Here is a 72,089-nt window from a genome sequence, read left to right on the forward strand (position 1 = left end):
GAGATAAGATGCAACAGTGCGGCGAAGAGACAGAGGTTGAAGGGAGTCAGTAAGAGGAGGAGAGTTAATGAGACGAAAAGCCTTTGACTCCACCCTATTGAGAAGAGCTGTATGTGGGGAGCCTCCCCACACATGAGAGTTGTACTCCACACAGGGGCGGATAAAACCCCTGTATAGAGTCAACAATTGTGCAGGGGTAAAGAAAGAGCGGAGTCGGGTAGTTTCCGCCCTTAAATTAAATTAGGTTAGGCGGAAAGCAGTAAAAATTCGAATTTCTAAGGTATGAATGAGTTAGGTTGGATAAACATAGTTATAATTAATCATCTGTGGACGAGTTATTGTAATCTCTTAGGCGTGGGGATTCGCTGGGTGCACAAGGTGGTCTGAGCTCCTAAACTTTCCTAAGTAAATTGATAATTAAGAAGTCTGAGCATGGCGGAACGAAACGAAGAAAGCAATAAAGAGAAGGAGGTCTGCAGGAGATGCAATATTAAAGTGAAGAAAAACGACAGAGGGCTGCAATGCGATATGTGTGAGGTTTGGTACCATACTGGATGTGAGAAGGTCAGTGCAAAGAAATATGAGTTCCTGATGGACGAGGACATGTTCTGGTTTTGTAGGGATTGCAAACCCCCAGGTAAAAAGAAGATTGGTGAAGGTGGAAGCACTGGAAAAGAAGCTAGAAGTGGTAATAAATGAAAATGAAGAATTGAGAAAAAGTTTTAAACAAAACCAGGTAAATGTGGATATGAGGTTAGACAATCTGAGAAAGGATGTGATTGAGGAGGTTAAAGGAAAAATTATATTGGACATGAAGGAGGCAGAGGAAAAAGAGAGAAGGAAGAAAAACCTAGTAATATATAACCTACCAGAACCTGAGAAGGAAAACCCGAGGGAGGCAGTGGAGGAGGATATCAAAACCACCAGTGACATCATTAAGAAAGAGGTGGGGGTAGAGAACATTGAAATAGAGGATGCTGTCAGGTTAGGCAATCCAGTGGGAAGGGAGGGAAGGAGTAGACCCTTGCTTCTAAAATTAAAAGAGGCAAAGATGAAATGGGAAGTACTAAAAAATGCTAGGAATTTGAAAAACACCAGAAGCCCCATTGCAAGAAAAATATCAATCACTTTAGACATGACCAGGGCTGAAAGAGAGAAGAACAAAGAGCTATGGGAGAGGCTGAAAGAAAAACGTAATCAAGGAGAAAGAGGGTGGTATATAAAAAATGGGGAACTGGTAAAAAATAGAAATGTCGGAAATCAATGAGAATTCAAGAACCAATCCTACTTCAAAATCAAATTACTAAGTATACAGGGCCTAACAAAGGTAAAGAGTACAGAAGTATACGAAACTGTAAAAGGTAAGCAGTTACTGTGTCTGACGGAAACTCAACTGAAATATGATAAAATAAGGATAAGTAACTACATGGTAAATATACAGGGTATGGGAGAAAAGGAGGATAAGAAAGGAGGTGATCTAATGATATTGTATGAAGATAATCAAGAAATAAACGTGCAACAGGTAAAGACGCTAAACAAGGACATATTGTATTGTAATTGCCAAGTCAACAACCTGAGATTTAAACTGTTACTTGTGTACCTGCCAGTAGGGGATAGTGTGGCTGACAAACAACGAGGCAAAGCAATAAAAGAAGAAATTGAAAATAAAATTAAAGAAATACAGGAACCCTTCATACTCCTAGGGGATTTCAATGGTCACCTAGGATTCCTAGGAAAGCAGAAGGTAGATAGCACTGGGAAGGAAGTGATAAGATGGATGGAGGAGTATAACCTAATGTTAAATGGGGATCAGCGTTGTGAAGGAGAAACAACATGGGAGAGAGGACAGCAGAAAAGTGCTATCGATCTGGTTCTAGTTAACACTCTTATGTATGACAAATTTAATTATATGGTAATTGATGAAGGGAAAAAACAGTTTGACCTATCAGATCACAACATGGTAGAAGTAGATTTCAGCTGCGAGCATGAAAAATCTGTCAAAAAGAACATGTGGCCAAACACAAAATACTGTAGAACAGATGAGAAAGTTATGAGCAGGTATGTGGAGGAGCTGGAGAGAAGCTGCAGAGAAGGTGAGATAGAAAATATGGAGAAAATGGAGAAAATAATGAAAGAAAAGGCTGAGAGTATCCTAACAAGAACATACAGGAGAAAGATAAATGAGAAAAGGGAAAAGGAACCACCCTGGATAAATAAGACAATAAGAGAAGAAATCAAGAAAAGGAAGGCAATAAATAGGGAAAAGAGGAATACTAAAGAAATAGAGGATAAAGGTTACATGCTAGGTATACTGAGCAAAAGAACAGGGTCCAGGAATTAATCAAAGAGGCAATTAGTGACCATGAAAGGAAAGTAACAAGAGAAATCAGGGAAAGTAAAAATAACAGCGAAAAATTATGGGACCACATAAACAAGTTAAAAGGCAAAGAGTTAAGGAGGGAAAAAGAAACAGAGTTGTACAGTGCAGAGGGAGACAAACTAAATAGTAAGCAGGCAGGCCAAGAGCTGGAAAGGTTTTGGAAAAATATATACCAAAAGCATGATAACAATATAGCTAAAGTATGGAATGAGGAGGAGAGGGAGAATTTTAAGAAGAACAAAAAAAATGTTGATAACACAGAGCTAGGAGGGTTGCTTTCCTTTCCAGACACAGTAAGAGAACATATGGATATGGCAATAGAGGTAGTAACAGGGGTAAAGCCAATGGACAAGCCAATTATTAGACTAGAGGAGGTAAAGAGATGTTTGCAGAAATTAAAGAATAAGAAAGCAGCAGGCCCAGATGAAATTAAACCGGAATGCTATAAAGCACTAATAAGAAGTCAGGATTGTATGACAAAAATAGCAATGTTTAAATAAAATAATTGAAGAGGGGGAGTTACCAGATAACTGGAAAAAATCTAAAACAATTATGATACCAAAGGTGCCTAAACCATCTGCAAAAGATCTGAGACCGATAGCCCTCACAAACATATCATATAAAATTTTCATGAATTTAATAAAGGAAAAAGTGGAGCAGCAGCTCAAAATCAATAGGCTAGATAGTGAAATGCAGGCAGGCTTCACTACAGGCAGAAGGGTAGAGGACAATCTACTAGTCTTAAAATATTGTATAGACACCAGCTGGGTAAATAAAACACCTTTAATCATTGCAGCAGTGGATTTCTCAAAAGCATACGACTCCATTAAAAGAGAGAAAATTATAGAGGCATTAAAGGAAGTAAAAGACCATGAAAATATAATAGACAGCGTCAGCAAAATATACCAAGGAGACAAAACAATGATAAATTTAAGCAAAGACATAAAAAATGAGATAGAAATCACTAGTGGAATCAGGCAAGGATGCACAGGATCAACAACACTATTCAAATTAATAACCTTTATGATATTAAACCACCTTGAAAGTGTAGGCCTTGGTTATAGAGATAACAGAGTTGAAATCAACACCTTGTTTTTTGCTGGTGATGGCCTACAATTTTCACAGACAATAATTGAGGCCAAAGCTAACATTAGAAGGTTAATAAATATTAGTAAAACCTGTGGACTAGAAATAAATAAAGCAAAAAGTAAATTCATTATGTTCAATATGAAGGAGAAACCAACAGAAATAGAGGGTATAGAAGTGGTAAATTCAATTAAGTATTTGGGGGTAACAGTAGTGGACTTTAAAGACTGCTTTAAAGGACATAAAGAAAACATCATTATGAAAGCACAAAGACTAGCAGACTTAACCTACTCCGTTATGGCTAGGAGCTGCAATAAAATTTTAATCGGTAAAACTTACTGGAAGAGCCTAGCACTCCCTGGAGTTCTGTTGCAGGAGTAATTGATTTTAATGAAGAAGAAATAGACAAACTACAGAAAATAGAAAATGGGGTGTATAGAACAATCTATCTATCTATCTATCTATAGCCCGACACCTTAATCCCGCAAAGGGTGGCCGCAGACAAAACGCCTCCAAGTCGCTCTGTCACCCACCATTTGACTACCCTCCCCCCAACTCACCCCCCCCTCCCTCATATACCTGTCAACTCCATCCCTCCACCTCATCCTCGGTCTACCTCTCCCTCTCCCTCCCTCCACCTCACCTACATACACCCTCTTAGTCAGTCTTTCATTCTCCATTCTCTTCACATGTCCAAACCACCTCAGTGTATTTCTCCTAATCTTCTCAACCACATCCACATCCACCCCACAGCGTTCCTTCACTTCTTCATTCGTCAACCTGTCCCTCCACGTCACTCCACATGCTCCTCTCAAGTAACTCATTTCCACTGCTCTCACTCTTGACTTGTACTAGGGTAGTGTGATGAGTAGGGATGGAACTTTGGGGGATGAAGTGCGTGAAAGGGTACAGCAGGGAAGGAATGTTGTTGGTACACTGAAAGCAGTGATGAGAAATAGGGGGGTGAGTATGGAAGTTAAGAAGTCACTGCATGATAGTATTGTGATCCCTACCCTGACGTATGGAAGCGAGGCATGGTATAGAACAATGCTGGGAGGTAATACGAGCACTGCAGTAGGCTGCCTGAGGGGCGAAGTAGGAGCCTCACTAATGGAAACAAAAATAAAGAGGGCAAAGCTTCAATATCTCCAAGGTATTTTAAAGAGAAGAAATAATGCACTATTAATTGAAGTTGTAGAAGAGCTGAGGGAACGCAAGAGTAAGTGGATGAGGGAATGTGAGAAGGCACTAAAAGATCTTGACCTAAATACAGATGGGTTAAAAAATATAACAAAGATGAACTAACCCAGAAAATATATGATGAGGACACAAAAAGGTGGAGAAAAGACATGGAAAATAAATCAAGCTTAGAAGTATATAAAAAATGAAAGAAAGAAATAAGTGGAGTAGATGAAATATATGATAATACACCAGCCTCCATAATTCTGTTGAAATGCAGATCTAATACACTAAATTTAGCAAATAGAAATAGATTCAAGGGAACCGAGACAAATTGTCCAATGTGTAATGCAGAGACAGAAGACTTGATATGTTTTTTATTAGACTGCACAGGATATATGGAAGAAAGAACACAACTGGTAGAATTACAACTGCCATATATAGAGGAAAGAAATAGTATACTTGGGAACCTCTACAAGTGGTATTGAAAAAAAGAAATTAATAATATTTAAATGCTGGAAAAAAAGAGAAAGGAAAATGACCCACCATTCATATATCAATACATGCTAGGGCTGTCTGATACAGGACTGATGTACTGATATTGGCAGAGGTATTTTTATCCCAGCAGGTCTTCTGGTAAATCTGCTTTAATAAAATTCAACTCTAAAACTTTTCCCTGCCCCAGCTAGGATTCAAACCTGCGTCCATTAGGACTGTGAGACACCTCTCTACTGATGCGCCACTAGGCCGTGGGCTGGGGGCCGCTGGGTGCAGGGCTGGGGTCGGAGGTAGGGAGAGGCAGGGTAGTATAAAGTTGAGACAGGGTATTAGAGTGCAGGAAGAAGCAGGGTATTAGAGGGTAGGGAGAGCAGTAGGGTAGGGTGGGAAGAGAGAGAGAGAGAAACAGGGTCTACAAGAATGGGAATATGAAGTGTGGGGTAGGAAATGGGAGCAAGGAAAGGTGGGACAGGGAAAGACAGCAGGGTATGGAATTGAAGGATAGTGTACAGAGGAAAGTTAGACAAGAAGGGTAAGGTAAGAAGAGGAAGGACAAGGTTAGTTTTAGTTGGGGAGGAAGAAAGAAAAATGGCAGGGTAGAAGAGAAGGACAGGCAGAGCAGGGTAGGTAGGTAAAAGCAGGATAGGGTTGGGAGAGTAAGGTAACACGGTAGGGTATGGTACGGTAAGGTAAGATGCAGGTTAAAGTCGGGTGGGGTGGGGTAAGGTATGGTACACTAGAGTAGGATGGGATAAGGTATGGTACAGTAGGGTAGGTTTGGGTAGGGTATATGAAGAATAAAGTAGGGTAGATGAAAGGTAGGGTAGGGTAAGGTGGAGGAAGGATGGGAGGGAAGGGTAGAGGAAAGGTAGTGAAGGGAGAAAAAGAGTAGGGCAGGCTGAGCTAATACTCCTGCACAAGGACATAGAAATAAACGGAGTTGAACCATTTCAAGTACTGTAGAGATCAGAAGTATCTTTTTTGGCCTAAATCTCAATATTGAAATTTATGGTAGTCTGAAAGGCATCTTATAAGTGCAAATCAAAGATTTTAACCATTAAACTGTAGTCTATTTGTAATATATTTAAGGTTATGACCACTCAAGCTCCTTCAGCTCATTGTTAATAAAATCCAAAAAATAAAAAACAATTGTACTAAGCTTCTATTGTAAATATTAAATTATAAAATATAAACAACTGGTAAAATTAGGGTAATTTCTACATTTAAAGCAACGTTGGGTCTGGTTAGTACTTGGATGGGTGACCGCCTGGTAACACCAGATGCTGTTGGCATCCCTACGTGTCAAGTGGGGTTGGTGGAGGATTAGTGCCCCTCCCTGTAAAACAATTAACTCTAAGCCGTTGGCCACCCCATTTGGGATACATGGCGTCTGGCAATGAGTGAATGAATGAATGAAAAAAATGAAGGAGCTCAGAAATTCAGGCGACTGATTATAGCTTACACGTAGTAAGAGAAGAGGAGGTGTGACCACAGAAAGACACAGAAGAAAGAGAAATGAGAAAGAAGGAAATCGTTTAGAGGTGCCGTTGTAAAGGCAATACCTCAACAGCATCACATCACATCACAGCTTTTTGCTCTTACCCAATTGTATCTTTACAGGAATGAGTCAGGCTCGTACTGTGACTACTGTCCCATGTATTAAACCATTTTTATCATACATAACCTTGAAATTATGAATAGTTTTGGGACACACTACTTCATTCGGTAGTGCATTCCACTGATCAGTTGTCTTATTAGGGAAACTGAGTTTCCTTACATCTTTATCACCTCTCTTTTTTTTGCAGTTTTTTGCAATGTCCTCTTGCTGATGCTTCACCATATGATATATATTCATTTAAGTCTATTTTCTGTTCCCCTAAGATGCATTTATATAGCATAATCATGTCTCCTCTTCTCGTCCTCTCCTGCAGTGTTGGTAAATTCAATCTTTCCAGTCTTTCTCATTGACTTAAATCCCTTAAGCTTGGTACCCATCTTGTAGGGGCCCTTTGTACTTTTTCAATATTATCTGTGTTTTTTTAGATGATTCCAGACTACTGTGATGCATACTCCAGAGTTGGTCTGATGAATGATATTATCTTCCTCAGGATATCTTCATTTATATATGCGAATGCTATTCTCATATTTGCAAGCAATGTATGCTATACATGTTTCATACCTTCTCATTGATGTGAGATAGTATGTTACTGATAATTACTCCTAGGTCCTTATCCTTTTCTGATGTGTAGAGTTGATCTTTCTAACATAATACCAATCTGGTCTTTTCTCACTTTTACCAAATTTTATTACATTACACTTATCCACATTAAATTCCATTTGCCATTTATTGCTCCATTCATGAAGCTTGTTCAATTCCTCTTGCAGCTTTTTGCAAGAATCTATGTTAGTAATTTTCCTTTGAATTTTTGCATCATCTGCAAACATAATTAGATAGCTTCCATTTCCAATATTACGGTACTGTCTATGTCATTTATGTATACTAGAAACATAATTAGTGCCAGCACAGCCCTGTCGAACTCCCCTGGTCACTTCCCTCCATGATGACTAATTTCCCCTTAATGTTGTTCTCATTTCCCTTTTTCTGAGAATATCCTGCATCCAACAGTGGAGATTGCCTTGGATATCTCCTTGATGGTACAGTTTCCATAAAAGTTTTTGGTGCAGTACTTAGTCAAGTGCTTTCTTAAAATCTAAATAGATACTGTCCACCTATCCTTCTCTTTTCTGTAATGTTTCTGTAACTCTGTCATAATAGCTTAGAAGATTAGTAACATGATTTTCCCTTCCGAAAACCGAACTGCCTCTCTGTTATCATACCATGTTCTAGATGTTTTACCCAAACTTCCCTTATCAGCTTTTCTAGTATCTTACAACACTGGTCAGTGATACTGGTCTGTAGTTGAGTAGTTCTCATCGTGTTAAATTTGACTGTATTATTATACAAGTGTACAGGGATTTGGAATCTCAATTTTACTCTTACAGATATCTAAATCTCACCATTGCGAACATTTTGAACCCTAGAAACAACTTCCGCAAATGAATATTAATGCAAAAAAAGATTTTTGAAAATTTTCCAAAAAATTACTCTCTACATAGTCTGGCGAGACGTGAGACCCATCGGGGCGCATGCCTAATGCGTTGTGGTCCTGTCTCGCGTATGTCTACCATCACGTCACGGTTCACGTGACTTATGGGTGGGGCTAAAGCATGTGTCATGCGCTATCTGCTCATGCGTGAAGTTCAAACTGATACAACTGGCACGCAAATTTGAATTCAGATACGCTAGGGTCCTGCAGGATTTGAAAGTCAGTTCGTCTCCAGCCACGACCTGTGAAGCCTGCAAAATTACCGTAAGTACTTCAGGAGCTGTAAACTGGTGAGTAAAGGCATTATTTCGTATTTACACCCGGTTGGGTTAGGTTAGATGAGGTTTGGTTAATGTCAGGGGGGGTCTGGGGGGCTTCGCCCCCCAGTTAGAAAACACGGCCAGGGCTGGGGGGTCTGGGGGGCAAAGCCCCCCAGTTAGCAAACACGGACTCCCTAAGAAGCTTAAAATTTCATTTTTCCGAAGGATTTTAGTGTTTTCGGTTTGAATTTGATAACAGTTTCAGTTGGAAATCACTCGTTTTTGCGTGTTTTCCCCACCCAAAACCCCGCTTTTCCACAGGTCCCCCATTGTTCTTGGTACGGAAAAATATAATTTTACGGCTTAGCTTAGTTTAGCTTAGGAGATAATGGTTTGCTGGTGACAGCAGGCAGGCGATTGTTGGTGCGAGGTGGTGGGGAGTAGGCCAGACGGCCCGGTGCGCAGTGGCCTGGCTGGTGAAACCAAGGTATTTCTGATGGTTTTTGATGTGCTGTGAATTATTCTGACCTTCATTTCTATCGTAGATCAATATATTATGTGATTTCCCCCACTCAAAAACCCTGGGTTAGCCCATCTCCCCCATTCTTGTGGGGGGAAGGGGGGGTGGGGGATATCTTGAAATATACTGATTTGCGGCAGAAATGAAGGTCAGATTCATTCAAAACACATCAAAAACTATCAGAAATACCTTGGTTTCACCAAAAAAGATGTCCCTGTGCACTTGTAAAAAATTACCAATTTGACTACCGAGTAGTGTACAGGTATTTGTAGACCTCACAGGTGGTTAACCCCTTAACCGCAGGGCGTCACTTTCGTGGCGCTTGGGAGCAAGGGATCATACCACGGGGCGTCGCTTTTGTGATTCTGTGTTATTTTGAATTCACCCGGGCTTCCAAGTGGGGGCTTGTATCATCTATCAGTACTGCCAATGTCCAACACTAGTCAGCATTCCTAATCTCATCTGTACTCCCATCCATTATTGACAATTTAGCCATTTCTCCCCGTTCTTGACTCCCCTCCCTACCGCCCCTCCATTACCCTATCTTCTCTCCTGCCTGGCCGTGCTACGCTAAGTAAATCTTCCCTGGAATTTTTCACTGATTTCATCCATTGAAATAAGCCCTATGCCGTATTCTTATACCAAATAATATATTCAAGAAAGAAATAAGGTAAGTGAGAGTGCCATACACCTGGAATTGGCTAATTATCACCTGACAACACCTCATGTGCACTCGTTCGCTAATTTTCGCTGTTTATTTCCCCTTGGAATATGCCGTATAATCTATTTTTGTAATAAATATACAGTACACCCTCATTATCGACGGGGGTTAGGTACCTAAAATACCCGTTGATGCCTAAAACTGTCGATACCGATTTTCGTCTGGTCAGGTACCCCTTGTTTATATATTTTAGTATCCCTTCAATCATTCGTATGTAATATGCAGTTTAGTTTTAGTGTTTCTTAGAAATAAATTAGTTAGGCAATTGAAAAACTGAATATCATAATAAAACTACTTATATTAAGTAAAGAATTATGGAAAATATAGCATAATCTCTGATGTTGATGCATAGTGGTAGTACACTGGACCTCGACTTGTAATGGCTGCTGTATCGTCACTTCTCTCTCCACTTACACCTCACTCCATCTAAAAATAAAAGGCGAAACCAGCAGTTGTAGCCATCCATACGTTTACATAACCAAGTGTGTAAAAAAAAAAAAAAAAAAAAAAAAAAAAAAAAACACGAAAGCAGCAGTGGTGGTCATTCATACGTTCTAATAACTGAGAGTGTGAGGCAAGTGTTACGTTAGATCAGCTGTTGGCACCGATCTTCACAACACACTTCGACACTCGTGGTGCTGCTAGCTCATACCAGAGAGACCACGCTCTCCTATTTACTTTCATTCTCAAGAGCTTCCTTTCATTCTTGTATTCCATTTCTCCCAGACCTAAATTTTCATGACTGTATGGCAGTTTATGCTATCAAAGATGAATCTTAGCCTAGCTTTCACTAGGATCTTCTTTTAGGAAAATTCAACTCTCCTTATGCTCGTATATTTCATATTTAATCTCTGCTTAACTTTTGCAAGAAATATCTTTTATTGACAAAAAATCCAGCTCGTCTGTAACATTATAACAAATTCTATATCTTAAACAGTAAATTATACAGAAATGTAATTCTGCTCACCATTCAGTTTATTGTAGTGCTGTCAGTTTTTGGAGACTGGTCTGAAGAAGTGCTCAGTTTTGGTCTGAGATATTTCCCTCCTCATAGATCGCTGAATCTCCACGTAGGGCATCATGGCACTTTCCAGCAACCTCTTCGTTTTAAGAGACCTCTCAAGCGATGGATCTATTTCAAACAGACGATCAGTGAGGGCCCGTGTCATTCTTAACACTTCTCCTAGGTTTTCCAGAGTAAGTGTGGGGAGCTGTTCCTCTTCTAGTTCATCCTCAACCTGCTCTCGAACCTCGATGAGTTGTTCTAGATCCTCATCTGTCAGGGCTTCACCAGCATGTCCCAGAAGTTCATCTTCTATCTCCTCAGGTCGTAAATTTGAAAAACCGTCACCACCAACTTCATGAGCCAGCTTCACGATGTTGAGTAACTGGGGAACAACAGAGGGGAATCCTTGGAAATCATTTACGACGTCAGGCCATAATTTTCTCCAACACGAGTTCACACATTTTGTTGTCAACTCGTCATGACTTTCTTTAATGAAAGCTGTGCACTGGGCGATATTATACTGCCTCCATATTTCCCTGCTTGTGGCCTCACTTTTCTCATCAAGAGACTCCCTGATCATGGCAAATGTTTTCTCTGCATATTTTGCTTTGAAAACAGCGATGACTCCCTGATCCATTGGTTGCAAAATTGAGGTTGTATTCTTGGGGAGGAAGACAACCTCAACGTTGGGGTGGGCAAATTTTAAACTTTCTGGATGCCCAGGGCAGTTGTCCAAAACAAGTAAAACTTTAAATTCCATTCCCAGGTTTGCCAGATATTTTTCCACCTCTCGGACAAAACAGTTGTGGAACCAATCAAGAAACAATTCAGCCGTCATCCGTGCTTTCATGTTTGATCGGTATAACACAGGCAAGAGGTTCATGTCTCTATTTTTTAAAGCACGTGGACGTTTGGAATGATACAGGAGCATGGGTTTTATCATATGTCCTGCTGCATTACCACACAACAACACAGACACACGATCTTTTGTTGCTTTAAAGCCTGGCGCACTTTTCTCTTCCTTTGAAATGTACGTTCTTTTAGGCATTTTCTTCCACCACAGGCCTGTTTCGTCCGCATTAAACACTTGTTCAGGCCTGTACCCTTTCTCCCTTATAAGTTCAGCAAAGTCACGTGGGTACGATTCTCCTGCTATCTGATCTGCTGAAGCTGCTTCACCAGTCATCCTAATGTTATGTAGGCCATACCTTTTCTTAAAATTCTCGAACCAGCCCTTGCTGGCTGCAAATTTCTTTTGCCTAAAAGCACCAACATTACTAGGCCTATCACCATCGTCATTACTTTCATCACCATCATCACTATTTTCACCTGCTCCACTTTCATCACCATTATCTTCACCAACACCACTGCTTTCACCAGCAAACCGAGCATAGAGTTGTTTTGCTTTGTTTCTGATGAACTAGGAGTCTAGCGGCACGTGTCGACGGTTTAAGTCCTCAATCCAAATATTCAGTGCCTTTTCCATTTTCACCAAGGCATCATCTCTCACATGCATCGTTACTTTAGCCGATCCTGGTGTGCACGAAGCCAGAGCATCTTTAATGTCTTTTTCTCTCCGTTTTATGCCACGAACAGTGGACTCATTCATGCCATACTCGCGACCAACCGCTGCATAGCTCATTCCACTTCTAAGTTTTTGTAATATTTCGTTCTTTACTTCCAAGGTAAGTACTTTCCTTGCTCTCTTAGCTGCCTTATTTCCAGTTGGAGTGTTACAAGGGTGCTTCGGAGCCATGATGATCGCGAAAGCACAATAGATGTGGCCGGACACGATGTGAGACAGTGAGAACAACAGACAAACGTTTACTGATGCTGTTGTTTGTTGGGTCGGCGGGAACATGCCGCGAGCAGCCAGAGACACCTGGCGGGATGGCGCGCAACCTTGCTAGGAGGTGCCAATACAATTCTTTATTTTTTTATTTTTTTAATAATAATTTAACTCCCAGCAGAAAAAAAAAAACGTCGATAATCAAATCCGTCAATAAAAAAAACGTCGATAATGAGGGAGTACTGTACATATAAGGAGGGAAGGGAGAAGCCTAAGTGATATTTACATTCACCTGGAACTACCTAATTTATAATGTATTGTCTAGATTTCCTGCCAGTCATTTCACTGCTATAAATTAGCTGTGTCAAGAGGCTAAACATTGGCAGTACTGATTTCCCTAGGTAGGCCACCACCCCGGCCCACCCTTATCAGTTCACTCTCATCTTCCAGTGTGGGGGTACGTCTGTTCGCTCTTGCTAGCTTCAGGGACTTTTCACCCCCATGCAAAGGGCCCTGTGACCTTTACCTCCTACTAAACCTCGTGTGGAAAGAGTTAAAGGGCTGACAATTGATAAAAGAGTGACTACGATCTTTCTATTGAGTAAAACAGTGCAAGTGGAGTTGTAAATAATGTGTAAACAGCAAGTGAAAGTAATGAATGTAAATATAGGTGAACTGTGGAAAATAGTTTTATAAGTTACTTCAAGTGACAGTGCATAACACAGTGTAAATAAAATAGAAATGTAAATAACGTAAATAAAATAGAGAACGTAAATAGAAATGTAAATGAGTAGTATTATAAGAATACGAGTATATACCCTAGGAGTAATGAAAGTGAAAGTTTCACTCTAGCATGTCTGAATACTATGAGTTATGAGAATGAAATTGAAAGTGACATTCACTCTCAATGCTAGTATATAGGACGAGAAAGTGAATGCTACGTACAGTATTTTACTGAAAGAAATTGAATCCCTACAGCAACAATAAACTAATACTACTGAAGGAAACTTATGGATAAAGACTGTAGATATATATAAGTGTTATATACAGTAGTAATAGAAATATAAAGTGTGAGGGGTTTTATGAATAATAAATGACAGAGTACCAAGAGCGAACTAGCGCAAGTGCGACGGTCAGACGCGCTCGTAATTTTCATTGCTTTCACAGTGTTTTTTTTTTGGAGTATGGATCCCAAACTACTTGAAAATCAGAGAGTAGTGTTTATAGTGTTAATATCTGGCTGTGGTAATCATATTACGGGTTGTCGGGAAGTGTAAAGTGGAGACTTCGTTACCCAACTTCAGAGGTCTCCACAAGTCCTACGGTAATCGACGAAGGCTCAACAAACATTCCAGGAGAAAGCTGAAGGTATGTGCCATAAGCATATATAATTTTAATATTCTAGGACTAATAACTGATTTTTGGCAGATATTTTTTGAGAGTCTGTCGGAGCCCGAATAACCCTGCAGCACATGCAAAACATTGGTAAACATGCCCGCGGTGTAGGGGTTAAGAGAGATGAGTAAAGGACTCATGAATGGAATGGAATGAAATGGAATGGAATATTTAAAAAAAAAAAAGGAAAGCGAGCACCAAGCCACTCAATGACTAAGTTTGCCCCCGGGGAGTGGGGGGATAGAATACCTCCTCAGTATCTCTGCTTGTCGTAAAAACCGACCAAAAGGGGCTTTTTAATCTTCATCCTTCCTCTTTTCCCCCACTGCTTCTTGTACTTTATGTGTCTCACCTCTCTGCCTTATATTTTCACTTTAATACCCACCCAACTCCTATTGTAGTGCCATATAGTCACTGATTGGCTTGGTGCTCACTTTCTTTTTTTTTCTTTTTTCTTTTTTTTCAATATTCCATTCCATTCCCCCTCCCCAGGGGGAAAAACTAAAGGGAGACACATTTAACTACTCATTTTGAAGATGGTCATCTACGGTACTTGTATGTTGTTGGCAGTAAGATTAAATTACCAATACTGAACTAGTTATTTTGCTCAGTGAAGGACATTCCCCCTGGGGAAAGGAGATAGAATACTTCCCCAGTATCTCTGCTTGTCATAAATGCCGACTAAAAGGGGCACTTTAATCTTCATCTTCCCCTCTTCTCTCTCTGCTTCTTGTGCTCTGTCTGTCCCACCTCTCTGCCTTATGTTTTCGCTTTGGTACCCACCCAACTCCCATCGTAGTGCCATGTAGTCATTGAGTGGCTTGTTGCTTGCTTTCCTTTTCTTTCTTTCTTTTTTTTTTTATTCAGTTCAATAAAGACACAGCCCAAACAAGAATTAACTACTGTAATTTTTCATTTCAACCTAACCTCAGTATTCACAGCAAGCTTACCTATCATAAATTATCAGTCAACCGACTGTACAGTAATACTGTACTGTATATGTATATACTGTATATACATATATATATATATATATATATATATATATATATATATATACATATATATATATATATATATATATATATATATATATATACATATATATATATATATATATATATATATATATATATATATACATATATATATATATATATATACAGTACCCTCGCATCCAGCACGGTAATTTTGTCATGCATGGGTCACGTGTTGGACCAAAAACGTGTTGGACTAACAGTAGAGCTTATGGGGAAAAATGAATTATGTCAGCAACCCTCGGAAAAGTCACCCTAAATACCTACCATATACCTATACATATATTGGTACTATTGTAATTATAATAAATGGTACTGTGCTATGAATGATAACGTACCTTTTAGGATAGTGTTGGTGGGCTTGCTGGGAATGGAAGGTGGTATCCAAGGCTGTAGTTAGTCCTACTGGGTCCCCGGAGGATGGCTGCTGGCGTCACTAGCGGGTAATGGCTGTTGCTTCTCCTCAACCTCCCTCATAAATCCTTCGAAATCAAACCTCCCTCATAAATCCTTCGAAATCAGACTCAGAATCACTATCTTCGTCCACAGCCATGGAAGGTCCTGCTTCTGCCTGTCCTAGCACTGTGTGATCCTCGGCAAAGTGCATGCTTCTCACACTGTTGCCAGAGCCCCGTCTCATGACTGTAGAAAGTGATTGCTGTCGCTGACTCAGTAGAGAATAAGGAGAAGCAACTTTGTTTATAAACTGGTACGCATGCCGATGAGAAGGGTTTCAAAACGATTGATATTTATTCTAAAATAGTAATATGTATTCAGTGTCAGGCTAAATGTTCAATGCTGTAGTATGATACATTCTCTGTCGAGTCGCCTGGGTTTTGGTCACACTGTTTTCCCCGTCGTATGCTCGGCAGGAATCCATCCAGATGAATTCCAAATGCCTGTGGTATCGTCGGCAATTTTACCACGTTCGTCGGCAATTTTACCACATTATCGTTCCGATTTACCATCGTATCCTCGGCAAACCTGGCATGAAGTGCCGTGTGATAGCCTTCGGCTGCCAGGATCTTGTTTTAAGTTTTTTATTATGATCACGTTTTGGCTTCATTCATGTCGTAGGCCTTGGCAATGTCAACTTTCCTTTCTCCTTTCTTCTAACCTCTCGATGCTTTCTAGCTTGGTGGCCTGAGGGAGGTGCCGACGCTTCTTGAGGTTCTCAGAAGGCTTCCTAGGCATCGTGAGCAGGGTAAAATGCAGTAACAAGGGCAGAAAATGCAGCAAGAAAAAAGCACCTTCCAATGCAATTATGCGACTGAGTGGCGCTGTGGCAGAAGAAATGTAAACAAAACATCACGTGACACCAGAAGCGTTTTTAATTGGGCAGCATCACGATCACGTCATGATAGCGGGCGGGGAAGGCTACTTGATCAGAAGTTTTTCATTGGCAATCATCATCATGGGAATATCCAGTATGACTGTGTTGGACCGGGGGTGATCGTGCTAGAGTGAACTCTGCGGATCTCGCCCACTTCTCGGAGCTCTGTGCATGTTATGCTAACACACTCATGTTGCAGTAATTAAATCGTATTAAATAATACTAATTAATTGCTCTCTGTGCTGGACCCAAATCGTGCTGGTCTAACGTGTGTTGGACGCGAGGGTACTATATATATATATATACAGTAGAACCTTTCTCATTCGGACTATATGGGGGGAAGGTTTGTCCGAATTAGCAGATTGTCCGGACCATCAGGGTAATCTCCAGTTCATACCAAAAACTATCTACATATGGTATGTTTGTTAATTATTAACATATGTGGCATATGTCAACCCTACTTAACTGCAAAAGATGAAAGGATACTAAAATAACCAAACTAATCATGTACGATTGTTTTGTATTGCATAATTTACAGGTAAGGCCATGACAAGAAACTAGCTTACATTTTAAATTGTAGTAAGTGACTTAGGCCCGTGTAGGCAAAAAAGTAAACTGTAATATTTGGAATAAAAATAAAACTTATGTAGGCAAAAAATACATTGTCATCTTTGGCATATTGATAATGCCCATATGGGCAAGAAGCTAATGTTTGATGTACAAGTAAAGCACATTTAAGTACGAAAAATAACCTATAGTAATCACTAAACACTGCAGAATATTCTGACCCATTTTTGTGTAAGCAAACTCCTCCTTTTAACACCTTTATTCATTGCAGAAGCTACTCTTGCATTAAAGGGCATGGTAAGGAGGATTAATTTTTGAAATACAGCATATAAATATAAATGGTTGGTGAACTTGTTGATGGAACGAATGCCAGCGTATGTTTAAACATGTTTAAACAGGCGCCCATGTTGCGACCTAGAGTGATCCGAGACTAAACGAATGACAATCGCTTTCCGTGCCAATACTGAAAATGACTTTAGAATTACTTTTAACATATTTTTGGAGCTTATTATTTTTAAATTTTGTCCAAATTAATAGAAATCCGGATTAAAGGGGTCCGGACCAAAGAGGTTCTACTGTATATGTGTGTGTGTGTGTAAGTGTATTCATTTCAGTTAGACTGTTACCAAGTTTAGTATATTGAGGTTAGGCTTAATTGAAGTCTGTCTATCTATCTGCTGCCAGATGCCTCAATCCCGTTTGGGGTGGCCACAAACAAATCGCCTCCAAGTCGCCCCGTCCCCCGCCATTTCACTGCCCTGCTCCCAACTCACACCCCCCTCTCTCATATACCTCTCCATCCCATCCTTTCATCTCATCCTCAGCCTCCCCCTCCCTCTTCCCCCCTCCACCTCACTCACATACACTTTCTTCGTCAATCTTTCACCCTCCATCCTCTCCACATGGCCAAACCACCTCAGTGTGTTCCTCATAACGCTTCCTATCACATCCACATCCACACCACAACGCTTCTTTATATCCTCATTCGTCAGCCTGTCTCTCCATGTGACTCCACAGGCTCCTCTTAAATAACTCATTTCCACTGCTCTCACTCTTGACTTGTGTCCTTCCAACAACGTCCAAGCTTCACTTCCATACATTAGAGTTGGTATCACAATACTGTCATGTAGTAACTTTTTCACTTCCATGCTCACTTCCCTGTTTCTTATCACTACTTTCAAAGAACCAGCAACCTTTCTTCCCTGCTGTACCCTTTCAAGCACTTCACTCTCTAAACCTCCATCCTTACTCATCACACTACCCAGGTACTTAAACGCACTCACATTTTCCAATTCCTCACCATCCAACCTCGCTGTACATTCACTGACTTCACCTCTCTCAAAGACCATCACTTTACTCTTCCATACATTCACCTTTAGATTCCGTTTCTTACACACTCTCCCAAACTCATCCACCAAGCCTTGCAGCTCCCCTTCATCTTCACTCAACAACAAGGTATCATCTGCAAACAACAGTACAGGGAGTTTCCAAACACTATCCTTTCTCACCAGGGCCACTCCAACATCTACTACCCTACCTTGTACCTCTTTTATTACCCCATCCATGTACAGATTGAAAAACCATGGAGACATGACACATCCCTGTTTCAACCCAACTTTCAAAGAGAAAAGTTCACTTAGTTCACCATCCACACGCACTGCAGCCTTTGCACCATCGTACATACTCTTCACAGCATTCAACAACTTCCCATCTACTCCATATATTCTTAACACTTTCCTCAATCCTTGTCTATCCACCCTGTCATATGCTTTCTCCAAATCCATGAAAGCCGCATACAACTTCTTTCCCTTCTCTAGAAACTTTTCCACTAATGATCTAAGAATGAATATATGATCTACACAACCTCTTCCCTTCCTGAAGCCTCCCTGTTCTTCTCCAACTAATTTCTCTGTTCTTTCTCTAACTCTGTCAGTAAGTATCCTACCATACACTTTTCCTATTATACTAAGAAGACAAATGCCCCTATGATTACCACACACTTCTTTTTCCCCTTTTCCTTTGTACAAGGGAATAATTATACCTGACTTCCAATCCTCCGGGACTCTACCTTCCTCCCAGGCCAATCTGCACATCTTCCACATCCATTCTACTACTATCTCTCCCCCATGCTTCAGCATTTCACCACACACTCCATCAATTCCTGGGGCTTTCCCCGATTTAACTTTCTTCATTGCTTCCACAACTTCTATCCTACTGATTTCTTCCTGTCTTCTCACCTCCCTCCTTCTCCCAGCCATTCCCCGCCACTTATACTCGCATTACTTCCATCCTCTATGTTCAACAATTCCTTAAAGTTTTCTCTCCATCTGCTCACTTTTTCTCCCTTCTCCACTAGTAATATACCATTTTTATCTTTCACTCCCCTGCTAACTTCACTTCCACCCTGTCTTACTCTTTTCACCTCTTTCCAGAACATTTTCTTACAGTCCCTCCACTTTACACTCAAATTCCTTCCGAATTCCTCATCCACTCTCTTCTTATTCTCTCTTACTAATCTTTTCACCTCTCTCTTTCTTTCTACATATAACTCTCTCTTCCGCCTCTCAACTTCTTCCACGCCCCTATTTCTCATCCATTCATTGTATGCTTTCTTCTTTTGTGCCACAGCCTGTCTCACCTCTGCAGTCCACCACGCTGTTCCTTGCACCCCCCTCCGTCTTCTCTTCCTTCCACACACCACATCACATGCTGCACATATTTCTTCTGTAAATATCCTACACACACCTTCCACGTCTCCCATCTGTTCAAATTCATATTTGCCCAATCGTTCCTCCACTTCTCTCTTATACTCTGCCTTTTTCTCATCCTGTTGTAACCTTTCCACTCTCCTTGCAACTACTCCTTCCTCTTGTCTTTCTCTTCTTCTATTCCTCCATCTTACTTGAATCCTAATTCTGGCCACCACCAAGTAGTGGTCAGAAAGTCCACTCCCCCAGCCTCTATAAGCTCTCGCATCCATTACACATCTTCGCATCCTTTCATCCACACACACATAATCAGTCATTGCCTTCCTTGTATTCAGTTCACCACCCACCCTTCTCATCACTCCCCATGTATACCTGTGGATCATTTTATGTCTGGAGAGGGTATTGGCTATCACTAACCCCCTCCCAGCACAAATGTCCACTAACGCACTGCCATTCTCATCTATCTCAGCAGGGACACCCCACTCACCAACTATTCCATCCACCTTCACATTCCCAACTTTACCATTCATATCACCAATCAAAAACACTCTCTCATTCCTTCCAGACTTTTCCATGCACACTTCTACATTTGTCCAGAACTCTTCTCTCACTCTTCTAGCACGATCTTGTGTTGGCGCATACACACACACAATCGCCCCCATTTGTATTCCAACTTTCAACTTTACCCACACAATCTTTGACCCAACTGATCCATACTGTCTGATGCTCTTCTTCCATCTGTTACTCACAACTATACATACTCCTTCCTTTGCCCTCTCATTCTCACCTGCTCCTGCACATATATCCCATCCATACTCCCATTCTCTCACACTTTCTCCTTCCCATTTTGTTTCAGTTATTCCACATACATCCACTTTCGCACCCTCAAGCACCTGGACAATCTCTCTCTCTTTCACCTCATCATTCGCTCCTCTTACATTCCATGTACCCATTACCAAATCCTTTTTCCGGTCCTGGGTCGTCATCGTTTGGTTAGTCCTTGTCCGAGGCTTCTTGTTTGTTTTTTTAGTTGTTTTCCGGGGAGGGGCACTAACCCTCCGCCAACCCTTTTAGTTGCCTTTTACGACAAGCAGGGATACTGGGGGAGTATTCATGAAAAAAAACCCTACCCCCAGGGGGTGAATAATTAAAGAAAAAAGAAAAGGAAAGCAAGCACCAAGCCACTCAATAACTGTATGGAATTGGGTGGGTATTAAAGTGAAAATGTAAGGCAGAGAGATGGGACAGATAAAGTACCTGTACAAGAAACAGAGATGGAAAAGGGGAAGGATGAAGGTTAAAGTGCCCCTTTTAGTCAGCTTTTACAACAAGTGAGGATACTGGGGAAGTATTCTATTCCCCCCCTCCCCAGGGGGAGTGGAATACAGGGAGATAATGAAGAAAATTTCATTGTCATTAAAATAATATTTTTTTACTGAAAGTATATCAATACTGGGGAGACAGTGAATAAAAAATTCAGTCATTAAAAACATTTATTTTTAGCTTGACTGAATTACACTGGATAATAAAACAAAAGCTAGCACCAAGCCACTTAAATGACTATATGGCACTAAGATGAAAGGGGGTTGGGTGGGTATTAAAGTGAAAATATAAGGCAGAGAGGTTGGACAGATAAAGTACAAGAAGCAAAGAGGAGGAAGAGAGGAAAAGATGGAGATTAAAGTGTCCCTTATAGTGACCTTTTACGACGAGCTGGGATACTGGAGAAGTATTCTCTCCCCCCTCCCCAGTGGGATATACAGCATTTAACTGAACAAAGTAGAGTATAGGAAAAAAAAAAGAAAAAAAAACAGCACCACTCCCTTCATGTCCTCGAACTAGCCCTATGCTGCAGCATCCAGAGGTATGCCGGTGACTTCCAAAGCTTCTTTAAGTTGTTGGATGATCTAACAGCTGCTTCATGGTACTGGGTTGTCGCCTTGACTGCAGCCCTTCTAACCTAGAAGAGTGAAAGGCTAACTATCTACGCTTACATTCTGTTATGTATGACTGCAAATAAATCACCACAACCACATTAGGGTAGAGGTGTTAGTATCCGATCACAAACAGCTACTTTTTTCTGTTTGACCTCCGGTGAAGACATTAGCAGTCATCTGGAATCCCCCCTTTTTTACTCATATGTGTACATCAGTCTTTACCATATATGATCACACCCTTTTGAGCTTCCTTTGGAAAATCAAATTTTTTACATATTGTGTTCCCCTGTGATTGGACATAATGGTCTGACCTCTAAGTCCAATCACATGACCACTAAATCCAATCACTGGGCATTAATATTATAGATCAATAGTTTAATGCTTGCCCTTCTAGTATGTCATTGCACAACACCTGAACAATCTACAGTATCTATCTGTCTATTGCCAGACGCCTCAATCCCGTTTGGGGTGGCCACAAACAAATCGCCTCCACGTCGCCCTGTCCCCCACCATTTCACTGCCCCGCTTTCAACTCACACCCCCCTCTCTCATATACCTCTCCACCCCATCCCTCCATCTCATCCTCAGCCTCCCCCTCCCTCCTCCCCCCCCTCCTCCTCACTCACATACACTCTCTTCATCAGTCTGAACAATGCTTGAACTAATTTATTTCTAGATCCCATGAAAATTCTTGACAGCATGACAAAATATATCCATCCTTTATTTTTTTCAGGTAAAGAACTTTGTAAAATATAATTTTCCTACACATTAAAGTATGCTCCAAAACAGTGAGGGGTATGTGACAAGGTTTAAATGCAGTGGATTAAAAAGAATAAAGGAAAACTAATCCTTTATTCTAATAACTGGTCAGTACAATTTTGTTTAAAATTAATATACAACACTATCTATCTATCTATTGCCAGACGCCTCAATCCCGTTTGGGGTGGCCACAAACAAATCGCCTCCAAGTCGCCCTGTCCCCCGCCATTTCACTACCCTGCTCCCAACTCACACCCCCCTCTCTCATATACCTCTCCACCCCATCCCTCCATCTCATCCTCGGCCTCCCCCTCCCTCTTCCCCCCTCCACCTCACTCACATACACTCTCTTCGTCAGTCTTTCACCCTCCATCCTCTCCACATGGCCAAACCACCTCAGTGTGTTCCTCATAACCCTCCCTATCACATCCACATCAACACCACAACGTTCCTTTATATCCTCATTCGTCAGCCTATCTCTCCACGTGACTCCACAGGCTCCTCTTAAATAACTCATTTCCACTGCTCTCACTCTTGACTTGTGTCCTTCCAACAACGTCCAAGCTTCACTTCCATACATTAGAGTTGGTATCACAATACTGTCATGTAGTAACTTTTTCACTTCCATGCTCACTTCCCTGTTTCTTATCACTGCTTTCAAAGAACCAGCAACCTTTCTTCCCTGCTGTACCCTTTCAAGCACTTCACCCTCAAAACCTCCATCTTTACTCATCACACTACCCAAGTACTTAAACGTACTCACATTTTCCAATTCCTCACCATCCAACCTCGCCGTACATTCACTGACTTCACCTCTCTCAAAGACCATCACTTTACTCTTCCCTACATTCACCTTCAGATTCCGTTTCTTACACACTCTCCCAAACTCATCCACCAAGCCTTGCAGCTCTCGTTCGTCTTCAGTCAACAACACAGTATCATCTGCATACAACAGTACAGGGAGTTTCCAAACATTATCCTCTCTCACCAGGGCCACTCCAACATCCACTACCCTACCTTGTACCTCTTTTATTACTCCATCCATGTACAGATTGAATAACCACGGAGACATGACACATCCCTGTTTCAACCCAACTTTCAAACAACACCAAAGAAGTAATTTTTTCCATTGTTACTCATGATCTGTGACTACTAATGAACAGATAGCCAATCGACAGTCTCATGTTAAGAGTCGAATTCGTAATTATGAATAATTTTTACACTATGTTGCCCACTCCCATGGTTCTGTTACAACTAATTATGTCGACCAGTAACAGGAATAGATTATTATACTTGAGGAGTGTGATGAGTAAGGATGGAAGTTTGGAGGATGAAGTGCTTGAAAAGGTACAACAAGGAAGAAAGGTTGCTGCTTCCTTGAAAGCAGTGATAAGAAACAGGGAAGTGAGCATGGAAGTGAAAAAGTTACAACATGACAGTACAGTAATCCCTGTACTTTCCAGACGCCCACTTTCCGGACATCCCCACTAACTGGACATAATCGTCCCAGGATCCAATATTCCCAAAATGGTCTGAAAACCGCAAAAAATTCGAAAAAAAAAAAGATTTTTTCCCGCCCGTAATTTGAACTTGGCACACGGGGCGCGGGACAGCTTTGTTGTGGCACGTCATTCCTCCGACGTCCGCTAGAGCTCCCCTGCATCCTCCCCTCTTTCCGCCTGTCTCTTGTCGCGAGTGAATGCTTGTCATCATGGCTGCCCACGTGCTCACTTTTGTGGTGGAGCCTTACCTGCTGGAGGCACTCTTGCTGCTCTCGTGCCTCTCCTTCGTGTGTGTGATGATGGCCCCGCCTCCTGAGAAGAGGAAGAGAGTGGTATTGACTCTGGAGAAGAAGCGGGAGATATTGGAGAAAGTAGATGCGGGATGGTCTTCTTCACGCATCCTCCGTGAGTTTAACCTGGCATGATCTACTTTGTTTGATATTAAGAGATCCCGAGACAAACTCATGCAGTAGACGGCTGACTTCTCGTCGAAAGGCAAATGCAACATGGAGAGGAAGATGATGTTTACTCCCAAGTTTGCTGAAGTCAACCGCTCAACATTGATTTGGTATTGACAGCAACGTGCTGCTGGTGTGATGGTACAGGGTATGAAGCTGAAGGCTGCTGCTGAGAAGTTCGCAAGGCTTCATGACGCCCTAGACTTCAAGGCATCCGAGGGTTGGCTCTTCGCGTTTAAGTTATGGCATGGCCTTACCAACCGTAAGTCTCATGGCGAAGCTTTGGATGCTAATGAGGATGGAGTAGAGGAGTTTTGGCACAAGGTGAAGGGCTTGATCGACAGGGAGGGCCTCACTCTCGGTGAAGTCTACAACACTGACGAAACTGGTTTATTCTATCGCTCTTTGCCAACGAACACTCTAGCTGAGGAGATGGAGAAGCGTGTACCTGGCCGCAAGCTCTCCAAGCAATGGCTATCTGCTTTGTGTTGTGCCAATGCTAACGGCATGCACCGGCTTAAGCCCGTTATTGTTGGCTGTGCAAAGCAGCCTCGGTGTCTTCGTGGGGAGATGGATGTCCTTCCTGTCGTCTGGTACCATTCTTTGAAGGCATGGTTCACAGCCCAGATCTTCAAAGACTGGTTCCACCACCATTTCGTCAAGGAGGTCATACATTATCAGATGGAGAAACTGGGAATCCCACACAACCAGGTAAAGGCCCTCCTTCTCCTCGACAATGCGCCTGCCCACCCATGCGACAAGGACTTGGTGGCTGAGAATGGCCACATTAGGTGCATGTTTCTGCCACCTACTACTAATGCTCTCATCCAACCAATGGACCAAGGAGTGATCGTGGGAATGAAGCGCCTATACCGATGGAAGCTCCTGGATGAGGTGATGGTTGTTCTCGAGGACGAGGACGAGCGCAGGGAGGGACGGGACACGCGAGGCCAACGGACTTTGGAAAACCTTTGCCGCTACAACATCAAGTCTGCCATTTACACCTGGGCCAGTGCATGGAAGGAAATCTCTGTCAAGACTCTAGAAAATGGTTGGTCTCATCTGCTTCTCGGAACGGATGCGGAGTACGATTTCCTAGGTTTCGACGTGGATGACTTCCATGCACGTCTACGTGCGCACGGCGATGATGTTGATGTGGACGAAGTGCATAAGTGGTTGGATGACAACGAGGGCAATCCTGGGTATCAGACGTTGTCTGATATCGAGATCGCATCTTCAGTTGCAGGTGTCAGTACCCAGCTTGAAGATTCCGACGAGGATGGCGACGATGATGCGGACTCCTCTCAGCATGACACAGCTCCAGCCATCCCCAAGCTGAGCGCACTCCGGGAACACCTAGAGTTCGTTCTGGACTACCTGGAACACCCGGACTGCGACAGGGAGATGGGGCCCTTGGGACTTGTGGAGGAAGTGCGTGCTTTCAGGCAGCGCATTATAAATCGTCAGAATCGTCGTTCCTTGCATCAATCAACGATTGACAGCTTTTTCAGGCCTGTGACCCCTGCTGTGCCCAGCCCTGGCTCCACTCCGTTGCCTCCCCAAGACAGGCCCTCATGCTCCGAGCCATAGCCCAGCACATCAGCCACGGTGGAGTCACTGCTCGACGTGAGTTTGCGTCTTTCTTCTGAGTCGTCTGCAGTGGTTACACCATCGCCACGACCCAGCGACGCACCCCTAGGTCACCTGCCAGCGATACTCTCAGACTCTGACAGTGATTAAACGGCAAGAACTTCTCCACTAGATCACACAGGAATTTAGTGTTATGCAGTGAAAGAAAAACAGCGCATACAGTAGTGTAAAGAAAGTAGAAATTTGAGTGAAAAGACAAAATTTTTGGACTAAATTTAACGTAAATACACTTGTGATTTGTTTTGAAATTGGTGTTACGAGTGGAAAGACTTAAAGTGCAGAGCGCAACACTTATTAAGTTACAATGGAGCATAAGTAAGACAAAGAGTGCGCAGTGTGAAGAGAATGGACTTCTGAGTGCGAAAGACTAAGTTCAGTGCAAGACTTCATGTATAGTGTACTGCAAGTACTTCAGGAAATCCTTTTTACTGTCAGGGTCTGAGAGGAGGCGGTTATTCATCGAGATGGCCATGGACTTGCTGTAAGTAGGCAGAATGTTTCTTACTGTACTCTACTGTATTTTCCATACTATACTTACCTCAAACACCTCATTTCACTCTTTTATGTCCCTTATTGGTGTGAATATGTTGTCTTAGGTGCTATGCATGTGCAGTAGGGAGGTGTTTTTCTGAGTTAGGCTAGGTTAGGGTCCATAACTACCAGTCCAGGAGCCAGGGACTTGTAAGTACCCAGAATGTTTAATATTGTATGAACCTACCTCAAAAACCTCATTTTATGCTTCTTTTGCATTTATTTCAGTCTTTTATGTCTCGTATTGGTGTGATTTGGGTCTTAAATAGGTGCTATGCATGTCCAGAGGGAGTTGTATAGGTGTTTTTCTGAGTTAGGGTCCATAAGTACAAGTTCAGGAAGCCGGTGCCCACTATCCGAACAGGACCACTTTCCGGACATGCCTATGGCTCTATTACGTCGGATAGTGGAGGAATTACTTACCAACTCTAACGTACGGAAGTGAAGCTTGGACGTTGTTGGAAGGACACAAGTCAAGAGTGAGAGCAGTGGAAATGACTTACTTAAGAGGAGCCTATGAAGTCACATGGAGAGACAGGCTGACAAATGAGGATATAAAGGAGCGTTGTGGTGTGGATGTGGATGTGATAGGGAGCGTTAAGAGGAACACACTGAGGTGGTTTGGCCATGTGGAGAGGATGGAGGGTGTGAGACTGATGAGGAGAGTGTATGTGAGTGAGGTGGAGGGGGGGAGAGGGAGAGGGAGGCCGAGGATGAGATGGAGGGGGGGAGAGGGAGGGGGAGGCTGAGGATGAGGTGGAGGGATGGGGTGGAGATTTACAGTATATGAGAGAGGGTGTGTGTGAGTTGAGAGCAGGGCAGTGAAATGGCGGGAGACAGGGCGACGTGGAGGTGATTTGTTTGTGGCCACCCCCTATGGGATTAAGGCATCTGGCAATAGATAAATAGATAGATTATGTCATCCAATAACAGGAATCGGCTACCTGTATTATCCAGCAGAAAGTATGTGCTAAGAATGTAATTTTTTCTGAAACAATGCTCATACAATGTTGAGGAATATATTTCCAGGTACAGGTTTACTGAAATATGTCTATACTTATGCAGTGAATATGGCAGCTTGCTTACCAAGGCAAGACACACCAGCTTCTAATTGGGTTGGGTTGCTATCACCCAGTGACACTGGCTGAACAGGTTGTTCATTTGTCCAATGCCTGAAAGGAAAATAAATCTTGTAAAATAATGTTAGGTATACCACAAAATGCTTCTACTTTATATTAGTCTGTTTACTATATACTGTAGGTTATAGAGTTTTTCACAATTATTCAGACAAACTGGAACCAAATCAGAGGTTGTAATGTGACACACATGAGTAACTATTGTTCCAAGAGGTTCTGGAAACAGACAAAAAAATAATAATTTGCAGACATTATACTTTGGCCCAAATTCACTGGTGGTGTCCCCACAACCATAATAAAAATGATGAGAGAAAGAATTGGATATATCGCTCTCTGGGAATAAAGACAATTACCTCCCAAATTTAAAATAAGGCAACCCATTACATACCTGGATTTCCTGTGTAACTGGCTCATGATGTATGGTTGCAGCTGGCCATAAGGGACACGGAACCACAGGTTTTTCCTAGGCTTTAGTGCTTGTAAGGTGACTCTCTGCTTGCCATCGATGTCCAGGACTCTGTTGAATGGAATTTGAGTAGGTTATGAGATGGTATGGAACAATCTATCTATAGTCTGGTGCCTTAATCCCATAAGGGGTGGCCACAAACAAATTGCCTCCATGTTACCCATCATTTGACTGCCCTCTCTCCAACCCACAACCCCTTTTCTCATATATTTCCCTACTTGATCCTTCCATCCCATTCTCGGTCCTGTCTCCCCCTTTCACCCTCCACTTTGCTAACATACTGTACACCCTCCTAGTCAGTCTTTCACTCTCCATCCTTTCCACATGACCAAACCACCTCACACACCCTCCTAGTTAGTCCTTCACTCTTCATCCTTTCCATTTGACCAAACCACCTCAGCGTATTTCTAACTTTCTCAGTCACATCCACATCAATACCACAATGTTCCTTCACTTCATTTGTCAATCTGTCTCTCCAAGTAATGTCACATGCTCCTCTCAAATAACTCATTTCAACTGCTCTAACTCTTGACTTTTGTTCTAACAAGGTCCAAGCTTCACTTCCATACATTTAGGGTGGGGAAGGCGATGGCTCAGTCAGTAGAGTGTCGGTCTACAAATCCACCCGACGCTGGCGTCACAAGTTCAAATCCTGGCCTATATGTGGAAAAGTTTAAAGGATTTGAAATCCATTAGAAGTAGATTTTATAGATCCACCAGAGTCCCGCCGACATGTCGTAAAATACCCCTGCTAGCACCAATACACCAATCCTGTATGAGACAGCCCAAGCATGTATTCAGTATGGATGCTGGGTGTTAGCGCCGAAGTGGTGACATGAAGTGTATGGAGGAGGACTACTGGACTTTGGAACAGGCTGCGAAGCCTTTGTCCAGAGTCAGACACATTAATAAAAAAATAAAAAAAATACTGTCATGCTATGACTTTAGCTTCCATGCTAATTTCCCTATTATCACTGTTTTGAGGGCTCCAGCAACCTTCTTCCCTGGCGTACCCTGTCAAGCACTTCATCCTCCAAACTTTCATCCTTACTCAGCACTTCCCAAATACTTAAATGCACTCACATTTGCCATTTTCTCACCATCCAGCCACACTGTACATTCTATAACTTCATTCCTCCACAAAACCTTGGCTTTGCTCTTAGGTGATATATCATCATCATCAGCCTTTGAAGGTCCACTGCAGGACAAGGCCTATCCTGAGTGAAGTCGGAATGATACAGCCAATGTATCTCTACCCAGTGGCTTAGGCTGTCTGGTAGACATTGTATGTAGGGTAAGAAGTGCCTGTAAGTGTGACTGTATGAAGGAGTGGCTTTGGATGTGTGTGTAGTCTGTGAATGTATGAAAGTGAAAATAGAAGGCAGAGAGGCAGGACAGCTAAAGCACAAGAAACAAAGAGGGAAGAGAGTAAGGATGGAGATTAAAGTGCCCCTTTCAGTTGGCTTTTGCGACAAGCAGGGATACTCGGGAAGTATTCTATCTCCCCCCTGAGGGAAAGAGCAATACAATATACATTCAAAATTCAAATGTTGTTGAACTACCCCAGTCTGTCTGCCTGAGCATACACAGGCCTATGCACTAAAGTCAGGCAATATTCCAGGCAGAGCCATCCTATGCAGTGAACCAAAGTTCCACTGCAGCGGACAGTACCTTCTTAATGCAACTGGCAAGGAAAATTGTGGAGGCTTAGTTTATGGGTGCATTATTCTTGTCACATAACAGGCAGGTCAAGGACACCCTTCAATGACATTAGGACAAAGGTAGAATAGTTAGACTGTCTGCATTGGCCAAATGAAAGAAGTACAATGCAGAAACAAAGCAAGGCATTTACTAAATAGCTACTAATGTATGTAGGGTACTATAATAACAATCCCTGTGTACGAGATGGACGGAAAGAAAAATCAGCGACATGCCATGTCAAAGAAATATCACTTTACATACCTATTATGTCTACTCCTACCAACTCCAATGGCTTGGTGACCTTGATGGGGTTCATTGTAGGGGCCTCAGTCTTTAGGGGATTAAATCTCTGGCAAGTATCACAGGCTGATATCTGATTTTCATGGTCAGTCTTAGTAAAGGTGAAAATATGAGGGCTGTTTAGCTGTCTTGTACTGTATGGGAAGAGTATTGGTTACCAGTACCATACATGGATCTATCTATCTATATACCTAGGCTGCTTCCCCCAAGGAAAGGGAGGTAGCCGAGACAGGACGACTCACTCTCCATTTACTCATCCATTCAAACACATTCATTTGCATGGATAACAACAAATATGAGGTAGCCTACCCTTATGTAAATTCCAAGAAATCATGTTTGCAAATAGAATAATAAAATAATAATAGCTTATATAATGATTTAGCAATAGTATTAAAATCAAACAGTCCAGTTGCTACACATTGAAAATACAGCAAATACAGGTATTCAGCGATACAGTACTTACATACTCATCAACAATCCTTGCCAGATTAACACATTAATAATACTTTGCCACTTTTTTCTTGGTGGCTTTCACCCCACTGTGCCCACCCATTGGACTGCTGTGGCACAGGTGGGGAATACGAGCTAGTTCCTCTGTACTTCGTATGACCTCTCTCTTGTGACCATCTTTGTGGGCTACATGGTATAAGACTTTCCCTGGAAGTAATATATAATTAACAATATTCTATTTATGGTCTGTTGATTATTTAAGCATTCACCCAATGAGGACTATTAATTTTAAACGTACAGATGGGAGGGATGTATGAGTGCAATAGATGATTGGACCTGATTTAAAAGTTATCACCTCTGACATCTTCAGGTCAACCCTCCTCTCCCTCCCTTGGTCATAGCAATGTTCAAATTCGGCATAAACAGCATATCTTTAAGGTCGCCAAAATCGAAACTCCTTATCACCCTATCACCAGCCACTTGGCTGCCTTTCTTCCACCTTACAGCCCCTTCTCTCGAACTCAACTCCAACCACCTACCTCATCTTTTCCCCTCCCCCACTTCATCAGAATACGAAGCCAGCTACATCAGCACACAATCTATTTGGCCTTTGAAAGCTCAATATTTTCAAAGAAAATGTTAGGGGTTGGTGGAAATGCTTGTGTGCATCTGGATATACCAATCTGAGTGTTACTTAAACCAAACAGGCATATTATGGTAAAGTGAAAAAATCACTTACTCTCAGAATCCCAACTGAATGCAGATTGCAGATTACTGCCTTCTTATAACTTGTTGCTGGTTCTTTGACAGTCCTCTTTCGTATTTGCCTGTTGCCAAGTATTTAATGATGTACTTGACAGCAATTTCTTGAGCAATGACAAAAGCCATTTTCTCCACTGGCATACTGTAACAAGCAGAAAATAAACAGTGAGTACTGTAGGAGTATATAGTTATTATTACAATTATCTACACCAGTACCTCTTCCCCCACCAGATGTTTGGGTGAGGCTGGCATTAGAGATTAAGGGAATAAAAATAAATACAGGCATTCTTCAACTTATGAATTACAATGTTAATAGTCATATATAGCTTATTTAATGTACCTGATCTTACCTTAACTACTGTATTTCCTTTTGTGCTTACCTACAGTATTTCAATTATATGAAAGGTCACATAGGCTAAACTTACACTTTCAGCATACATTCTTAAACTGACTCACCTAAATATGTTTGTCACTCTGTTATTCATTTCACTGACATAATTCTCCAGCATCATTACTTCTAAGTTTAACTATCTGTCTGTCTATAGCCTAATGTCTCAATCCAGTAAGGGGTGGCCACAAATAAATCACCTGCACATCACCCTGTCACTTGCCATTTGACTGCCCTCCACCCCCTACATATCTCTCCGTCCAATTCTCAGTCTCCCTTTCCCTCATTCACCCTCCACCTTGGTAACATACACTCTCTAGTAAGTTGAAGCCCTATCCTCTCCACGTGACCAAACCACCTCAATGTATTTCTCCAGACTCTCAGTCACATGCACATCAGTACCACAATGCTCCTTCAATCTGTCTCTCCAAGTTAACTCCACATGCTCCTTTAAAAGTACCAGTAATTCATAGCCACTGCAGTAACTCGTGATTTTGTCCTTCCAAGAAATACCAAGCTTCACTTCCATATGTTAGGAGTAGGGATCACAATACTGTCATGCAATGACTATAACATCCACACTTACTTCCCTGTTTGTTATTACAGGGTTCTGAGGGCTCCAGCAATGTTGTACCCTTTCAAGCACTTCATCCTCCAAACTTCCATCCTTACTCAGCACTTCAATGCATTAACATTTTACATTTCCTCACCGTCCAGCCTCACTGTACATTCTGTAACTTCATTCCTCAAAAAAACCAGTGTCGTCTGAAAACAACAACACTGGAAGCTTCCAAACCCTACCCTCACTGACCAGGGCCACTCCAACATATAACTTACAGTATATGGTGGCCTACATTGGGGGCAGCATATACTGTAATATCTTCCCTTCTCCTAGTAGCTACTTTTCCACCAAGCATCTCAGAACATATATCTGATCTAAACAACCTCTCCCTTTCCTAGCCTTCCTTGTTCTTGAACTAAATCCTGTTATTTCCCTAACCCTATCATTAAGTATCCTACAATATATTTTTCCTATTAAACTCAGAAGACAAATACCTCTGTGATTACCATACACTTCTTTCTCACCTTTCCCTTTCCTTGTAGGTAAGGGAACAATTATACCAAACCTCCAGTTCTCTGGGACTCTACCTTCCTCCCAAGCCAGTCTACACATCTTCCATATACATTCCACCACTATCTCTCTTCCACATTTCAGCATTTTGCCACACATTCCATCAATACCTGGGGCTTTCCCCATTTTGATTTCTTCATTGCTTCAACCATCTTTGCCATAGTAATCTCTTCTTCCATCCTCAAAACGTCTTCTCCCAGGCATTCCCCACCAATGTCTAACACTGCCAGAATTTTATCACAGAGTTTCTCCACATCTGCTGTAGGTCCATTACATCAGTAAAGGGTATTAATCACGTTTCATCCCATCATTATATGTGTGTGTTTTTTTTTTTTTTTTTTTTTTTTTTTCAAGTCACAGCCAGGAAAAACTTTCCATAGTGGCACTTCATTGGATATCAATATTAAGTGAGGTATAACATTTGGAAAATTATTATTACTTATCAGTAGGTCTGTATTGCACAAGGTTAGAAATTAATTGCAACTACAGAAAAAAAAAAAAATTGACTAGGTAAGAATGGGCTGAAAATATTTGTCCAGTAAAGATATTGGTCACAAACTACGATACATCTTGTTCCTTCTTCCTCTGTCCATGTAGGCTACTATATACTTTCTCCTCAACTGTGTCCATTACCTATTGAAAATGTTAAAATTCTAGACTGTCTTTTCTGAAACTCCAATTCACTGAGTCTGCCTCAACTTTTTGCCTTATTGGACCAAACTTATTTTACTATTTCACCAACTACAACTTTACAATAATTCAGAGTAATGATAGTACCACAAATCACATAACAGCCCATCAATTCCTTTCCCAGCAATAGTACATTAAAACTCACAGTGGCTACAAACATCTTTCTAGTGCCCATTTTTTTCCCACTGCTTATGCATAAAATTCTAAATGGCTACAAACATCTTTCTAGTGCCCTTTTTTTTTTGTTCCCACTGCTTATGACTACAAACATGTTTCTAGTGCCCATTTTTTTTTTTTTTTTTTTTCCATTGCTTATGCAAATCTTTCCTTCTGGGATGCATTTGGGAAACATCCTACCTTCACTCTTAACCTCCCAATAATGAAAGGGGTGAGCAAGCAATGTCAGTTGATAGTATTCAAAGGCATAAGGTACATCTTGACACATCTGCATCCAAAGAGCCTGTCTCTTTCCTCCAAAACAAGGAATAAGATGCTCAGCTTCATTAATAATCCCATTATGTTCCAGGTGTCCCACAATGCAGTCCCTAATTAGGGTATTATCGACAGCCGAAGTACTGGGCTGTTATTATCAAGTGTTTCTTGGTCGTTTTGGCTTTATTTTGTGTGTTTTAGAATTGAAGGCTTTTTGTTTTCCCGTGCAAAAGCCAAAAAAGTGAGTTTAAGGACATCTCAGAAAAAGCCACCCCCAAGGACCCAAAATAGGATGAAATCAACCAAAAAACACAATCCAAATGAATATGAAAACCTCAAAATCCACCACAAAATACAAACAACCTATCCTAACCTCACTAAAACAGGAGAAAAATCATAAGATGCCTTACATTTGCCCCCTGCCCAGCTTCTTGGCCACGCTGCCCACAATACCAAACAAAAACAACATGCATGGGTTATTTCAACACAAATACAGTCAGAATCAATCAGCAATAAAAAGAATACTGTACAGTAAACTCGGACCTAGCGCCATACTTAACAATGATATTCGGACCTAGCGCCATACTTAACAATGATATCCCTTCTTGTTAACCTATATCGGTATACACACACACACACACACATATATATATATATATATATATATATATATATATATATATATATATATACAGTAATCACTCTAATATCCGGACTCCCAATATCCGAACATCCCCACTACCCGGACATAATCGTCCCGGGATCCAATATTCCCAAAATGGTCCGAAACCCCCCCCCCAAAAAAAAACAAATTTTTCCCGCCTGTAATTTGAACTTGCCGCACGCGGCGCGGGAGAGCATTGTTGTGGCACGTCATTCCTCTGACGTCCGATAGAGCGCCGCTGCATCCTCCCCACTTTCCGCCTGTCTCTCGCCGCGAGTGCACGCTTGTCGTTATGGCTGCCCACGTGATTGCTTTTGTGGTGGTGCCTTACCTGCTGCAGGGACTCCTGCTGCTCTCGGGCCTCCTCTTAGTGTGTGTGATGATGGCCCCGCCAACCTGAGAAAAGGAAGAGAGTGGTGTTGGCTCTGGAGAAGAAGTGGGAGATATTGGAGAAAGTAGATGCGGGGTGGTCTTCTTCCCGCATTCTCTGCGAGTTTAACCTGGCCCGGTCTACTTTGTTCGATATTAAGAGATCCCGAGACAAACTCATGCAGTACATGGCTGACTTCTCGTCGGGAAGCAAACGCAACGTGGAAAGGAAGGTTATGTTTACCCCCAAGTTTGCAGAAATCATCCGATCCACGTTGATTTGGTATCGACAACAACGTGCTGCTGATGTGATGGTACGTCGAACGGAGCTGAAGGCTGCTGCTGAGAAGTTCGCCAGGCTTCACGACGCCCTAGACTTCAAGGCATCCGAGGGTTGGCTCTTTGCGTTCAAGTTACGGCATGGTCTTACCAACCGTAAAGCACATGGCGAAGCATTGGACGCTAACGAGGATGGAGTTGACGAGTTTCAGCACAAGGTGAAGGGCTTGATCGACAGGGAGGGCCTCACTCTTGGTCAAGTCTACAACGCAGACGAAACTGGCCTATTCTATCGCTCGCTGCCAACGAACACTCTTGCCGAGGAGACGGAGAAACGTGTACCTGGCCGCAAGCTCTCCAAGGAACGGATATCTGCTTTGTGTTGTGCCAATGCTAACAGCATGCACCGGCTTAAGCCCGTTGTTGTTGGCCGCGCAAAGCAGCCTCGGTGCCTTCGTGGGGTGATGGCTGTCCTTCCTGCCATCTGGTACCATTCTTTGAAGGCATGGTTCACAGCTGTGATCTTCAAAGACTGGTTCCACCGCCACTTCGTCAAGGAGGTCATCCATTACCAGACGAAGACACTGGGAATCCCGCGCGACCAGGTAAAGGCCCTCCTTCTCGACAATGCACCTGCCCATCTATGCGACAAGGACTTGGTTGCTGAAAATGGCCATATTATGTGCATGTTTCTGCCACCTAATACGACTGCTCTCATCCAACCAATGGACCAAGGAGTGATCGTGGCAATAAAGTGCCTATACCATCGGAAGTTCCTGGACGAGGTGATGGTTGTTCTCGAGGACGAGGACGAGTGCAGGGAGGGACGTGACACATGAGGCAAGTGGACTTTGGAAAACCTTCGCCGCTACAACATCAAGTCTGCGCTGTACAACTGGGCTAGTGCATGGAAGGAAGTCCCCGTGAAGACTCTGGAAAATGGTTGGTCTTGTCTGCTTCTCGGAACGGATGTGGAGTACGATTTTCTAGGATTTGACGTGGATGACTTCCATGCACGGCTATGTACGCACGGCGACGATGTAGATGTGGATGATGTTCGTGAGTGGTTGGATGACGACGTGGGCGATCCTGGGTATCAGACGTTGTCTGATATCGAGATCGCGTCTTCTGTTGCAGGTGTCAGTACCGAACTTGAAGATTCCGACGATGAAAGCGACGATGATGCGGACTCCTCTCAGCAGGACACTACCCCAGCCATCCTCAAGCTGAGCGCACTCCGAGAACATCTAGAGTTCGTCCTAGACTACCTGGAACACCTGGACTGCGACAGGGAGATGGGGCCCTTGGGACTCGTGGAGGAAGTGCGTGCTTTCAGTCAGTGCATCATCAGTCGTCAGAATCGTCGGTCATTGCGTCAATCAACCATTGACAGTTTTTTTCAGTCCCGTGACCCCCGCTGTGCCCAGCCCTGGCTCCACTCCGTTGCCTCCCCAAGACAGGCCCTCATGCTCCTAGCCACAGCCCAGCACATCAGCCACAGTGGAGTCACCGCTTGACGTGAGTTTGCGGCTGTCTTCAGAGTCGTCTGCAGTGGGTATGCCATCACCACGACCCAGCGATGCACCCCTAGGTCACCTGCCAGTGATACTCTCGGACTCTGACAGTGAATAAACAGCAAGAACTTCTCCACTAGACCACACGGGAATTTAGAGTGTTGTGCAGTGAAAAAAACAGTGTGTTGTGTTAAGGATTTACAGTTGTGAGAGAAGACTCAATTGGAAAAAAATTTAACGTAAATAGACTTGTTTGTTTTGGCTTTGGAAAATTATAAGAATGGGAAAAGTTAAAGTGCAACACTTAGTAAGTTACAATGGAGCATTAGTTAGACAAGAGTGCACACTGTGAAGAGAACGGACTTCTGTGTGCAATTGACTAAGTTCAGTGCAAGACTTCAGGAACAGTGTACTGCAAGTGCTTCAGGAAATCCTTCTTACTGTCAGAGTCTGAGAGGAGGCAGTTATTCATCGAGGTGGCCATGGACTTGCTGTAAGTAGGCAGAATGTTTCATACTGTACTTTTTTCCATACTATACTTACCTCATTTCACTCTTTAATGTCCTTTATTGATGTGAATAGGGTGTTAGGAGCTATGCATGTGCAGTAGGAAGGTGTTTTTCTGAGTTAGGCTAGGTTAGGGTCCATAAGTACAAGTCCATAAGCTGGGGCCCAATATCCGGACAGAACCAATATCCGGACCTACCTATGGCTCTATTATGTCGGATATTGGAGTGATTACTGTATATATATATATATATATATATATATATATACAGTATATATATATATATATATATATATATATATATATATATATGTATATTTACCAGTGTAAACGTCGTCCAGTGCCAGGGTGAGGCGGTGGTTAGTCATACCACTAATTACCGATTTTGTAGTTAATTAATACCGTACTGTAGGGAATACACACACATATCCCATGCCTATAACTGTTGTCATGATCCATGGCTACAGTGTTTGCTGACACACCAAAAGTGACTGAGACTGAGAGGGCTTCGGCTTGGTACTAGTCCCTTGAATCAAGTTTATGTTCGCCATAAAGTACCTGTACATTCGTCATGAAGTGTCCAGCAGGATTGATTCATAATAACCTAACAGGATGTTTATTCTATCCAAATAATTCATATAATACTTATCAAATTTACTACTGTTTCACGCCTTGCATAAAAGCTTCAAGACGAATGAGACGAGAAGCCGGAATGACCATTTGCCATTTGAAAACAAAGGGCGAGAGGCTCCGATCATGTTACCCCTACAAAGATCAGAGGACAAATGGCATGTTTGTGGCGGCCTCTGGCAACACCAACCTGCCATGCGCCGTAGGGGGCGGACAGTAGGGGGGACAGATTAGGCGTTTTTTGTAGCACCTCGGAAAGTCAAAGGGGTTTGAGATTCCGCTGTTGGAAAGTCAAACTCCGTAACGAGGAGTTTGCCCGTGCGATGGTGCATACCCAAACTACCAATCAGCGTGTTGTGTAGCGGAGTGTAGCCAGTTAGGGAGTTTAGCATGGTGTTTAATGCGCAGTATCAGAAAATATTCATTTTTTATATTATAATGGCTAATAAATAATCATGTTAATGACTGTATGACAAGGAATTCTAACAATGTACTTTATTACGAAAATAAATCAATTTAAATGTTCCATCTCGCACCTCCAGCCCCAAAATGGCTGACGCGTCCGATGAATTGACTGTGGTTTTGGCTTCATTTCAACGAAAGTACAAAATTACACAGTTCTTACGTAACGTCTCAGCCAGTCATAAGTATTTTCATGTTATGTGTTTTTTGAGGGATATAGAAGCATTTCCAAACCGTGAAAGGTGCTTGGATCCCTAAATTATCGAGTTCATCATACATCCTACCGCCGGAACTGCAGCCATTGAAACAAGTTTACAAATCCACTGCAAGGTTGGGCTTATTTGAAAAGAGTAGGAGAGTAAACGGTTCCTACTGCCCTTAATTTCTGCTTCGGAATAGAACGAAAATTATAAGTAATGCTCCTACGTTTATCTTAGCATAAAATGTCATTATGAGAAAGTTGTCATCTCATTTCCTTGCAGACTGGTTATGTACGACAATTCTTCCAAGGATCACAGTGCTCCTTCGTCTGGCTGTGCTATTGCTTAGCGTTCTGTAAAGTCCAACAGCAGAAAACCAAACCCTTTTGACTTTCCGAGGTGCTACAAGAAACGCCTATTATAACGCTACAGTGGCCTCTGGCAACACCCCGCGCATGCGTCGTAGGGGGGAGACAGTAGGGGGACAGATTATAACGGTACACCGTCACTCGCTCCATTGCTTTTGTGTTTATCTTATTATTGTAGGGGAATGGCTGGGAAAAGGAGGGAGGTGAGAAGACAGGAAGAAATCAGTGGGATAGAAGTTGTGGAAGCAATGAAGAAGGTTAAATTGGGGAAAGCCCCAGGAATTGATGGAGTGTGTGGTGAAATGCTGAAGCATGGGAGAGAGATAGTAGTAAAATGGATGTGGAAGATGTGCAGATTGGCCTGGAAGGAAGGTAGAGTCCCGGAGGATTGGAAGTCAGGTATAATTATTCCCCTTTACAAAGGAAAAGGGGAAAAAGAAGTGTGTGGTAATCATAGGGGCATTTGTCTTAGTTTAATAGGAAAAGTTTATGGTAGGATACTTATTGACAGAGTTAGAGAAAGAACAGAGGAATTAGTTGGAGAAGAACAGGGAGGCTTTAGGAAGGGAAGAGGTTGTGTAGATCATATATTCATTCTTAGATCTTTAGTGGAAAAGTTTCTAGAGAAGGGAAAGAAGTTGTATGCAGCTTTCATGGATTTGGAGAAAGCATATGACAGTGGATAGACAAGGATTGTGGAAAGTATTAAGAATATATGGAGTAGATGGGAAGTTGTTGAATGCTGTGAAGAGTATGTATGATGGTGTGAAGGCTGCAGTGCATGTGGATGGTGAACTAAGTGAATTTTTCTCTTTAAAGGTTGGGTTGAAACAGGGATGTGTCATGTCTCCATGGTTGTTCAATCTGTACATGGATGGGGTAATAAAAGAGGTACAAGGTAGGGTAGTGGATGTTGGAGTGGCCCTGGTGAGAGAGGATAGTGTTTGGAAACTCCCTGTACTGTTGTTTGCAGATGATACTGTGTTGTTGAGTGAAGACGAAGGGGAGCTGCAAGGCATGGTGGGTGAGTTTGGGAGAGTGTGTAAGAAACGGAATCTAAAGGTGAATGTAGGGAAGAGTAAAGTGATGGTCTTTGAGAGAGGTGAAGTCAGTGAATGTACAGCGAGGTTGGATGGTGAGGAATTGGAAAATGTGAGTACATTTAAGTACATTGGTAGTGTGATGAGTAAGGATGGAGGTTTGGAGGGTGAAGTGCTTGAAAGGGTACAGCAGGGAAGAAAGGTTGCTGGTTCTTTGAAAGCAGTGATAAGAAATAAGGAAGTGAACATGGAAGTGAAAAAGTTACTGCATGACAGTATTGTGATACCAACTCTAATGTATGGAAGTGAAGCTTGGACGTTGTTGGAAGGACACAAGTCAAGAGTTAGAGCAGTGGAAATGAGTTATTTAAGAGGAGCCTGTGGAGTCACATGGAGAGACAGGCTGACGAATGAGGATATAAAGGAGCGTTGTGGTGTGGATGTGGATGTGATAGAAAGCATTATGAGGAACACACTGAGGTGGTTTGGCCATGTGGATAGGATGGAGGGTGAAAGGCTGACGAAAAGAGTGTATGTGAGTGAGGTGGAGGGGGGAAGAGGGAAGGGGAGGCCGAGGATGAGATGGAGGGATGGGGTGGAGAGGTATATGAGAGAGGGGGGTGTGAATTGGGAGCAGGGCAGTGAAATGGCGGGGGACAGAGCGACGTGGAGGCAATTTGTTTGTGGCCACCCCAAACGGGATTGAGGCATCTGGCAATAGATAGAGAGATAGTTCACTGTGTCTATTCTTTCTAACACTTGGTCTATCACGGTCAATTCACTATTCCGCCTCGTCACTGCTCGATCACTATTATTGCACAGTCACTGTCACTATGGTTCATCTGGCGCCGAGGGTGCGGCTGAGGGGCAACACAGCTCTGCTACTGACGGGGCTGTACGCCACCAGGAGACTCCATGCTCAGGGGGCACGGGATCATGTGCAGGGGCGTCTGCTCTCGTCTGGGGCTGTGGGTGGCGAAGGACCCGTACTCTCAGGGCTGGGGACAGGACTGCGGCCCTCAGGACTGAGGCCGAACTATTGCCTGAACCGGTCGTTCAGGCTCCTGACGGAGGGGGGGGTCTTCTGCCGTCGAGGTGTGGGGAGTTCCCGCCTGGGCGTTCTGGGGAGGGTCTGGGGTTCCCGAGGACTGCAGTTCTGCCGACAGGAGGGGGCTGCATCACCGGTCTGCATCAGGGTCCATCAGGTGAGTCTCCCCCAGAGCCAGTCGTAGGGAGCAGAGGCCGGGGGAGACTCAGGGCCTCTCCAATACTCCTCTACGCCCTCTATGCTGGGGGTTGGGAAACAGGTGTCAAGCTTAGGCGGCGGGGTGGCTCTCGGCCACTTCCTGCCGTAGGGCCCAGCTACTGGCCGTGGCTTCCTAGGGGCACTGCTACAAGCCACCAAGGCCCGGCTACTGGCTGTAGCCTGGGAGAGTGAGTGACTGCCAGCAAACCCAGGGGCACCTTTGGAGCGGCTACAGGCTGTCTGACGAAGGCGGGAGCAGCTGCAGGCCGACTCCTGCAGGAGGGGTGTAGAGCAGCTACAGGCCGACTCAGGGGGAACACCTTCGGAGCAGCTACTGGCCGTCTGACGAAGGCGGGAGTGGCTACCAGCCGTCTCCTTGTTACCCTCAGAGCAGCTACCGGCCGTCTCCTTAGCGAGGGGTGAGTGGCTACTGGCTGTCTCAGAGGGAACAACTTCAGAGCGGCTACAGGCCATCTGATGAAGGTGGGAGCGACTACAGGCCGACTCCTTCAGGAGGGGTTTGGAGCGGCTACCGGTTGTCTCAAGGGGAACAACTTCGGAACTGCTACAGGCCGTCTGACGAAGGCGGGAACGGGTACAGGCCGACTCCTGCAGGAGGGGTTTGGAGCGGCTACCGGCCGTCTCCGGAAGGACACCTTCAGAGCGACCACAGGTCGTCCCTTGGCGAAGGCGGGAGCGGCTACCGGCTGTCTCCTGATTACCCTTAGGATATTGGCCGTTTCCTTAGCGAGGGGTGAGCAGCTACTGGCCGTCTCAAAGAGGAAGACACCTTCAGAGAGGCTACTGGCCATCTCCTGACGAAGGCGGGAGCGGCTACTGGCTGTCTCCTTTTGGGTGCTGGCAGGAGCTGGATAGGCAGCTCCACCCCTTAGCTGGTTGGTGAAGGCTTGCCCGGAAGGTAGTGCTGTATTCCTGCTATGGCAACGGCAGGCAGGCTCCGGGTCATAGGGGCGCTCAGCCCGGGCTGACTTAGGCCATTGTAGCACTAAGTCCCGGCGTGCTGCTGCTGCTCCTCCGTGGGCTACCTGTGGTGGTGTCTGGGAGTTCATGGAGGCACTATGCTGTATTCCTTGTTGGGGTAGCTGGGTGTTCCAGGGGGCACTATGCTGCAGTTTACCACCATCCACTGGGAGGGCAGAGGTGAAGGTGTGGGGTTGAGGGCGGGGCACTTGGTGCAGGGTGCAGGGGAGAGGGTGGCGGGTAGGGAAGGGGTGGGGGAGCGGCGGGGTGTTGGTGGTGCAGGTGAGTTGTCAGGTGAGGTATGATGTGGCTTGGCGGCCGGGGAGGCGGAAGTGGCAGGGAAGGGGGAGGGGGATGGAGAGGAGGAGGTGTAGCATTCGTAGGTAGGAGGGGGAGTGGTGCCGGCGTAAAGGGGTACAGGGCGTGGGGCTGGGACGGTTGGGGCAGCAGCGCAGAAGGGGCGCATGTGCCGGTTTCGGAGGGTGCGAGGGGCACCGTGGTAGTTGATAGTGACTTGATAGGGGTTGGGGACACGAGTGATGGTGTGGGGTCCTGTGAAGCGGGGTGCGAGTTTGTGAGGGGTGGGTAGCTGGGTGATCATGACAGTGTCACCTGGTTTGTAGGGGTTGGATGCAGTGCTGGGGCTGAGGTCTAGGTTGTGTTGGAGGTGGGTCAAACGGCGCTTGAGGTGGGGTAGTGGGTCCGTCATGGGAGCGGAAGTGGGCAGTTGCAGATCCTGCCGAAGGGGCAGCAGGAGGGGTGTCTTTCCAAATACTCGCTCATATGTCAAAATTCCGTCCTCTCGGGGGCAGGAGTTGATGCCCCATTGTACGATTTTTACATGGGCGGGCCAGTCATCGTCCTTAGCAGCTTCTATTCTTGTGCGGAGCTGATTCATGAGGGTACGATGGCGCGCTCAAACACTGCATTTCCCTGTGGCCAGCAGGGGGAGGTGTGGGAGATGTTGTACCCAAAAATATTGGCTAGTTCCTCCCAGAACTTACTGGTGAATTTGGATGCGTTATCTAAGTGGGTCGCTTGGGGAATGCCAAAGTAGGGAAAAATGTGCCAAAGGAGGGCATCAGCTACTGCGACAGCATGGTGTTCCTTTGCTGGGCAGGCCATGACGAACTTGGAATACGTGTCTATGAACGTGATGACATATCTATAGCCCGATTTTGGAGGCAGAGGCCCTACTACATCAATTGCTAACAGCTGCCAGGGTTTGTGGGTGGTGATATGGCCCGATGGTCCCGCGGTGCGTGTGATGTCTTTACCAAGGGCGCAGGTGCGGCAGCTTTGGATGATTTCTTTGGTGAGGGCGGAAGGGTTTGGTGTCCAGTAGGCATCGCTGAAAACTTACAGCAGTTTTTTTGTGCCCAGGTGAATGCCGTTGTGGGTGTGGTGTCGTAGGGCGTCGAGGGCGGTGTCAGGGGCTAGGAGAATATGACTGGAGGGGGTCAGGAGGTGATTGCCCTGGTGATACAGTTTTTTGAAAAGGTGGTGAGGAATCCAAGGGGGTCGCTCCTTGCAGTGCCGCTGCTGGAGGAGGTCTGGTTCCAGTTGGGCTGCGTGGATGGGGAGCTGAGAGAGAGCATTCGCGTTGGTGTGGAGTTTGCCAGGTCGGTATGAGATTTCGCAATTGAATTCCTCCAGAGTTTCGCGCCATCTGATGAGTTGGGCGTTGTGGGTGTCAGACTGTCATAACCACTGGAGAGATTGGTGGTCCGTAATGATATTGACTTGAGTCCTGGAGAGATATGCCCAGAAGTGTTCTAGCGCCCAAATTATGCCCAAGCATTCTTGCTTGGTGGCGGCATAGTTTTTCTCCACCTGATTCAGGGTTTGGCTGGCACAGGCGATGATGTGCTCACAGCCCTCTTGGATTGTGCTAACAAAGCGCCTATGGCAAGGAGAGAGACGTCAGTGCAGAGGTGGAAGGGGAGGGGATAGTCGGGAAAAGCCACGATGGGGGTGGAAACGAGCTTGTGTTTGAGCTGCTGGAAGGCAGCTCGTCTCTCATCCATCCAGAGGAACAGTTCCCCCTTACGGGTCAGGTCATGGAGGGGTTTGGCGATGTGGGCAAACCCTTTCACGAAACGGCAGTAATAGGATGTCAAACCGAGGAAAGCTCAGATGCCGTGAACGTCCTGCGGTGGAGGTATGTCTGCGATAGCACGGAGCTTGTCAGGGTCGGGAGATATTCCTGCCAGGGAGATGACGTGCCCCAGGAACGAGATGGTTCTGGTGTCTAGAACGCACTTGGTGGGCCGGAGTTTGAGGCCTGCCTGTCGGATCCTGGTAAAAACCCGGCGGAGGCGCTGCAGGTGGTCGGCCCAGGTTTGGCTGAAAACTATGACATCATCCAAGTATGTGAGGAATATTTCCCACGTGAGACCACTGAGGACGGACTCCATTAACCTGGAGAAAGTGGTGGGGGCGTTGCAGAGACCGAACGGCAGGACATTGAACTCGTAGTGCTTTCTGTTACTAGTCGAGAAAGCAGTTTTGCCTCGATCTTCCTGACGCACGGGAACCTGCCAATACCCCGACTGGAGGTCCAGGGTAGAGAACCAGGATGCTCCATACAGGGAATCCAGGGAATCGTTTGTGCGTGGGGGCGGAGTGGCGTCTTTGGTAGTTACGTCATTAAGTCGGTAGTCAACGCAGAAATACATCGTGCCGTCTTTCGTTTCATGAGGACGATGGAGGAGGACCAGGGGCTGGTGGAGGGGGAGACGACTCCAGCTTCGATCATCTCCTGCACTTGGCGGTCTTCCTCTTCCCGCTGTTTAGGATTCTTTCGTCGAGATGGCTGTCGGATCGGCGGGCCCGTCATATGAATTTCGTGAGCCAGGTAGGTGGTGTGTCCGATGTCTGCTGGCCCTGCCGCGAACAGATCCTGGAAATCCAGGAGAAGGTGGCGTAGGGTGTCTGACTGATGGGTGGAGAGATGGTCAGGAATGGGGGGCAGGGGGGCGGGGGAGTAGGAGGGGGAAGGGAAGCAGGGCTTCGCTTCCTCCATCTCTCTGATTACAAGCCCTTTAGGGAGGGTCAGGGGTGATGGGGCGAAGTTGGCATTTCGGACTGCCGTACGATGTGGGGGGAGGAAAGTCGGAGGCAGAAGGCAGGCCAAGAGGGTTCCCGGTGGCAGGAGTGGGGAGAATAGGACAGAGGGGCCGGAGGGCCGGTTAAGGGGCACCCAGGCTTCTTGATGAGGGGGAATGGTGACAGCGGCGAAAACGATGGCAGGAAAAGAGGGAGGGGGGAATGTGGGGGGGAGGGGGGAGAAAGGAGGGGGGGGATGAGTCTTTCAGCCAGGGCCATGGAGTGCAGGTGCAGACGGCCCGGGGGTGGAGGGTCGGGCGGTACACGGAACTGGAGCTGTCTATTGTGGCAATCTATGGTGGCCCCAAGCTTCTGCAACAGGTCTAGCCCCAGGTACCTATCGTAATTCCGGCAGGAAGAGTCGAAAATTATAAACTGGTGCTGGGTTGACACCGGTTGGTGGGTGTTGACTCAAGGCCCGTGTCTCCTTGCAGATGGGCAGGGGGCCATCCCACGCATCCACAAGGTGAGTAGCTGTGGGGCAGAGCTGGCCAAAGGTCAATTTGTGGCAGGAGAAGTAATGGCTGCAAAGGCATGATCTGGCCGCTCCCATATCGACCAGAAATCTGGCTTTCACCCCGTTCAGCTTCATCTTGGGGGGAACTGGGGGCCGATATTTGGGGGAAATGGCCCCTGCCACTGTGGGATGGTGCGGGGGTGGGCCTGAAAATCCAGCTGTCTGGGGCCTCCTTCTTGCTCCAGCTCCTGTTCCCCAGGATCGGTCTCCTCCACAGGTGCAGGTTCATCCTCTGTTGCCTTGTCCTCTAGAGAGGAGACTGCGCTGGCCTGGGGTGGTAGTTTTCTGACATGCAGCCTTCAACTGGTCCCGGATATCATGCAGTGGGCACCTGGAGCTGCACGCCGAGAATTCCCAGGGATTCACTAGGATAAGGTTGAGGTTCTCCCTGTGGGCGGGGCGCCGTTGGGTGGGGTGTGCCCTGGGTAGGCTGGGCGCTGGGGTGGGGCTGGTACAGGGCATGGTCAGACTTGGTTTTACTGGGGGAACCGGAATTTTGGAGGGAAGCTTTTTCACCACGTTGATCTGCTGGGGTGCAGGGCTGGAGGTCAGGAGATGCCGTATTAGTTGGATGTCTCTATCCATTTCTCCAGTCGTGTCATGGATCGTAAAGTGTTCTTTACAACACTGGGGAGCACTCTCAGGAGAGTATTAGAGGTATGTTGTTACAGGGTTTTTTTATCTGCCTCCGGGTAGGCAGTGGTGACCAGGCGTCTTGCCCGAATTAGAGTATCATCTAGATTCCCGTCGAAAGTCAAACTATCCAGTTGGGATAGTGCCACCACTTTCCCTATTGATTGGGTGATGGCTTGGATCATGAGTTTCGTGAAATTCTGCAGGTGAGCTCTGAAACGATTTTTGGTGCTATATTAGCCGCCGCTTTGCCCAACAGTGGGAGTGTAACTGCAATTTTTTGTTGGTCATTTTCAAACCCGATAAATAATAAAGGTTTGATGATCGCCAGATATGTGTAATGTTAGGAATACTGCACATCTGTGTTGTTGTTGCTATAATTATAATTATTATTATTAATGCATACCACGTATAGTCACCGGTGAAGGGTGAACAACAGGCCTGGTAACCCAAGGATGAGGTGAGGGATGATGTGGTGTCAGAGTGGGGAAGGAGTAATGTCCATGGTGGGTGGGAGAGAGGGGGGTGCAACTGGGGTAGCAGTGTGGGGTAAGTCACGAGTTGTCGACGGTTGGACAAGGACGATGTGGTTAGTAGATACACAGACATAAGGACAATCATATGTATTATTATACAGATTTATAGTGGATTAGTAGTAGGAGTAGCAGTAGTAGTATTGTGAGGGAAATTAGACACAATGGGAAAAGGGGGATTAGTAGTGGCAGTACTAGTAATGGTAGTAACAGATTCAACAGTCTTGTGGTAATATTGTTTGTGTGACAAAGATGATTTGAGGAATAATGTAATACAGTAGGGGTTATAGGACCGGCCAACTAGAAACCCCCTAAAGCTTATGACAGCACGCAATACGAGGATATGGGTAAGAGTGATAAAAAAGGCGAGACTGAAGGGAAATAATGCATGTATGAGGTGAAGCAACAGTTAAGGCCTGGATACCGTGGCGTAGCAGCATACTACAACTGTATCTTCGTTGTCTCATATTATTTTGTGTTGTTTGCATCTAATTTCATCCGGTTATAGTAAATTATTGGTGAATGCTCTCTGCTGCCCATCACAATGTGGTTTCTATGTGCACATAATAACTGCAACATTTATAACCATCAGCGCAGTTACTGTGGGAATCAACATTAAATTCACAATCATTCTATATTATAGCTATGGTCAGTCCAGGAATAACATATTCACAAAAATTATCGCTGCAGTGATAATGACCAGTTGCAGCTTACATACAACTGGCTTGGTGCTTTATTTGTATGATGAGGATCCGAAACAGATGGATCGTGTCTGGGCCAATTTTACAGGACACCGTGGTAACATAGTAGTCTATGTTATACAGTAATATATACCAAGTATAATAGAAATGCATAATGTTTTGCAGGTGAATAGCAGGGAAATATTTCGAATCCAGTGTCATTAGGTTTCTCACTATTCACCTTGTAGCTCAGTTCCAAACTACCATTCACGGTTGTCCGTTCGCCTGCCCTCTCTCAAACCCTGACTTCCACTTCCTTCCACCGAGGGGGGTACAGAAACTTTGGTGCGTGGGTGTACATGGAGCATATAATAATTCTTGAGGGAATTGAATTCTTGGATAAAATTTTGGCGCCGCAACAATTTGGTCATATGGCACCAAAAAAACAAAGGATTAAAACCTGCTTGGCAAAACATATCTATGTCTATATCTTCAAAAAGTAAGTGAAAAGAAATGCAACAAAATAAACTAGAACTCTGTAACTGTCCTGCAGACAGTCACTAGCCTCCACCTACTTTTTCTTACAATGACCTTGACCCCATTGGAAAGATTTGGATTTTTTTTCCTATCAGCAATAGCCCATTCCAGGACACATAACCTGGGCTCTTTAGATTCCTGGAAGCGTAGCGAGACTCTGAGGCCGGAATAATAATAATAATAATACCACCAAAATCAATAGTCCCCACTTATGTAATAGGTGGAGATTAGTAATTATGCCCTCATCCACAACTAAAACCATCATCATTGTTTTTGTGGGCGAAAGAGATGTTGCCGGGAGAGTGAGTGATTCGTATCAATGGTCACATTAAAAACTCCAGTAGACATGACCCCCTTATCTCGTCCACTTATAATTCTGATATGACCCTTTATGACATCCCCTTTTGCTGTGCTTAAATGATTTAGATTTTTTTTCTATCAGCACTGGCCCGTGCCAGGACACATAACCTGGGCCCTTCAGATTCATTGGGCAGTCTCCGGTTTTTCTGGAATCTTCGTGAGACTCTGAGGCCAGAATGATAACAATAATACCAGCAAAAACAAGAGTCTCCAACTATGTAGTAGGTGGAAACTAATAAAGAAATAACAGCAATAAAAGGTGGAGGAAGTCAGCCTACTACTGAAAGTAAAAAATATAAGCCTGATAGCTAGGGACTTCTCCAAGCATGGAGGACAGATACCAGGCACCACCCGTCTCCCTGTGTGTAAGGAGAAACTTCTGATGCAGGTCCCCGGACTTGGACACTCGACCAGCAAGTGACAGACAATAAGGGGAACCATGCAGTTATCTCAGTACTGCTAAGACCCGCCACACATCAAGAACTCATGAGTAAGCGGTGAGTGTCCAGTGCTAAGCCAGGCAACAGCCACCAATCGCCATGGCATGGAGGGGAGAATCCTCGGCACTATCACCCTCTGAAAAATATTTATTATTAACAGCAACATCCCATTGTCTTTGCCAACAAGTACAATTTACAGACTTCAAGGAAGATGTCATGTCAGAAATAGGAAACAGGCAGTTGGGAGGGGACTTTGGAGCAGACATGGCCTTAGCCTCTGTAGAAACTTCGTAGCTTCTTGTAGTGTGTTTTGTAGATCAGTTATACACATATTAGACTCGTGGACGAGCGGTTGTTGTACGCGAGTAGTTTTGTAAGTAGGTAATCTTATTTCCTTTTTGTCATGCAATGACAGGAGAGGTAAAAATTAGTATGTGACTATTTTTATTTGTCTTGGAAAAATTAACAAAGTCTCTCACACACGAATGAAGTATAGAGTCCCACTAGCTACCTCCCTGTCTCGCTTTATCTCTCTCTGCCACACTCACTCCCCTGTTGCTAGCCTCTTTCTCCCTACTACCTTTTGGTTGTATGGCTCGCCCCTTTCTGAGCTCTGATTCCTACATTCATTTTTAACAGGGGTCGTGTCATGTGTGCTATACTGTCGTGGAAGCTTCTAGAATACTGTATGTCTGTGTGTATGTACTGCCTCCGGTGCACGACCAGCATTCCTTCACTTAAAGAGTTGCAAGCTAATTTCCTTTTCCTACACCTTGTCTGGTGCTCCATCAATCTATCTATCCATCATGCTATCTATTATGATTTGTTTTTATAATATGGAGTCCTGACATCTCTCGGTCACACCACTGGCGGTCCTCCGACAGCATTCATTATTGACATATTCTATTCAGTTATTACATAACATTGATTATAATACTGTATAGATATAATATTCATGTTAATATTGCAGTGATCCAGTAACATTATATTTTTAAAACAAGTTGTATACATAATTGAATAAATGCAGTATGGTTGAATTGGTTATTGTATGATATTTTGTAATATGTGTATGTATAACAGTAAAATGCATATATGTAAAAAAAAATAGTTCAAAGTTAAGATTATGGTAAGAGCTATTAATATTTCATATAGAGATAATGATACTGGTATACTTCCATATCATGTGTCATTCTTTTTTTTATAAAATTAATACTATATACAAAATATGTACACTTCATTCAGGGGGGTTAACTTGAATGCTTACTCTACCCCCGCTAAATACTGACTCCAAATTTGCAATTCTTGCATGCATTCTGTGCATTGTGAACAGCACTACTGCAAATATAATACAGAAGAAAACAGTAGGTGATGGGCAATAAATATGAGTTGAACATACTCAAACTCAAATCTTCCCAGGGCTTCGTTGTTTCATTGATCAGTTGCATAGTTTCAAACTTAGGTGAAGTCAACTTAATACTTGTGCTCATGTTTAAGTCCATATTAGGCAGTGGGTGGAAATGTTTGTGTGCATGATTGAGGATGGCATAGTGACTGATGATGGCGTTGTGATTGATGGTGGATAAAGTGGACATGGATGGTGTAAATACCGTACAGTAGTCTGGTGCTATGTATAATCCTGATGCTGAAGTATGAGATGGTGGTATATCTGGACAGACTATGTAAACTGATGTGTTATGAGTGAAATAAAAAAAAACTGTGAGTGTCCGATGCGTTGATGGTGTACAAGCTTATCTGGAGCAAAAGTGAAGTTGCAGTGATTATGAATGTTGTGATTTCTTATGATAGCCATTTCACAAGGGACTGTATCAGTAGGCTGAAATGTGAAAATGTACACAGGCAAAGGTAAACAGCATGTAAGGATGTGCGGCACTTTCGTTCAATCGTTGAGTCACTTGCAAAAGTGACAATGTTCCGTCTCTTTTGATGAGTTCGGTGTCTGTGTTGATGTTGATGATGACCAAAGTGTTATTATTCTTAGAAGGGAAGGAGTGTATTTCGTAATCTGTGAACAGGTCGTCAGTTATGAATGATACATGAACTACTACTGATGTTGGTGTTAGTGTTGCTTCTAAATATGGATAATATTGCATGAAATCCCTACTTCAGAACAAAGGCTTCAATATATGCCTTGACTAATTATCTGACATAGCTCATGAACTGGAGGTCAACTGTGATCTTGCGATCACCGGCATTCGAAATTCCTTGCATAAGTGCCCTATAATGAACTCGTGTTGTCTAATTGGAGTAGAATTGTGTCAATGTGTTCCGTGATGATGGAAAAGTGTTATGTTCCCTTCCATGTCGTTTATTTTATATACACTTTTGAGAGCTATGTTTTCCACCTGTTTCAGATTTTTCACGATTGTCTTCATTGCTAAGTTATGTCCTGCGATCAGTTTATCATGGTATGTTAGTACCTGAGCTATTTTATTATTTTTTTTATTTATTTCTTGAAGGTCTTCCTCTGTAGCCAATCCAAAGATGTTCCCAAGAACTGCACCACCCAGGCCGAACAAACCGCGCTTTTGGCGAGTACGTGTGATGATGTTCTTGGCGCTCAATACCTCCGTTCCATGAGATGGGAGATCTTGGATCATGATGAGCATAGTGTACTTCGTCTGTTCTCTCTTCCATTTCCCTAACTTCACTATTTCGCTCACTTCCTTTGTGTTATGTGCTGGTGAAACATAGCCTCCTATCATGAAGTCCAGGGTCCTCATGGGTCTCGTGTTGTTTTCTAGATAAAAAGGTAATTCGTATAATTAATTCAAACTGATTTCAGTACTCATGACATCTTTTACGATTGACATCGTGGCCATTGGAGCTATGAGGCAGCCTTCCCGCACTATGTGTTGGGGGTCTAAGTGAGCATATCCTCTTGCTATGTAGAGGAGAATCCATAGCATAAGTCTCTTCATCGTTACCTACCGACAAAAAAAAAAAAAAAAATCAATTTTCTAATATGGTCATGCTATGGTCGATGATAGTGATGATGTGCGTTACGGTTGACTAACGTAGAACAATAACTTGATTGTTATTTCATTTATAGAAGGAGTTTAAATCGATATTTAAATCTCGTTAATGATGTACTGTAGATTTTATTGGAACAGTTGCACCTGTGTTTGTTTGGTATATGGCCTTAATTTATTTTTGTAGTTGTTGTTTTCTTGATTGGTTTCATGCGTTACTTTCGGTTGTTTGGTTGTATCTGAGGCTGTATAATTATTGGATAGTTCCCTTGAAACTCGTTTTAAATGGTCAATATGAACTTGTTTCTCATCGCCATTTGGCAGTGACCTAATTGAAACTTTGTTTGCTTTCATGTTAATTACTCAGTATGGGCCCTCAAATTATGGGGGTAATTTATTTTCTCGTATGAATGATACCATAGACAATGTCTCCTAATCTGATAGGTGATTCTCTTGCCTTTTTATTAAATGCCTCCGTCATTTCTTCCTTGGACATCGTTAATTGTTTTTTGACTCTTTTGTGTATGTCCTGGAATTCAAGTAAATGGAGTTTAAAGTAATCATTGTAGTTGTATATGGGTAGATTTTGACCTTCTAGAATCTCATATGGTAGTTTTTTATCTGCCCCATATATAATGAAATGTGGTGTGTCTCCTATAGATTTATTTATAGATCCATTAATTGAGGCTTCTACTCTGGGAATCCAATCACCCCAGCTTGCATAATTTTCATTGAGAATGTGTCGTAGCACATCTAATACTTTTTTTGTTTTGTCTCTCTACTAACCCATTAGATGCTGGGTGATAGGCTAAAACGTTAACCTTTTTGATATTGTATTGTTTACATATTTCTTGTAAGATATCAGAATTAAATTCTCCTCCATTATCACTTATTAGTACCTTTGGGGTAGTAAAGCGACATATTACATTATCTATTATTGCCTTTGCTACTGTCTCTGCTGTTTTATCTTTAATTGGGGCTAAAATTACATAACAGGAGAAATGATCCGTTGCTACGAATAGGAATTGGTTATTATTGTATGATAATGGCATCTTGAGTAAATCAAACGCGACAATGTCCCATGGTTGATGTGGTACAGGGTAATTACCTATAGGTGCAGGTGAAATTGGGTATCCTTTGTGTTTTGCACATGATTCGCATCTGTCTATATGATTGTTTATATCTTTTCATAATGATGGCCAGTAATATAACAACTGGGCTTGTTTGAATGTCCTTAACCTTTACAGGATGTCCTGCATGTGGGCTACCGTGTATCGTTTGTAATACTTGGGGTATCATGTCATTAGGTACTACCAATTGTATATTTCTTTCTTCGGCGTTTTGGTTGTTCTGGGTTGATCCTGTATAAGGCATTATTGATTATTGTGAATTGTTCAAGTGGTACATGTAGTTTGGGTAATTGTATGTCATCGCCACTTTCTAACTTGTATATAAATTTAGACCATGTTGGATCAAGTCTTTGTGCTTTAGTGATTTCATTGTGGTTTGGGATGTCTCTCTTGAGATCTAATCCTGCGACATGAATTGTCTTGGGTTCGTAGACAATGTGTCGGCTACTAGATTCATTTTGCCTTGTATATAATGAATATGTACATTGTAGTTTTCGACTGTACATTTCCATCTTGCTCTCTTCCCAGAGAGGAGTTTTTCTCTAACCCGTCACGTCCCGAGCACTTTCGCACCTCCGACACCCCCCAGTCCCGAGCATTTTTGGATTTTTTTTGTGGGGGGGCTAAAACCTCCGCTTTCGGTGAGAAACATCGAAAATTCATAGAGAAATCGTTCACCTGAGGTTTAAAATAATCGATACAGGTAGGAGTACCTCCTTACCTTACAGGGTTTTCTATCAGGCTGGCTGCAAAGAAAACGAGTTCTATGGGAGGATAACTATTCCACACCACTCATAAACGGTATTTATTTATTTATTTGGTACGAATTTATATGTAGTATGAGAGTATATTGGTTTTCAAACCGTAATATAGGCATTATAAGCATTGTTTCACTCACTAACTCATCACCATTCCTGACCTTCTTTTGCCACATTACCTGATCATCATTTCTGACTGTTTCTTCCTCTAATGCTATGTAAACTTTGTCCTCCACATTGTCATCGATTAGGGAATCACTCTGGCCCTGAATGTCTTTATTGGCCAGGTCACTGGTAACAGGTGAATTGCCTGGACAGTGGGGGGGGGGAGGTTATGCAGTGTAAGGCATTGTATCTGCTTGGCATCTTGTAGAGGAATAGAGGAAGGTGTCCCGTGTATACGTACAAAAAATCATGTGCAAAAATTGAAAATTGTGCAAATTAGGGACCTTGCAATTGCACGACGTACCAGTACGTCGTCGGGACTGGCAAAGGCAAAATGTTGCAACGTACCCATACGTCGACGGGATGGGGCGGGTTAAACATAGACACTAGCGGCTTATGGTTGGTGAATAAGTGTATTTCGGAACCATATACAAAATCTCGAAACTTTTGTAATGCAAAAACCGCTGCAAGTGCCTCTAAGTCTGTAGTGCAATAATTATTCTATGCACCTTTTATTTGTCTGCTGGCAAATGCAATTGGTTGCTTCTGGGCTCTTTTATCTTCTTGCATCAATACAGCCTCTAATCCTTTAACTGATGCATCTGTACATAAATGATTTTATGAAATCCGGATATCCCAAACAAGGTGCATTTGTTAGTTTAATTTTTAATTTGTTAAATGCTTGTTTTTGTTCTTCTTCCCATTGGAATATAGCATCTTTTTTGAGTAGTTGGAATAGAGGAAAGGCTATATGAAAAAACTGTTGTACAAATGACCTATAGTACCCAGCTAGACCTAAAAATTGTCTAACTTCGTCATTCAAAGTGGGTTGAGGAAAGTGTCTCTCTGCCTGTATTTTGTCATCAGTGGTGTGAATACCATTTGCACTTAATCTGTGGCCTAAGAATTTTATTTCCTTAAAGCAAAATTTGCATTTAGAAAGCTTAATTTTTAAACCAGCATCACCAAACTTTTGTAAGAGTAGGTCTAATTTCTGGAGATGTTATGTAACATCTTTCGTTGCAATGATAATATCAAGATAAACAAATATTCCTTGTCCTAAAATTCCGGACAATACGTAATTCATAAGACGCTGGAATGTGCCCGGGGCTGTCCTCAGCCCCGTGGGCATCATTCTATACTGATAGTGTCCTCTACTTGTGGAAAAGGCAGTGTATTTACATGACTCCTCATCTACAGGAATTTGATAACAACGACAGGTCTAATTTCTGGAGATGTTATGTAACATCTTTCGTTGCAATGATAATATCAAGATAAACAAATATTCCTTGTCCTAAAATTCCAGACAATACGTAATTCATAAGATGCTGGAATGTGCCCGGGGCTGTCCTCAGTCCCGTGGGCATCATTCTATACTGATAGTGTCCTCTATTTGTGGAAAAGGCAGTGTATTTACGTGACTCCTCATCTACAGGAATTTGATAACAACGACTTAGCAAATCGATCGTGGAAAATACATTATTTTCTGGTCCAATATTCCATAGGATGTCGCTTAGCAGTGGCATGGGAAATCGGTCTGGGATTGTGTGATTGTTTAGTTTATGGTAATCTACTACTGCATGCATTTCTCCATTTCGTTTGGGCACGAAGAATAATGGGGCATTCCACGGGGAGACTGATGGCTTAATAATTCCAAGTTTTAACATTTCATCGACATACTGGTTTGCGAGTGTACGCTGAGATTGTGGGATTTGATAGGCTGGTACGAAAATTGGTGGTGTGTCTGGGTGCGCATTAATCTTGTGAGTAATCAGGTTAGTACACCCTAATTGTTCTCCGATTAATGCTACGGTGTCCCTGTGTTTTTCCAACAGGGCTAACAAATCATTTTCTTCATCAAATTCACCTGAGTGAATTAAATTCTCTTTTATGCTTTCTCTATCCGTAGATTTTATCTCACTTGTCACTCCCGCTACAACTATTTCCATCACATAGGTGGGACATTTTTCAATATTAACTATACAAGTCCCCTTTTTCAACTGTACTTCCCCATTCATGTGATTAATTAGGAATACCTGAGTTTGCCCTTCGTCATTTAGCTGACAGTGCGTTTTCTACTGACAGTCCTTTTATTTTACACAATTCTTCTAAGACAAGAACAATACTATTCCATAATTTGCTCTTAATGGTAACCTTCATATAGGAGTTAGGTCGTATAACTAAATCATTGGTGAGATGGACTGGAAAAACTGATAAATCATTACCGTTACCTGGGTTACTAGTCCTGGAGGCTGTGGGAGGGGGGGGGGGTGAGTGGATCTATACACTCATCTGTTTGTGTATGTTTGTTTAAGCTTTTAATATTACCAATTCTTTTTGGTTCTGTTTTACTAATCGGTGAGGACTCTGATGGTATTTCCTCTATGAATTAATTATCAAAGTCTATTCCATTCATTTGTGGGAGTAAAGTTATTTCTCCGTTCTCATGCATCTTAAGCCCAGTAACATATGAGCTCCAATTGCTAAGTTTTCAGCGATATAGAAAAATGCAGAGATTGGTGTCGCAGTCTCTGTGAAACTGATGTTTAACTGTATCATACCTTTTACTGTGATTTGTTTGCCATCTGCTGTATATGTCTAAATCAGATTCTTCCAGAAAAGTTAATTTCTTCTAATTTCTAAAAATTCTATTTATTTCTTCTTGTGTTATTAAGTTCACTGGAGAGCCTGTGTCTAAAAATAAGGTAACGTTTTGATCCTCACATACAGCTGGTATCAAGATACACTCATTTTCCAACATGCCTCCTATGTGAATTTTAGACGTGCATTTCTTGACCTTTGTTTGTTTTTTGTCGTGACTTGGTCTTCCCCCGATCTGAAAATAGACACTAATTTTTCTACTGTTTTGCAGTTACTGGTCCAATGCCCTTGGCACCGATGATTTCTACAGTAGGGACCAAATCCATGTGTCTTTTGTCTATCCTCTTTTGTTTTGATAAAGCATTCATTCTTTATGTGTCCTGGTTTTGCACAGTAATGACATAGAATGGACCTATCTCCTGATTGTGATCTGTGAGATGACTTCCTGTATTTAGTGTGTCTGTGGCGCGAGATCTGCTTTGACTGCATGAAAACTTATGAAACTCCCTGTAGCCTGGTGTTTGTGATAGTTGTCTCGACGCGTTTGGTTGTTTGTTCTGCCTTCGGGTCGCGATCGATTTTGTTCTCTGTTTGGGGTAGTTGTAGCTGTTTTCACAGTTGATACTGTCTCAGGCACTCTCATTCTACTAGAATGTGTTTGTGTTTCGATCACCCCTACTTTGCTACACTGCATCTCAACCTCGTTCATTAAGTCTAGTAAGCACATATCTGGGGTGTACGCGATCTTGGCGTACACAAGGCTGCTACATAACCAGTGATGTCCGTGGCGAGGTCTGGGGACATCTTTCCATCTCCTGTTATACAGTTTGAGTTTTCTACGGTAGCTAATAATGTTCTTTTGATCGTGGAGACATCAGCAGTTATTTCACTGAGCACATGATTTGTAGTGTGCTCCCATACAAGATCTACAGTCATGTAATTCTGGGATTATACCTGGCAAAAAGTTCATATCTCCAGAAAATTTCTTCAAAAAATCGTTTTTAAATGCATGATATGTCTTAGCTCTGAGGAGCTTAGCAAGTCTCCTGCTGGGCATCTTTCCTGACTAATCCAAGAGGAAAAAATAGCAATTTTCTCTTGTTCATCCGTAATGTCTTTTTACGAATATCTGTTCGCATTGATTAACCAGTGAAATGACATCAATACAGTCTTTTTCTGTGCGAGAGAATTTCGGGGCAGTTTATCCTCATGATAAACGAATATCTGAGTTTGATCCGCGGTATTCATCTTCACTGGTTGCTGTGTTAATTTCACTTGGACTTGTTTATCGTTGTGTGAGGGAATAGTGGAAAAGGTTTTCAGTGAACGATGAACTATGTCAAGTATAGTTTCATAGGTATGCAAGGCAGAGACTAAGTCCTCACTCACTACATCAGAGAGGGTTTGCCAATCATCATTATCATCTAGAACTGAGGTATTTGTTTCTTTATCTTTAGTTTGTGGTGAATTTTGTAGGGTGGGTGTGTTGCCCTGGTGCTCTCCTAATTGTGTATCTGCAGTGGGCGCTAACTGTGTATCATCTGGTACTAACACGGGTGGAGGTGAAAATATTCATGTCATATCACTTAGCTAAAAAGAATTCATGTTGCTAAGGTATGGTATTATGAAATGTCTTTCGTTTATGCCCTAACTAAATAGATAAGTAAATGAGTTGTAATAAATGATAGATAGTGAGTGTATAAGTGTATATATAAAAATAAGCAAAGGAGGTGATTGTACCTAATTTAAGCACTGAGAAGAAATTAGTAAGTATAGTTACACCCACTTGATAAAGATGGTGACTCGGAGAGGCGTGTCGAAGCAGCTGTCAATCTCGGAAGATAAATGCAGAGTTGAATGAAGATCTCCTCTCGATAATTCTAGGGCTGTGTTGATGGACGATATTACTTAGGAAATTCCATGGTCTGATGAATGTAGTGGTTAACAACTGTACTCACAGGCGAACCTCACCGTAGAAGGTCAGTCCCACTCAAAACTGTGGAAATAAATGAGTATGAGTAGGAGCTATGTGAATAATGAGTAACTAGCAGTGGGTGAGAAGTGCCTGGTGTCAGTCACACGTTGATTGGCGTGGCGTCGTCTCAGCAAACATGCATGGCAACATCGTCTCAGTGGATACACATGGTGACATCTGCTTCCCACACTGGTAGCTGTGGTGAGTAACTGAGTAGCAATGAGTAACCTGAGTGAGGAAAGGTGAGTAAGATGTGTTATAAATGTGGCTCTGGTGTTTGCCGTGTGTCTTGACCTCTGCGTCAGCGATGGAGGTAGAGGGGCAGTAGGAGAGAGTGTTGGGCTTTTAGTGCTTGTTGCTTTGGTCTTGCTTTTCCTTTATTTATTTTGTTTTTATTCTTCTTGCTGATACATGAAGTTGCATGAAGAAGGTTATAGACTTGTAGACTTGTTATTTTAGATAATTGTGGAGCTTGTTGATCCTCACTCGTAAGTCGTTGTTGCTACTGTATGCTCGTAGACTCGTGGACTCGTTCTTGTTGTTGTATACTTGCTTGTGGTTACTTGATCGTACAATTGTAGTTTCTTGATAATGTAGAATCAGCTGTAGAACTGGAGGTGATCTTGGTTACAGTTTCGCCTGCTTTTGTAGAAATCATGGTTCGTAGGCGTAGAGTCGATCGTTACTGCCACCATTTATTTTAGAAACTTCGTAGCTTCTTGTAGTGTGTTTTGTAGATCAGTTATACATATAGTAATCACTCCAATATCCGACGTAATAGAGCCATTGGTAGGTCCGGGTATTGGTTTTGTCCGGATATTGGGCCCCAGCTTATGGACTTCTACTTATGGACCCTAACTCAGAGAAACACCTATACAACTCTCTCTGGACATGCATAGCACTTATTTAACACCCAAATCACATCAATAAGGCACATAAATGACTAAAATAAATGCAAAAGAAACATAAAATGAGGGTTTAGAAGTATGTTCATACATTAATAAACATTCTGGTACTTATGGACCCTAACCTAGCCTAACTCAGAAAAACACATTCCTACTGCACATGCATGAGGTAAGTATAGTATGGAAAAAAGTACAGTATGAAACATTCTGGTAAGTATAGTATGGAAAAAAGTACAGTATGAAACATTCTGGCTACTTACAGCAGGTCCCTGGCCACCTCGATGAATAACTGCCTCCTCTCGGACTCTGACAGTAAGAACGATTTCCTGAAGCACTTGCAGTACACTCTTCCTGAAGTCTTGCACTGAACTTAGTCAATAACACACAGAAGTCCGTTCTCTTCACAGTGTTCACTTTAGTCCAAATAATGTTCCATTTCAATTTAGTGTTGCACATTAACTTTTCCCAATCTTTTCAAAATTTCCAAAGCCAAAACAAAGAAGTTTACGTTAAATTTAGTTTCCACTGAGTCTTTTCTCTCAACTCGAAAACCTTAACACAACACACTGTTTTTTTCACTGCACAACACTCAAAATTCCCGTGTAGTCTAGCGGAGAAGTTCTTGCTGTTTATTCACTGTCAGAGTCCGAGAGTATCACTGGCAGGCGACCAAGGGGTACATTGCTGGGTCGTGGTGATGGCGTACCCACTGCAGAGGACTCTGAGGAAAGCTGCAAACTCACGTCGAGCGGTGACTTCACCGTGGCTGATGTGCTGGGCTGTGGCTCGGAGCATGAGGGCCTGTCTTGGGGAGGCAACGGAGTAGAGCCAGGGCTTGGCACAGCTGGGGTCACGAGCCTGAAAAAACTGTCAATCGTTGACCGACGCAAGGACCGACGATTCTGGCGATTGATGATGCGCTGCCTGAAAGCACGCACTTCCTCCACGAGTCCCAAGGGCCCCATCTCCCTGTCGCAGTCCGGGTGTTCCAGGTAGTCTAGGACGAACTCTAGATGTTCCCGGAGTGGGCTGAGCTTGGGGATGGCTGGAGTAGTGTCCTGCTGAGAGGAGTCCGCATCATCGTCGCCTGCATCGTCGGAATCTTCAAGTTCGGGACTGACACCAGCAACCGAAGACGCGATCTCGATATCAGACAACATCTGATACCCAGGATCGCCCTTGTCGTCGTCCAACCACTCACGAACATCGTCCACATCAACAACGTCGCCATGTGTCGTAGCTGTGCATGGAAGTCAACCACGTCAAACCCTGGAAAATCTTACTCCACATCTGTTCCGAGAAGCAGACGAGACCAACCATTTTCAAGAGTTTTCACAGGGACTTTCTTCCATGCACTAGCCCAGTTGTACAGCGCAGACTTGATGTTGTAGCGGTGAAGGTTTTCCAAAGTCCGCTTGCCTCGTGTGTCATGTCCTTCCCTGCGCTCGTCCTCGTCCTCGAGAATAACGATCACCTCGTCCAGGAACTTCCGACAGTACAGGCGCTTTGTTGCCATGATCACTCCTTGGTCCATGGGTTGAATGAGAGCAGTTGTATTAGGTGGCAGAAACATGCACCTAATACGGCCATTCTCAGCAACCAAGTCCTTGTCGCACGGGTGGGCAGGTGCATTGTCGAGCAGAAGGAGAGCCTTTACCTGGTCGCGAGGGATTCCCAGTGTCTTCGTCTGGTAATGGATGACCTCCTTGACGAAGTGACAGTGAAACCAGTCTTTGAAAATCACAGCTGTGAACCATGCTTTCAAAGAATGGTACCAGACGACAGGAAGGACATCCATCACCCCACAAAGGCACCGAGGCTGCTTTGCACGGCCAACAACAACGGGCTTAAGCCGGTGCATGCCGTTAGCACTGGCACAACACAAAGCAGATATCCGTTCCTTGGAAAGCTTGCGGCCAGGTACACGCTTCTCCGTCTCCTCGGCTAGAGTGTTTGTTGGCAGCGAGCGATAGAATAGGCCAGTTTCGTCAGCATTGTAGACTTGACTGAGAGTTAGGCCCTCCCTGTCGATCAAGCCTTTCACCTTGTGCCAAAACTCGTCAACTCCATCCTCGTTAGCGTCCAATGCTTCGCCATGTCCTTTACGGTTAGTAAGGCCATGTCGCAACTTGAACGTGAAGAGCCAACCCTCGGATGCCTTGAAGTCTAGGGCATCGTGAAGCCTTGTAAACTTCTCAGCAGCAGCCTTCAGCTCCGTTCCACGTACCATCACACCAGCTGCACGTTGCTGTCGGTACCAAATCAACGTGGATCGATCGATTTCTGCAAACTTGGGGGTAAACATAACCTTCCTTTCCACGTTGCGTTTGCTTCCCGACAAGAAGTCAGCCATGTACTGCATGAGTTTGTCTCGGAAACGTTTGATATCGAACAAAGTTGACCGGGCCAGGTTGTACTCGCGGAGAATGTGGGAAGAAGACCAACCCGCATCAACTTTCTCCAATATCTCCCTCTTCTTTTCCAGAGTCAACACCACTCTTCCTTTTCTCAGGTGGCGGGGCCATTATCACACACACTAAGAGGAGGCCCGAGAGGAGCAGGAGGCCCTGCAGCAGGTACGGCACCACCACAAAAGCGAGCACGTGGGCAGCCATTGCGAAGAGCGTAGGTCCAGTCGTGGTGAGAGACAGGCAGGAAGTGGGGAGGATGCAGCGGCGCTCTATCGGACGTCAGAGGAGTGACGCACCAAAACAATGCTTTCCCGCGGCGCGCGTGGCAAGTTCAAATTACAGACGGGAAAAAATCTTTTTTTTTCATTTTTTTGGGTTTTCGGACCATTTTGGGAATGTTAGATCCTAGGACGATAAGGTCCGGGTAGTGGGGATGTTCGGTTATTGGGCGTCCGGATATAGAGTGATTACTGTATATTAGACTCGTGGACGAGCGGTTGTTATACGTGAGTAGTTTTCTAAACAGGTAATCTTCTTTCCCTTTTGTCATGCAATGACAGGAGAGGGAAAGATTAGTATGGGACTATTTTTATCTGTCTTGGAAATATTAACAAAGTCTCTCACACACGAGTGAAGTATAGAGTCCCGCTAGCTACCTCCCTATCTCGCTCTATCTCTCTCTGCCACACTCTCTTCCCTGTTGCTAGCCTCCTTCTCCCTACTACCTGTCGGTTGTATGGCTCGCCCCTTTCTGAGCTCTGATTCCTACATTCTTGTTTTGTAGGGGTCGTGTCACGTATGCTATACTCTCGTGGAAGCTTCTAGAATACTGTATGTCTGTGTGTATGTACTGCTTCCGGTGCACAACTAGCATTCCTTCACTTAAAGAGTTGCAAGCTAATTTCCTTTTCCCACACCTTGTCTGGTGCTCCATCTATCTATCTATCCATCATGCTATCTATTATGATTTGCATTTATAATATGGAGTCCTGACACCTCTTATCACCCTCCACACCAAAATTATACAGGAATTCAACAAAACTGGACTAGTTTACCTTGTCACTGCATCAGGAAAAGCCACTCAAGAATGGCAAGGACCAGGGGATGTGTTGAATTAAAACACCCAGGGGTTAAAAGAGTGCTTTGAGAGTCACTAAGCACGTAAATGATGCCTCCTCCTGTGTTAATATTAGTTTAATACTAAAATGACGAAAGCCAATTCTGTAGTATAGATACAGAAATCTAGAGGAAGTTTTCATTCCCTCATGATATTTAGGAATACCACCCCAACCCCAACACCACTGTCTGAAGTTCAACCATCTGTATATATAGGAATGGCACCTCTCTGAACAGACAAATGTTCCAACAGTAGCTCCTTGAGAGCCAGAGAAAAGAAAGAAGATTAATTACCTTCAAAGTCTCTGCAGACCATCATCTCTGGAAGAAACCATGGAGCAATCATTGGGAGCCGAACATGGCAGAGAGGCATTGCAGCAACCTAAATTCTCCATAATCTGCATGGCCCTGTACCCAGAAGGATGTGGGTGAGGATGGGAATCATCCAAAGCTGGGTCTAGCTCGAAAAAGTAGTGGCGATACTGTTTTCGCTACTTGATATGAAATGTAGCGGCGCTCCTGCTCCCGCTCCTTTGGATAAGAACATAAACATGTCGGTGTCACTTTAATGGAGCTTAGAGCTGAAGGTACAGGAAAAAGCTACAGTATTTACCGTATAATGTAAAAAATGTTCTTTTACACTGTTACCTAGTATACCTACTGAAAGTTACGTAAATAAAAGGCAAAAAAATGTGGCCTACCATTGATACATAGTATTATGCGGGGTGTTTTTAGCTCGACTTCTCGGACCAAAAGCGCTCGCAACTGAGTGGGGTCCTCTTTCCGGACAGGAAATAAAACACTCGCAAAGGAACAGGGCATAAAAACTAGGCTGTACACCTTAATACATCTATAAGCTTATTTCAATACACTGGTACAATACAAACAAAGAGTTACAAGATATGATGGAGACAGGGTTACAGAGTTAGCTTCACAATAATATATAGCACACACAGCACAGGCAGGGAGTAGAGTTCTGTAATTGTATCTCGATGGTGGATTGTAAGTTCTATATACCTGTATTGTGTCTATAGGCAAAATTAGTATTTAATAGTCTCGACCTGATGCACTGTAGGTGGAGAGGGCCTGGGGTCGAGAGAGTGAATATTACTATAATTGATTAGAGCGCGAGCCGCAACACTCGAGGAAGTTACTTAGTCACGGGGACACTGTTCACAGTCTTTTGGCTTTCCCGTGCGCTCAGGTTCTATGTCCAGGTTCACTAGTCTTTTGTTCTGCCTGGGTATTTATTTCACAGTGTGTTACTGATATTATTCTGGCCTCACTCTTTCACTGTCACTTCACTCCCGTCTCTGTGGTTTTCTCCAACACAAGAGATACACTTCCGTCACTGTTGGCCCTTGTTTCCTGAGCTTAACTCAAGAGGCGCCCGGGCGTGGGAGGGGGCTCTACTGGGGAGCCCTCCTGCAGGAGACAGTGGACTACCCATAGGGGTGTCACTGCCCGAGGTTCCTTCATTAAGGGGGGTGCAGAGAGGCCCTCTGGACTGGGGGCCCTCGACCTGAAGGGCGGCCCTCGGGACTGGGGCCGAACAGCTGCAGGAGGTGGGCCTGTCACCTCTTCTTCCGGGCAGAGAGTCGTGAGGAAGTAAAGCCCAAGTGGCCTGACTCTGGGGCCCGCCGGCCCAGTCTGGGAGCCTGGGTGCTGCGGTCGCCTTTAGGGAAGGACGCTGTCAGGGGCAGACTGCGGCACCTCTTCTTTTTGGCGTCTGTCAGAGACCGGGACCGACCAGGTGTAGGCAGCAGGGCCAACACAGGGCCACGCCACCACTCCGGTATTACCTCGGGGGCGTCCCACGCAGCCGAGAGGTGAAAGGCCGGCCGTGCAAGGGACCTCCTTCTATGGGAAGACCTTAGAGATCACAGATGAAGGACATACAGTGGCTAGTCCTTCCCCCACACATACAATGGCCGATCCTTCCCCCACACGTACAGTGGCTGATGTGGCGGCTCCATGATCTCCAGGGTCTACAGCTGAAGGGCGTACAGTGACCGACCCTTCCCCTACACGTACAGTGGCCGATGTGGCGGTGCTGCTTCCGAAGGAGGAAGATGCAGATGAGGAGCGCACAGTGGCTACACCCTCCCCGACACGTAAAGTGGCCGATGCCGCGGTTCTGCCTGCCCCACGGGAAGTAATAGAAGGATGTACAGTGGCCGATCCTTCCCCCACACTTACAGTGGCTGATGTGGCTGTGTTACTCCCGTAGGAGGAAGAGGTAGTGGATGAGGGGCATACAGTGGCCGAACCCTCTCCAGTACATACAGTGGCCAATGCAGTTCCACTCCTGCTTCCTTTTCCAACCGGAGTGCACTCAATAGCTGACACTCTGGAGGCAGTACTCCCGTAGGAGGAGGAGGCAGTGCATGAGGGGTGTACAGTGGTCGAACCCTCTCCGACACGTACAGTGGCCGATATCGCGGTTCCACTCCTCTCTCTGCCAGTCGGAGTGCGCTCAATAGCTGACACTCTGAGGCCTTTGCCAATTGGAGTGCGCTCAATAGCTGTCTCTCCGAGGCCTTTGCCAGTCGGAGTGCGCACAATAGCTGACACTCCGAGGCCTTGTCCAGAGGTGGCTGTAGCTGAAGGGCGTACAGAGGCCGAACCTTCCCCCACACGTACAGTGGCCGATGTGGAGGCTCTACATGGAGAAAACAATTGAGGGACGTACAGTGACCGAACCCTCCCCGGTACGTACTGAGGCCGTACCACAGTGTTGCTTGGGACCGACTCTGGATCAGTCCCACCCCGAACCTGATGAGTGCTGTCCCACCCCCAGGGTCGTGTCTTCCGCCAGCGTAGTTTCTGTCGGACCGGTTGAGGGACAGAGGGACTCAGGACAGTGGGGCACCAATGTCCTTCTTGCCCCGGGTTGACCTTTCGGTGACCCGGCCCTCCGTGGTGTCCTCCTGGGGTGGTGGTGAGGCGGCGGCTTGGTGGTAGGGTGGGGGGTGGTGGGGTGGCCGGTCCGGCAGCGGCAGGTATTTCACATATTATATAGATTTATTATATTTTCAATGATACCTATTTAAGATATATACGAAAACGAAAGTAAAAATGAACTGGGGCTTTCTTTTAAAGGCTATTTATACAATAGCAGTGTTTTTTTTTTTCAATTTCTTTAAACTGAAAGTTACATACTGTTACGAAATAATTACATAGTAAGAATTGTAGTCTAAAAGAGAGAGTGAGGGAGAGAACGGGAGTTAGAGACGGGGATAGTTAGAGGTGTGTGTGTGTGTGTGTGTGTGTGTGCTGCTCGCCAAGCTGCCAGTTGCTTAATTTAAATGATCGATAGTTAACTAGCAAATTCCTGACTAATTTTTGCACATTACTAATAAATAATAATTAATAAATTACTGATGTAATGTAGAACAAACATCATTGACAGAATTGAGGAAAGTATTATTTTTTGTCATTAATAAATACAACCAAACCGTCGGCATATCTGTATGTACTCACCGACGCTGGACCTGTATTCGTCGCGTGAGTAGCGAGGAGTGCGGTAATGCGTGAGTACAACCAAAAAATAGCAGTGCTTTCAGCTCCGCTAATGGTTAAAAAGTAATGGCGTTACCGCCATCACTATTAAATAGTGGCGCTATTCCCAGCTTTGGAATCATCTTGCTGAAAAAATATGACAGTGTCTAATGATAGTAAGTGGGTCTTTCATACATCTCAAATGGTCCCAGCAACCTAAATCCTCCAAAATTTGCGTGGCACTGTACCCAGTGGGATGTGTTGGGCAAGGATGAGAATATGATTGCTATGACGAACACCAAGTGAGTCTGGTATACATCTCAAATGGTTCCAGGAATGAATGATTAATGACATGTGCTGTAGATCTAAGGGAGGCACTTCAATCACCATAAACAAACCAGGAAGCTGGGAGGATCTGAAAACACCAGAAGTAAGATGGAAACCGGCATCATGTACAGTCGGGGAAAGTTCCGCATTACCCACTTCCCGTAGCAATGGTGTGAGACAGGTAAATGTGAAGAGGCAGCCAGACCTCATATGTCTGGTAATTGTAATGTGAAGGAGGGGAAGACAGGGGACTGGGGGCAGAGGAGGGTATAGTGATAGATTGGCAATCACGTGTAGGTCAGCAATGTATGTTTTGGACGGTGTATTTGAGTTACTGGTACTTTAGTAAGGATAGAGGACTATATGATGCTAGTATTTTATGAAAAAGTAACGTAGATGTCTGTAGAGTTAATGTTGTCAGGAAAGTCATGGAAGTTTGTTGGGTTCGGACAGAGGTTTGAATGCTTTCATTCCCTCTCGACTTTAACATGAGATGTTTCCCCAGGAGATATTTATAACGATATAACATATTATAATTTTGTGTTGAAAACAAAACAAACCTCTATATTACTAATCTATCTGTCTATCTGCCTATATGTCTCTCTATCTATTGCCAGACGCCTTAATCCCATACGGGGTGGCCACAAACAAATCGCCTCCACGTCGCCCTGTCCCCCACCATTTCACTGCCCTGCTCCCAGCTGGCTCAGGTTGGTTGTACTGCATGCTCAATGCTCATGACATACCTGTATTGTCTGGCTTAAAATATTTGTGATACATCGACATTCTTGAACTAGAATATGTGTTCAACTTTCCTTGTACATCAGACTTGACTTATTAATATGACTATGTAATGTCTATTACATATTATCATATTGCCTTAACGCTTACATACTCAGTCTTTAGACTCACTTTATCCATCAGTCAACTGGCCAACATGGAGAAACCCATGCAGTAGCCTTTGATTTTTCAAAAGCTTTTGACAGTGTGTGGCACCGTTCCCTGCTATCCAAAATCCCTTGCTACTGCCTATCCTCTTTTGTACCACTGATTTCTTCATATCTCAGTGACTGAAAGACAATAGTAGTTGATGTATATTCCAATTTCCACCCAGTTAATGCCGATGTGCCACAAGGATCAGTAATGGTTCCAACCCTGTTCCTCATTCATATTAACGAGCTCATATTTATCACCCATAATCCCATTCATTCATCATCAGATGACTCAACGCTTCATAATCCCATTCACCCATACGCAGATGATTCAGCGCTTCATCGTTCCTTCACACTTAAACACCCATTTACAATTTTTGATACCTGTGACTTCCAACTCAACACAGCAGTCTCCATAAATCAAGACGTATGAAGGTCACTGAATGGGGACAAAATAAGACAGTGCCATTTAATGTTAGGAAAACCACATACCTGTATATCCAATTTGCTAATAGACATATATTGTCTGATTTCTATATTACCTTTAATGCAACCAATAATCGTCTCTAAAAGTATTGAAATTCTCCGTGTCTTGCTTAACAGTACTCTCAGTTGGACGTCTAACGTTTGATCATTGGCTAAAACCGCCTCAGAGAAATTTAAATAATTGTACTGAATCTGTAACTTTTTCATTGACGATCAGCTAGTTATAATGTCCAAGAGCCATATGCACTCTCAGGTGGAATATTGCTCACGCTTGTGGAGAGGATGTGGAGATGTCGTAGTACAGCAGCTGGACATAATTCAGAACAAAGCTGTAAGAATTATTATTAACCCTGTTATTACATATGAACTACTTCCCCTACAGGTAAGAAAGAATGTTGCCTCCCTTGCATTATTTTACAGATATTTTTATGGCAAATGCTCAGACGAAGTTGCATATATGATGCCAGTTCTCCACGCCTTCCGCCGTGCTACACGGGCATCTGGTAGTGCTCATGACTGGAATATCACATTGCTATAGTGCAAAACTTGTTCCCATTAGAGTTCTTTATTTCCCATACTGATTCTCTTTGAAACTCGGGTCCTCAGTATACTTCTTCCCAAACTTCAACCTACTGCAGTTCAAGTCCAACTGTTATAGACTTTTTATGACGTGAGGGTATGTGGAATCTGGATTACTTTGTTTTCCCTTCCTCAGTTCACCTTCTGTAATATATATATATATATATATATATATATATATATATATATATATATATATATATATATATATATATATATATATATATATATATATATATATATATATATATATATATATATATATATATATATATATATATATATATATATATAAGGTGCAATCAGGACTTTGATAGTTGCATTTACCTGGCACATAATAGAAATCGGATGGAACAGGTTCGAGTTTAAAAAATCGTATTATAATCGTAATAAAGACATATCCATATAATCGGAAACACGTATGTTGTTTGTATAATCCACCCGTGTCTGTATTCAACAATCTGGATACATATATGATGTGTACCATTATCACTGCCATCAGTTCGCTGTCAGTACTACCCAGGCATCATCTATAACAAAATGTGGAATGTATCCGTTTGTTTGTCTAGCATCTTTGAAACTACAAGTTCAGATTTGACCAATTATTGCAAATCTTACCAGTTCCGGTCTACAGGTGGTAAGACAAGTTTGATATGCATTGAAATTTTCTGCAGGAATGTTTTAGGCCTCACTAATGATCCCCATTGGTGCCACATTCCACCTACATGGAGTACTGGGGTATTTCTGTGGAGTTTTATGCATTTTTCCAAGTAGCAATTGCTTTACTGCAGTTCAGAAACGGCTTTCGTGTGGGCAAGTGCTGAGCGGTCCATAGGACCATGAGGCACTGTCATCTATACCATTGATGTAGAGTGGGTCTGTCTGTTTTTCTAGAACAGCGTTTCTCAAATTTTTTCACTTCATTCTCCACTCACGGCCTCTCTTCAGTTTTCTGTCACACCCCTCACAAATAATGATGACTAAAAACTGTTTTGGTGTTCTCCACTTATTTTAATGCTTACAGCTATCAATCAGAATGCATATTTTGTTACATGTCAATGGGATGAATGACACTGTTTGCTTTCAGTCAGTCGACTGATTCGAGACTGAGTCATTGATAACTCAGATCTCACCTGGGTCCACATCCAACCGGTTTCGACTTTTACTTTTTAGGGTGGAGAAATCAGATTCACATAAATATGGAAAATGGCAAGAGGACGCTAAGGGTGATTTCAGTAACTTTTCGATATGACTGATACATGGAATAACAGAACACAGTCAGAGATTTTTCTTCATACAGGTCTCTGGTGGCAGAATCGTTCTTGAGGTCAGGGAATTCGTCCTGAACATCAGTGGGAATAGCAGCAATATCAAGAGTGTCAGAGAAAGGATTCCTCATCAGTTTCCCTTCTTCTTGAATTCTGGGAAATACCTTTTGAGCTCACTTTCCAAGGATTCCAAGTGTTGAATTACTTCACTTTTGAGTGATGGGTCAAGTAGGTGATACTCTTCAATCTCGTCAAGATCAGTTGAAAGCTTCTTCAGCTTTGCAACATTTTCTGCACTCATTTTCCTTTGCCATTTCTGGAGTTCAGCAAGAAATGCACGCATACAGTCCATGAGGTGAAATACATTTCTTTCCCTGCCTTGTAGCTTGAGATTCAGCCTGTTTAGCTGCTCAAAAATGTCGGTCAGATATGCAAGACTTAACTCACAACGCCTGGTTGAAGAGACTTACTAGATCATCCTTTTCTTTCATATCTAGGAAAAGTTCAAGTTCTCTCCGAAGTCAGATACTCCGTTCACTACATTGCCTTGGAGAGCCATTGCACTTTGGAGTAAAAGAGGAGGGATTCATGCTCTGAATCCATGTCTCCGCAGAGTTTTTGGAAAAGGCGAGAGTTCCAGTCCCCTGTTTTCACAAAGTTGACACATTTTGCCACTGCCTCCTAGATCTTGCAAAGGGCATCAAGAAAGTTTTTTTTACGCCAGTGTAAGACGATGGATCATACAGTGAACCACTTTCGCATTCGGAGCTACGTCCTTGTCATGCTTCTATAGCCCCGATTTTAAAGCATAGCCGGAGCCCCATCAGTACAGACTCCACAACAATTTTCCCAGGCGATTCCGTTAGCTGTGAAGAAAGAAGTCACCTTTCCATCAGATCTAAAGTTTTGGTGGTAGCTTCAAGCTGTGTACAGAATAGATATTCATCTTTGATGTCATACATGAATACGTACCTCACAAACACGAGTAGCTGTGCACAAAAACTCGCATCCTTTGACTCACCCAACGACTGCGAACATACCAGTTGGAGACAATTTAATCTGTACCACTTGTTCCATGATATCAGCTGACATTTCACTATTTCTCCGTTTCACTGTGTTGTCTGACAAGGAAATCTGCAGAACCTTATGTATACTTGACTCTCTGAGATCCCGCTTGGCCATCTTTACAGCACACGGCTTAATTAAAGTTTCACCAATCGTGTGGATCTTTTCTTCCTTGCTGTTTCAAGGGAAGCTTCATATTGTGCCTCTGCTACACTTTTGTTGTTGGAAAGCACCACTCCCATCCAGTCTTTGTTTTCCCAACCTCTCTATTCATAGGCTTGAAGAAATTGGGGTCTTTCTCCACATACTGAGGGTGGATTGTCGTCAGATGATGCTTCAGCTTACTAGGCCTCATAGATACCCCAACACTTTGAAACACAGCACACACTGAGGTTTCTCGATGCCATCAACGAGGATTGATGTAAATCCGTAGTTAATGATTCATTATTGTACTTCAGCAAGTTCCGTTTTTTTTAGCAACACTGGCAGTTATCGAAAACCTACATAAAAAAAAAAAAAAAAAGCCAAACATACGAATGATAAAGATTAATATTATGTCCCCACTTGCTCCAAAGTGCATTACTTCACTACATTCATTTAAAATCAGTGTTGAAGAAAAAATCACCCGCGTCAAACGACTTTCACCAAACTAGCATTATTTATTTTTAACTACACCCAAGTGAATTAAATTTTATGCAGTATGAAGTCACTGGTTTTCAGTATTTAATTTGTATGCAAACAATACTGCATTCATTTTTTCGTTATTTTTGTGTTTCTAGAAAGTTAGAATAAGTTTCATTGAAGAAACTTTCGAGTTAACAACGTAAATGTTACCACTACCACTACCACAATTAGGGGAAAATTCGTCTGGCATCACAGTAACTATTAAATTCTGCGAATTCCCCACGTGTGGAAGCAGGGTTCCGTCGTC

This window comes from Coenobita brevimanus, chromosome 73 (assembly GCF_032717465.1).
Source record: "Coenobita brevimanus isolate Jiangsu-jjx chromosome 73, ASM3271746v2, whole genome shotgun sequence".
NCBI lineage: Eukaryota > Metazoa > Arthropoda > Malacostraca > Decapoda > Coenobitidae > Coenobita > Coenobita brevimanus.